Source organism: Clarias gariepinus, chromosome 4, assembly GCF_024256425.1.
Source record: "Clarias gariepinus isolate MV-2021 ecotype Netherlands chromosome 4, CGAR_prim_01v2, whole genome shotgun sequence".
Lineage (NCBI taxonomy): Eukaryota > Metazoa > Chordata > Actinopteri > Siluriformes > Clariidae > Clarias > Clarias gariepinus.
This window is the reverse complement of record NC_071103.1, coordinates 14,614,219-14,668,613: the sequence shown is the minus strand read 5'-3', so window position 1 is coordinate 14,668,613 and position 54,395 is coordinate 14,614,219. Positions and strand designations below refer to the sequence as shown.

Below are 54,395 nucleotides of genomic sequence, written 5' to 3'. Positions count from 1 at the left end.
ATATATATATATATTACAATTTTAAATATATATTGGGCTTATATTTTACTTCAAGGAATCACATGACCAATTCCATTTATAAATATGATAAATAAATATAAAAAAAACTTGAGTGGCAACATTTTTTTTATACTTAAAATACAATTCACACAGGACGGCAATTGCCGTCGAAAGATGCCGATCACGTGATTTTGACGCACTTCGCGCATGTTGCCATCAATGAATCCCCGGGACCACTTCCGGTTCTGTTTTTTCGCAAATGGTGAACTTTTACATGTCTGCAGTATGTTCGTTTGGTACCTTTATAGCCGCAAAAAGCTTTTTTTTTTTCAAGTGTTTAAATTGATAGCGTGAGTGCAGTACATCTTAAATTTATTTTGGTGTTGAATGATTTCATCAATGGTTGATGATCTGGCAACCCTGGAGAAACGTGTCTTCCGCCGTAATTTTGCGGGAAAATTGAGCTAAAGAAAGTTAGCGTTCACCGCGAATGTAATTGTAGTTCTCTGAGTGACCCAGTGAGTAATAAAGCGTTAGGAGAGGAGGAGACGCTATGCGGACATTAGAGGAGGTTCAGGCCACGATACAGATCGCGAAGCTGAAGGAAGAGGATCTGCTCCCTGTAACACACTGTCTGTCTTTCAGCGACAATGTGTCCTCCGGAGACTACTGCCTCATGGAGCTGGACGATACACTTTGTAAACACATTGAAGCAGGAAAAAGGTGAATACGGTTTTCTTGGTATAAAACTTTGTTCATTCCAACTTCGGATTTATCTAGCAACAGTTACTCCACTGTAGTTACACTTTACAAAGCTAGCAGGAGGAAGCATTGAAACACCATAGCATATTATTATGCCACACTATAGCATATTATGCGACGAAACATAACGCTACAAATATATTTAATACTATATTTCATGCATTGTTACTTTTATCCTGTCAAAAAGCTTAATTTGCTCGATTTAAGTCACAAATGCCAGCCAAAATGAGCATATCACGTGACCAAAACATCTCAGGTTTATGATGAAAACCTGACTTCGTTTATAAGAAAAAAAAAATATATATATATATGCGTATTTTAATATTATAGGGTCATAATATTTACATGTATGTCTATGTCGTAAAATTATTTGCACTTCGGTTATGTTAGACCTTCTGTTGGCCGCACTTGGCCGAATCCTCAGGACTGTACTGGAAGCAACTCACAGAAGAGCATAAACAGAAGCATTTGTATATCTGTGAACAAAATTTACACCGATACTCTAAGAGAATCGATACTGGTGATGAGACATGGATTCAGAACAGAAACTTTGACATCAATCGCTGACTAAGAAAAAAGTTTAAAAGTCAACCAACAGCTGGAAAATTGATGCTTACAGATTTCCGGATTCTCAAGGGCCAGTATTGTAACGTTATCAGGAAAAGATTCGACAACCAACAGTGCTCCCTGCATTAGACTTTTACCTGTTTGGTCCCATTAAAGCAGCCCTACGAGAATTAATATTTTTTGCCCATTGTTAATGGAAAAAGTGTATCAAAAAGCAAGGAGATTATTTCGGGGAAAAAAAGGAATTAAAAAAAATTGTTAAAATAAAATCCACAGCCAGCGTGCAGATAATTTGTCACTCACCCTCATAATATTCTGGCTATTTATTAGAGTCAGGAAACTTGTTCTTACATATGTACACAGTATATTGTATAATATGATTTATTAGGGTGGGAATAGAAGAATTTGTTTACAAAACTTTCACTTTTCATGCACAAAAGAGATGAGGGACACTTTGGGTTAAACTTGGTAAGTAGATGTTAATTATGGATGGGAATTACCAGGGATCACTCAATACAATATTCTCAAAAAAGCTGGTTGATGATTCTGTAAGTATCACATATATATTCCAATTTGATATTTATTCTAAACAAACTTGGCAAATAATTTGCTCATACCACACAGGATGCTGTCCCGCCTGCCAGGTTGTGAGTAGTTGAGAGTGCATCACCTGTAGGATTACAGAGGAACTGTAACATTTTATCATATATATATTTATTAATGCATGATTTAAAAAAACAATAATTTCAAAAAAATCATTTTAAAGTCAATGTGATGATACATGAAATGAGAAACAAAAGTAACTCAATACATAAATGAATTGGACCCCCCCCCCCCCCCATCTCTAATGTTAATAGACAGAAAATAAATTCGAGTCTGTATTTTGAAAAACACTGCAATACAGTAAGCAACAAGGTAATTATTCGATCATGTCATAACCATTTTGGGTTAAATGCATTCAGTTTAAGTGACTACTCTAAGAAAGAAAGAAAAAGTTCACCTACCCAACTTCACTGGTTAAAGTTGTGCTAAAGCCCATCTTCTGTTGCAAACCAATAATATATGGTACTGACTGCTGATTTGTTTTGCATTTTCATCATCAGTCTCACAATCAGAGGCGATAAAGATGAGCACGCAGTTCTGTGCAGTGAAGACAAGACCTATGACTTGAAAATGGCGGACACGTCCAATTTGCTGCTGTTTTTACCAGGATGTAGGACTCCGGAGCAGCTCTCTGACACCGCGTCAGAATCTAAACTAATCCATGCCCAGGTAAGCCCTTATAGCCCCGTCTCCACATACAGACAGTAAATTCAGTATAAAACCTGAAACCACTGAGCTGTGATGTGACACAGTGGCACTGGGTAGTGTTGCCATCCAAGACTCGTATTGTGCCTCAGAAGAAAAATGTTTAAGAAATGAGCATACATGCAAAATGTAATTTTTTCTTTCCTTCCATTGCCAGATCTGGGGTTATGCTAACAGTTACTGGGAGCTGAGACGCCAACGACCAAAGTTAAAGAAACTTAAGAAGCTGCTTATGGAGAACCCCTATGATGGCCCACCGATCGGTGCGCAGGAAGAGTCTCCAGGGCTCATCAAGGTACTGAACATAAGCCCATGACCGCTTCAGGCACAGATCTAAATATGTTAAATGTTTCCATTTAGATGTAGTAAAGTGTACACAGGCTTGAATGGTATATTTATTTTCTCCAGTACACTATGGAGGACCTTTTGGAGAGAATCCAAGGAAGCCAAGAGGAAATCGAGGATTACCTTCAAGAAATTCACGCTTGTAAAATAGAGGGTAAGTATTGCTTGATCAGTATGGCAGAGGATGCAGAAGCTACAAAGAGTGTTTAGGGAACCAATGTGTGTTATAGGCTAAAAAATTTTTTTCGAGTTTTTCCATTGGTTCCGTATTTCTTTTTATACGCAGCAAACTCAAACTTAAATCACCAGTTCTTAATTCAACAGTTTTACTGCAGCACATGGTTTGTCAGTTAATTCAAATATTATTAATCATTAAAACTCAAGATGCACAGATCTGTACCAGAAACACAGAATAAGTCAGTGACTGATTTAAAATAATAATAATAAAAATTGGGAAGGCTTCAGACATCAAGCTGTGCATTTATGTGTTTAGATACTGTATGACAAAAAGAGTTATTACTGTACTTTCAAAACATATACAGTGGCCAAAAGTTTTACCACTTCCAGAATATGGAAAAGATTTCAAGCATTTAGGCATTTGGCAGACGGCCCTGTCAAGGACGACTTATATTTTTATCTCATTAAACATCCGAGCAGTTGAGTGTTAAGGGCCTTGCTCAAGGGCCCAACAGGTGGTCATGGTGTTTGAACCTAGGACCTTCTGAACCGTAGTCCAATCACTTAACCACTGAGCTACATCTAATCAAATGTATTGTTATTATTTTTGGTCTTAGAAACAACCAGAAAAATGTCATCTGTATCTGTGCTTTTTATTTGCCTATATGACATATTACTTAATTTTTTGCTCAATCATGTTTGCATAGTTGGTTAAGATAAAATAAAATAAATTCAGTTCATCATATTGCCTGTGATGGAAAAAAAAAAGGATTTGTATATAAAATAATAATAGTGCGAAATATGGCTAAAAATGCTCTGGGTTTTAAGGGCTACACATATTGTGTATTATTTTCAGTATCGTGATTACAATATCACCCCGCCCTAAGCAAAGTGTTATAGAAACTTCACTTTGCTCTAGAGTTGCATGTTATAGATTTGTCCTCTGATCCAGTGCATTTACTTCTGCTTTTTTTTTCCCTAAGGATATTGGCGGATTTTGGATTTTGATTACGAGCTGAAGCTCCTGGGTCATGTGACTCAGCTGGTGGATTCAGAGTCCTGGTCTTTCAGTAAAGTGCCTCTCAGTGTTTGTCTGGAGGAGTTGGTGCCTTTAGAGCCTAAGTGAGTGCACGCGAGGTTCACCCGGAGGGTAATGTTTAATTAGACAGGTGTACAAATTACTCATTAATAATACGTAATTTAAAATTTATGTTTGCATTTAAAATAAGTTTAATTGTGACTGATAATTTCTTAGAAGTTTGCGGGTATGTTTAATGACTCTACTTCACTGTTTCCAGGGCAATGATCGAGCACTGTCTTAACTGTTACGGAAGACGGTATAACACGGAAGGTCAGTAAGTTTTCTCTATGGCTTACTGTATGAAAGTGAACCTAGGTTGTCCAAGATCATTTGATCTTGATATGCTCTGTTCTTTGCTCAGATGGAGAGGTGATGTATGCGCTGGATGAGGATAAAGTGTGCAGGGCTATGGCTCAAATGTTGCTGCAGAACGCTGTTAAGTTCAACCTGTCCGAGTTTCGGGAAGTGTGGCAGCAGAGCATCCCGGAGGGCATGAACACAAGACTGGACCAGCTCAGTGTAAGAGGATGCACATGCACACAACATACAGTGATTTGTGTAACATCCACTGTAAGAGTTCTCATTATAGTGTGGTTATTATTTATGTGTTGCACAGGGATTAGCTCTGGTGGACTCCAGCTCAAGGCCGGAAACTATCTCGCTGTTGCTAGTAGAGGACTTGCCTGAGGACACAATGGAACGCTTTAACGCTCTTTTTGCTATCAGGGAAAAGTGGACACAGCAGGACATAGAGCCCTACATACGGTGAATAGCCTTATATGTACACATCTGGTGCATAATAGGAATACTAACATTTTATACTTATACTGTAAGTATAGTATAATTCAAATAAAATATATTTCTAATAATACTAATACGCTTAGTTAATATTCAGTAATACAACCCTGTTGCTTTATAAAGTGCATCAGTAGTTTTGGGTAAATTTCATGCAGTTTTATAAGAAAATTGTCCACACAGTGTATAGTCGCGTACCATGACTACATGAGGAAGTTTGCAGAAAGAGGAACTAGGAACATACTGTATGTTATATATAAAGTACAAATAACATTATAGATCAGTAAAAGATTAGAAGTTGTATAAGGCGCATACAGTATGTTGCTCGTGGACCATTGTTTTTGGAGTACGCTAAGTGCTGTATTGCCACATGATATGATAATAAAATATCATAATCATGTTAAGTTATATTAAAATATACATTTCTCAAATATTACAAGTACTATTAAATAACATTTAAAAAATTTTATTAAAGTGTTTTCGACCCTTGATTCTGCTTTTACAGATGAAATGCAGCATGTTTTGCCGTCAATATTAAATGCAGTATTATAGGGTCATAAAAATCTCTTGACCCTATGCAGAGTGATGCATTGTGACCTCAGAGTGCGTGTTTTATAACAAAATCTAATGTCTTTGGATATACATGACGGACTCCTGATGGACCAGGGACACTTTGACAACAATGATACCAGAAATATTATCAGATACAAGTAATATTAAATATTAGGAATGTTATATGGGGAATGAGAGCTTTAAAATGTTCGTAGTTTTGAACTTAACACTGTATATTCAGCGTTTCTGGTGCAAATAACTAACAAATAACCCTTAAGATAAAATTGAATATGGTAGCTTTATGTGTTTGGTTTTGCTAACTGATATTTTTATCTTTATGATAATATTGCTTCTGTAGTTATGTCTGTATAATTACAGTAATTTCAATTAAAGTTCAGTGCAGTTACTTGAAGAAAAGAAGTTTTTGTTTAATTCTTGAATGTTTGCTCGAACAGGGATCTGTGTGGAGAGAAGCAAACAGCCGGAGCTCTTCTGACCAAACACGCCCGCTCCTCCATGCAGAACGGAGTAAAGGTCTATAACTCAAGAAGACCAGTTGCAACATAACATGTTATTTTTCCCTTTGTTGGTGTAAAACTCAAAGCACATTTTTGTTCCCTCTGTGTTTGTCTTTTTACATTTAATGTCTCACCAAAAGTTAATAAATATATATAATAAAACAGTATTAGTCATTTTCTTGTTATAATTGTTTAGAGTTGTATAGGCTTGTTTGCCCACACAAGATAATTGAATCATTAGACAAAAAAAAATCTTTTTTTTTTTTTTAAAGACACTAATTTACTGATGGCAAGAATACATTGCAAGAATTCCCCATGCATATAAATACCCTTAATGTACATTAGGCAACTTAATAAGAACAACTACATTATTCAGAGCAAACAAATAAATGTACAAATGAAAATATACTGTAGTAACCAATAGGGGGAGCACTTGTTTCTTTTTGTTTAGAAAATCTCAAACCACAATATCAATTGCCGGAGTTGGTTTTAAAAAATTACACGTTCGCAATTTAGACTATTAATAAACTCAAAAATAAACTCACGTGATGTAGAACTCTTGAAAGGAAGTGAGCCATGCTTATAGGCACTGAGATCCAGTGTGTCAACAGAATACCATTACCAATGGTATGATAAGGTGTGATTTTTGTTTTTTTACTTATTTATTTATTTATTTTTATTCTGTCATCAGTAGTTTAATTTAGTTGGTCAGCATAAACCCTTCAAAATAAAAATACAGTATATACCTTTGCCATATTTTTGTAGAGCCTGGGCCAAAATTGTACTAAAGCAATATGGAATTATTTATATGAAACAATAAGATGCCTGGGATGTTGTTCCAGAGCTCTACAGGCATTTTGGCAAGCTCTTGTGTTTTTTAGGCTTAGTACTGGTTTATGTCTTGCTTTCTGTACTTACTCTGATAAGGCCTTCCCTTGACTGTTGACATATTATTTTTGCTATCGCTATAATGGGTAGCCTAATGATGGGTTGCTGTATTGGAAATTAACATCAACAGATTACAAATTCAAATGGCACATTGGAGTGCTTTAATTTTCTTACTGCTATTTTAGACTAAACTGTCTTATAAAATATTTGTCTTATCTCTTTATAGGATTTTTTCTCCACAACTGTACAGGAAATTTGTGAAGTTTTTGGCAAACTCTAAACTGGTCTTTGTGTTTCTGGGACTAACTATCTCTTGTTATCTTGTATCTGATCTGTTCTTGATCTGGCCAACTGCTGCAATGACCAGATTTGTTTTCAGGTCTTCCTCGGCTTACCTTTTAAGATGCCAATTTGTTAATTATTTCATACCTAGCATGTCATTATGATGGGTTTAGTCAAAATTTTCAGCCTGATTTGGACTTCATATTTACCACTAAATGCAAATGGCACCCTTGAGAAAATCTCTTATTATAACAAGGGAATACAACTTGTTTTGAGCATCCAATACTTTACAGCACAGTGAAATTATCCCAATTAGGAAACTGGGGTCAGAGCACAGGGTCAGCCAACTTACAGCGCCCCTGGAGCAGATAGGGTTAAGGGCCTTGCTCAAGGGCTCAACAGTGGCAACTTGGCGATGCTGGAGCTCGAACCCCCGACCTTCCGATCAGTAACCCAGTAACCCACAGCCTTAACCGACTGAGCCACCACTGCCCCAGAAGTTATGCACAAAAATATTTAATTTAAAACATTTTGTCATTCCTACATTAAGAGCTGAAATGATTACCAGATACCAGTAATAAAAGATCAGACTGTTTGCTGTATACATTTTGGACTATTTTGTATACTGTACATATCACTGTATATTCAGCCTTTTGACTGCATACCTGAAACTGTGTTGGCTAACAAATAACCCACAGGAAGTTGCATATTGTAGTCTAATTAACTGTTTGATTTTGAAAAGGTTTTTTAAATATAATGTATTAATAAAGGGTAATACACTTCCTTGAAGAAAATTGCACGTTTAATTCTCAACTGTTGCCTGAAACTGTTCGCTGTTTGGAGAGCAGAGAGTTCTCCTGACTAATCACATCCACCCGTGCACAAGACCAACTACAACATGATGTTTATGACTGACAAGTTTATGAAGTACAAACATCTAAAAATTGGTTCCCTTAAAATTGTTTCTGCTTTCTGACACTGAACACTGTAATGCATTGTCAGCATTGTGTTAATAAAATGCATGAAATACAATAGTACAGTGTTTTGTAGTGTATTGTAAAGACTTGTTTTTTTCACGAATATTAATAAAACAGACATACCGTATCACAATTCTGAGATAAAGCATTTAATATTAAATTAACATTATAACACTGAGACTAATTTTACAATTCTGTCATGTGTAGTATGCAAAGATTGCATATAGTAATCTATTTATTATTATCCAGCTGTAAGTTTCAGTCAAGTGTTAATAAAGTAATATAGCAAATGTGTACTAATTGCATACACGATCTGATGATGATCATAATTATTCCTGAAGGTGAAGGTGACAAGTAATAATAAACAGCAGCAGTACTAGGCTGTCTCTGGTTGTATGCAGCACATATGTAGCAAGGCAAGGCTCATTAAAGAAAGGAGTTAAGGTGTTGGACTATTGATCGTAAGGTCACTGCACCACACTGCATCCCAGCACCACTGAGCAAGGCCCTTAACCCTCAACTGCTTAGATGTATTATAAGATAAATTATGGAAACCCCAAACTTCCCTTTTCCCAGCCGACTCAGCTAACTCTGACTGGGGAATCCCGAGGAGTTCCCAGGCCAGTGTGGAGATATAATCTGTCCATCTAGTCCTTGGTCTGCCCCATGGTCTCCTTCCAGGTGGACGTGCCAAGAACACCTCCCTAGGGAGGCGTCCTGGTGACATCCTTACTATGCCCGAACCACCTTAACTGACTCCTTTCAATTAACCGTATTAGTGCAAAACAAGTGTTTTAGTAAAATGTGAAGTATAGATTTGTTACAGAAACCACTGAACAGAACAATATTAACAACTGTGCAGCCAATTGTAAAATTGCTTTTTTGGGAAAAACATAAAACCTACTGTCATTGCTACATCTGAAAGAAATATTAATTATAAAATACCAGTAGACAATAACAATTTATGGTACTTGGATATTTGAAATAGGATACACATATTTTTGCACATTTTGGTATACATATCACTATATAGTCGGCATTCTGTCTGCATACATAAGTGTGTGTTGGCTAACAAATAACTCACAGAATGAAGTTGAATCATGTTGTCTGACTCACTATGTGTTGTCTGACTCACTATGAACATTGGTGTTTTTAATAATTGAATAACGTAATGTGTCCTGATAAATGTAATTGCATTTGCTTGAAAAAAAAAAAACACCCTTGTTTAATTCTTGATTGTTTGCTCAAACTGGGATGTGTGTGATGAGAAGCAAACGCCCATGCAGAATAAACTGAAGATCTACAACAACACTAATTGTAACTTGACTTGCAATTTCACTTTTCTTTCTTTTAGGCTGAAAATACATACAACTTGAAACCGATTCCTTCTGTGTTGCTTTTATATACAGAACAATGACAATGATTTTTTCAACGATAAAATGTATTACAAAACAGCGTTAAAACAATATATACGTGAGATATTGTACATGCTTGTTTGATTACACTAGCATTAGTAAAAAAAACAAATACTAATTTAATAGTATATTATGTTCATTTTATACAAATAACATGATAAATAAAATATTTTGCAACAATTCAGACATGTCTCGGCCACATAAGCATAAAAAGTTCACTGCATATAGTATAGCCTAGACATTACTACACAGCTGTGATTATTATTGCTGTTGGTACCAGTACATTAATTACATTACACACACTGATGATTATACTGAAGGGTTTCACACCTTCTGAATACTACTATTTCATTAGCATGAAGCTCATTATAAACTGTTTATATATTTAAAACTGACTATGTCACCTTAATAATCCTGATGATCACATGAAGTTGACTAAGGCCGTTGACAGCAATGTGAATATTAGAAGTACAAGATTAAGATGTACAAATTGTGCCTGGTTCTGTATATTTGGATTTTTGCAGGCTGGTTTGTTGTCTGGTCCACTATTGTCTCGATTGGGTTGAAAATGCACGGGGAGGCAGGAATCCCCAAGCTGATCACAAGCCAATAGAAGATATTTAGTATATTGGGTGACTTTGTGTACATTACAGTTGTTGTCCACTTGTACAGTAATGAAGGTGAATTGCTGTCTGCTGACACACAAGTTATCTCTGTATATTGCACCTCCAGAAGGAGAGCAGACCTTATCCACTTGTTGCTTCTGTGCAAACGGAATAAAAGACTGAATTGTCCGATTACATGTTCTTATTTGTTTAATGAAAGCTTGCCACTGGTTTCGGTTAAGGTTATCTGGGGCGCCTGAACGTACATGCTGCGCCAAAAATGTATTGTAAGCTTTCTGATTGGGCAAAGACGTGCAGGGGTAGGGGTTGTCCTCTAAGGTTTCAGGAGCAAGAAGTGTCCAGAAGAATAGGACAGATACAATGTAGGAGGACATACTGTAATGTGTCTTGTCTCTGAAAAAGAAACAAATAAATTAGCTAAATATTGATTTTTATGTATTATGCACTTTAATCAATATATTACCACAGTGTTCTCAACTGTTAAACTGTTAAATGTTTATTTAAAAATGAGCATTTTTACAAATTTCATCACTGTCTGTTTTTTTTTTCTTTTTTTTTTTTTTACAGAGAGGTACATTACCAGTGTAAAGTGTCATGCACCTGTGATAAATACCCCCCCCCCCCCCCCCTCCCAGCACCACCAAAAAGTAATAATAAAACAACAAGGAATACATACTGGCTTAAGGTGAACGTCAAATTTTGTTAATTCAGCACTCACCTAAATCCTTGAGAATTTTTCAACCAGTGTCGTCCCAATCTCCAAGAAAACACTACTGGAATACAGCACTTGGGGCACTAACCTTGCAATGGGATGTAGTCCTTTTATTGATTTAACATGCAAGCAGTTACAACTTTAGCAAAATAAAGAAATGTAAGATAGTCATGGATAACTAATCACATCAGTACTCCTTATATACTCTGGTTCTGTGATTCATATTCTTATCATTACTTCCCTTCCAGCATTACCTTTTAAGGCCATAAATGATTTGCAGAGATATGCTTTCTACTACAGAAAAATAATCACTATGTGATAGTGTTTTCTGTGATTGTATAATATAATGTGTCCTGATAAATGTAATTGCATTTGATTAAAGAAAAACACCCTTGTTTATTTCTTGATTGTTTGCTCAAACAGGGATCTGTGTGGAGAGAAGCAAACGCCCATGCAGAACAAACTGAAGATCCACAAGAACACTAATTGTAACATGACTTGCAATTTCACTTTTCTTTCTTTTAGGCTGAAAGTACATACAAAACAGCGTTAAAGCATTTTGTAGTATATTGTACATGCTTGTACATGATCACACTAGGATTAGTAAGATAAACACATCACAGGTGTAAGACAAAAAAACTTGGTAAAAAATAAACATGATCTACTTTTACATTAAAATCATAAATGTAAAAAATGCCATGAAATCTGCTGAGCGGGAACTTTTCAAAGTGACTAAAAGACCAATACTGTGGTATTCCAAAAAAGGTAATTGAACGGCTATACAATACAGAAGGTGGGGAAACTGGATTTTTGTGGGATGCAGCTGAAGTTAACACTTCTCGTTCTACAAACTACTGCTTGCACATTCTCATATTTATACTTAGCATGGGAATAACTTAGTTCTGCTTTAAGTAGTTTTAAAGTTCTGTTTCTGTTGAGTTTTGCAACATGATTTTGAAATAACCTAAAATCTAGAATCGGAATTAAATTATTTGTTTATTGGATCGTTTTGATTGAAAAATAAGAAACAGAAGAAGCACAAACTTGCAACTCAGGCTCAGGTTGAGAATTTTTTTTTTTTTAATTCAACTAGTTTACCCCAAGATTGCAGAGTCCAGAAGAATCCTTAAGCAATGAAAATGCTGGCCAGATCAGAGACCTTCAGAAATCAGATTAGGGTTTTGCAGAAGGAAAATACTAGACTGTGGAACAAAAGATGCTAAAAAATATAATGTGTTTGCATTCTAAAATAAACAACCTGGGGTGATTCTTATTACTATTTTTTTTCACATTCTGCTGGCCACAGTGCACAATATAGCAGATGTATAAAATCATAGTAAAGTACTTTTTCCCCCCATTTTAATAGAATTATTATTATTTTTGTTTGGCCACTAATGTGTTGGCTGATAAGGCTGTACCACCAGTCAAAATCTCACCAAACTCTGCTAGTTTGGCAATTTGATATTTGTTAAGCTTACCTTTAAATGTTCTGAATAAGGCATGGTGAGACAGTATCTCATAATGTGAAAACTCGTGAGCCTAAGAGATATTACACATTGCTTTAATTACAACACATTATAACACAAAAGCATTAATTTTCTTACGGAATTTAAAACCCATTAATTTTTACATTAAAACTATTTCCCAGAAATTCCAGCAACATGAAAGGCCTCAACATTAAAAGTGAGGGTGAAAGTGTGACATCTTACAAACCCTCAGAAATAAATATTTGTTTAGTACTTTTAAGTAAAAATGACAAGAGAAACTACAGTGGGATTCTGTTGATTGTTGTTATTAGGGCTCAAGCACCATGATATCGGCCCTACTGTATGTCGTCATAGTGTGTGAAGGACCCTACTGTTTTCCTATAAGGGCCCAACCACTATGACATGAGCCCTATGTCATCATAGTGTGTGAAGGGCCCTATTGTTTTTGGGGTTTTTGCGGGGTCTTAACATGCTCAAAAACTCATGAAAATTGGCAGACAAGTTGGAATCTGCTGAAGAACTAAAATAACTGACTTCTAGTTGAGTTGAGCCAGTGACATGCGAAAGTTGTTTGGCTCAATGAGCTCTAAATGTGAAAAAAAAAAATGGTGAAAAAATTATAATCCTTAGGAAAACAAGAGGGTTAGTGCTTGGGCACCAAAAATTAAATTTGAGTAAAACCACAGGTTTCATAGGAATTTTCCTCCAAACCAGCTCGGTGATGTATAATAGGCCATACCAATGAATCTGACACTGATTCCTTTTCTTAAAATTGGTCCAATAATAACTAAAATTCAACACTGCAGTTCACAAGACTATCCAATCTCTATGTCAGCTCTTTATATTGTCTAGCCCCAAGCAGCATGTACAGTAGCAGATCTACATTAATATAGCATACAAAACATTAATAAATGCATTTTAATACATGCATCTGTGAAGTTCAAAAGGAGGCAGTGACTGTCTCCGTCATATCCAGGTATTGGAATTGTCCAAGAATGCAGGATCATCTGGATCCTGGACTATAAGTGCAAATATCAGTTTACTGTTTAGTTTTTATTTATCAGGGTTTTTGGTGGTGCCACTCAGAAGCCATAATGTCTAATTCTATATCTTATCACTGCTAACGCAGTGTATACAGTGTATGCACATAGATGAACTTGCATATACTGTGTCTATTTATACTGTATATGGTGATGTATATAAAAGTCACCATACATGACCAATATATAATCATAATATATGTCCATATATAATTATGCATGTATGGTAATTTGCTTAAAATTTCACATGTTCTCATATAAATGTGGATATCTTTTTGTCACATAAGCATTTCAATATATTAGGTATGTTGTTGAACATAAAATTATATATATAATTATATATAAATATATGCTACACAATCGTTGTTGTAACAATTACGATTAAAACTCATAATTCACAAAGCAGACAGAAAACTATTTAAACTAAGAAAAAAACATTAAATACAGTAGGTAAATGCTGTTGCAATATTTCTTTTTATGAATAACCACAGTGAATTAATTTAGTAATTCTGTGAAAGCATAATTTTATCACACTAGCTGGGAGCAAGAAGAAATAAAAGTTACATTGTGATTTTACTGTTGAGAAATTATTAAGAGTACTTTTATACTAATTGATAAATACAAATCTAAATCAAATCATTAAAATCTATTCTTAGACTTGGACATTAGCATGGTCCCATGTATTTTAAAATAAAGACAGCAAAACAATATTTAAATTCTCAAAATCAAATATACAAATGTCAGGGTGGACATTTTGAAGCGCAGATATCTTAGGCAGATAATCTAAGTGTGTGTTTGTGAATGAGGGATTCACACACACACACACAGCCGGCACAGTGTCTAATTACGCTCGCGCGTGCGCGCGCGCACACACACACACACCGCGATGAGGAAGAAAATAGATTTTTTAACCTCTGTATTGAGAATTTCTTTTGCCTTACTCGCGCGCTGTACACACGCGCTTCCGAACACATAATAAAATATGTTTTACACACAAGTAGTCACAGTGTTATAGTAAACAGTACACGCGTGCACATATGTTGATTATACCAGTAAGAGACGAGCACTATGTCCCAGTAGGGGAGATGAATACCCGCAGCGCAAGAGAGAGAAAAACCGTTGGCTCAGTTGTGATGACGTGACGCTCAGTGTCAAAACAAGAAGCGCATGCATTATACATGATACTCGGAGCTCGTAAACCACGACAATGCTCGTTTATTAAGTCAAAATTTATTAAAAATCTTTGCTCGTCTTCCGGAACACTCGTAAACCGCATTACTCGTAATCCAAGGTTCCACTGTAAATAAATAGGACATGATAAAATAAATAACTCTAAGACACAAATATGTAATTTGAGAATGATATTGGGAAATAATGAAACACATTTTGAAAAAAGCTTATTATTGTAAAATATATTGCTCTCTGCTATATAAATTTACTTATTATTATATAATAATATTTCATGGTGATTATTTTTCCCAATAACAAAGATTATTGCAGAGGCATTTTATTAAAATCCAGCTGTTTTATTCCAGAATGTCATTTTTTCAAAGTCAATCTTTATTTTAAAATCCAGTTTTTATAATTATATATTTACTTTTATAATACGGGGTCTTATGGAAAAAGGGGTAATTTTATTCAGGGAAGGAAACGGTTAAATTAGAGAGGGAGAAAAAAAGGAAAGGAGAGGTGTGCACATGCGGATCTGGTGGGCAGTGCCCCGCTGGCATGTGGACACAGACTGGTGAGCGGTGGCGGCGGGCAGAGTGGCGCATGGTTGTTGCTGTCCTTGCCACGGTGATCAAAGGGCAGAATACCATTCACGACTTTGAAGTCCCTGTGGCGTGTTCCATTGCCCCGCTCGCGTGCCACTCTTTCTCGGTTTCCCCGCATCCGCTGCATGACTCTGCTCAGTGACTTCTTTTAGTTTCACACCAATAACCCAAGAGACCCAGAGCTACAAGCCACGCTGTGTTTTATAGCACAGGGAGTGTAGTGTAGTAGTGCATATGCTATTTTAAAAAAGATATTATTTTAATTTTTAAACTCTGTCAACAAGGGTTTAGTAAAATATAACTGATGGTTCAGTATATTAGTAACAAATGCCTTCTCTGGGAGTTTATATGTTACATCCATAACACATAATGTCATATCCATGACGCTTGAATTGACAAAAACAAACTTTTTATCGTATATCGTAAATTTTACTGCAATAAACCATATTTCATATGTTTTTACCTGTTAAATCTGTAAAACTAATTATTAGTTTTTCACTGTAAATTCGCAAGTTTTGTGAAATACAGTTTTATCCTGAAGTATTTATACGGTATTTTACTGTTAAATTTACAGACTTTTTTACAGTATGCATTCTATCTGCATTCATGTGTGTGTTGGCTAACAAATAATAAAGCTGCATCATGTTGTCTGTCTCACTATATGATGTACATACCTAGTGTTTTTTATGATTATATAACGTAATGTGTCCTGATAAAGGCATTAACTTGACGAAAAACACCCTTGTTTAATTCTTGACTGCTCAAACAGTAGAAAGAAGGCAACACCCATGCAGAACAAACTAAAGATATACAAGAACACTAATTGCAACATGACTTGCAATTTCCCTTTTTTTATTTTAGGTTAAAACAATTACAATTACAAAACAGCAATTACAAAACAGCAATTACAATTACAAAAAAAATTGTAGTAAATTGTACATGCTTATTTGATCACAGTAGCATTAGTAAGATAAACAAATCACAACTTATAAAAAGCCTATAAACTGAACATAATCTACTACTACATTAAAATCATGATAAATAAAATATCTTGCAACAATTCAGTCATGTCTCGGCAACATTAGCATATGAAGTTCACTGCATATAGTAACCTGGACATTACTACACAGCTGTGATTATTAGACCAAAGTTAATACAGTGATATTGCTAAGGTCAGTAAATGCACGCTACTTACATTACATAACATTACCCACACTAATGTGATTATACAGAAGGGTTTCACACCTACTGAAGTTCTACTATTTTATTAGCATGAAGCTCATTATAAACTAATTATACATATATTTTTCATGAAAATCACCTTAATGTCACCTTAATAATCCTGATGATCACATGAAGTTGACTAAGGCCGTTGACAGCAATGTGAATATTAAAAGGACAAGATTAAGATGTACAAATTGTGCCTGGTTCTGTTTATTTGGATTTTTGCAGGCTGGTTTGTTGTCTGGTCCACTATTGTTTAGATTGGGTTGAAAATGCACGGGGAGGCAGGAATCCCCGAACTGATCACAAGCCAATAAAAGATATTTAGTCTCTTGGATGACATTGTGTACATTACAGTTGTTGTCCACTTGTACAGTAGTGAAGGTGAATTGCTGTCTGCTGACACACAAGTTATCTCTGTATATTGCACCTCCAGAAGGAGTGCAGACGTTATCCACTTGTTGCTTCTGGTCAAACGGAATAAAAGACTGAACTGGTCGATTGCATGTTTTTATATCTTTAATGAAAGCTTGCCACTGGTTTCGGTTAAGGTTATCTGGTGAATTTGAACATACATGCTTCTCCAAAAACATATTGGAGGCGTTCTGATTGGATGAATCCATACAGGGGTATGGTTTAAACTCTAAAGATTCAGAAGCCAGTTTTTGAGCAAGAAGTGTCCAGAAGAATAGCACAGACACAATGTAGGAGGACATTATCTCTGAAAAAGGAAATAAATGAATGAGCTGAATATCCATTATTTTCTTTCTGATGATATGTTAAGGACTTTTATTAATATTTTACCACAGTATACTTACCTGTTAAATTATTTCTATTCAAAAGTGAGCATTTTACAAATAGCAGCGTTAGGTTTTGTTTAAGAAAAGGAGACATACATTACCAGTGTAGAGTGATATGTTGACAAAGCAGCTCCGTCTTGCTGTGCTGACTGACCACTAATGTCTTCTGAGTTCTCTTGAACACCTGGCCCCCTTTACTTTCAATTCCAGTATGCTTTGCAATACTTCTGATGTTATCAAGAGAACTATTTCCTCTTATCAGAGTGCAATATTTTCCAGTAGGCGTTTATCCAATAGCTTTCTAAAAAGCCTGTGTCAGATCTTACTTTACTTACGATTTAGAGCCATAATGTAATACAAAATTTTGATGACTTCTAAAAAAGTGTAGTATTAAACTTTATTGAAATCAGAGTGTATTAGTTAGACTTTGGGTTTTAAAGGGCTAGTTGGCTCTTATTATCCACTTTACACAAATACCTGTATCTAATCTTTCTACAAAAATTTGCAGACATGCATGTTTATACTGTAAATTTATGCTGCCACTTAACTAACCTAAAGCTTTCCATGTGCTGTAAGACAGAAGCTATGAAGGATAGGTTTATTTGATACAATGAAATAAATTCACTTTTTATTTTACAAATACATTTTATAGAATGCAAAGTAACTAATGTTTTGTGTGGAAACAGACTTTTCAGGCTAATGAAGCAGCATCTCTGGTCATAGTTATTACAGAAACATTGAAATACATACAGTACTGTACATTAGTAAGACACAACCCTTTAAGTTTCACATCCCTTTTTGAAACTAAAGAATAACAGACTTCCTCAAACAGAGTTTCAGCTTCTGTTTCCACCATCTTGAATAGACAGTGACCAGGTATGTAAAATATCAAAAGTTTTTTTGTTTGTTTGTTTGTTTTTTAACAGTATAAACTGATCAGTCATAGTAAAGTTAGTCAAGTTACAAATCATTAGAGCCATCAAGGAGAAGTAGTGGTTGGCATTTAAAACAATAAATAAAAAAAATAAATGAATAAAAAAGTAAAAAAAAAAAACAAAAAACAAGGTATAATATATACTGTCATTGCTAATAAATGTTATTGTTAATGTTATGTGGTGTTAATATTATGGCTGATCAGTGATTTATGTGTCTATAACCTTTAGGTTATAAGGTTTACCAGACGGCCAAGTAAAAAAAAAAACATTTTGACATTAAAGAGAACATTATAACAAAACAATCCACTTTTCTATCAATTTTGCAAAAAAGATTATAAAATGCATAGTAAATTATGTTTTGCATAGAAACACTTTACTTTTAATGCTAATGAAACAGCAGTTAGTCATAATTATAACCAAAACAATGAAATACATACATTAGTAGGACACAACCCAATGAGTTTCACTTTTGAAATGAACAGAAATCCTTTCTGAAAGTGTAACTGACTTCTTCAGAGTTCCCAGCTTATGTTTCCACCATGCTAAAGAAACAATGACCATGTATGTAAATTATCAAAATGTATTTATTTATTTTTAACAATACGAGTCATAATGTTATAAATATTATCATTAGGACCATTTAGGCGGCACAGTGGCATAGTCATTAGCACTGTGGCCTCACAACCCCAGGGTCAAGAGTTCAAATTGCACCTTGGGTCTGTGTGCTTGGAGTTTGCATGCCCTCCCTGTGCTAGGTGGGTTTCCACCAGGTACTCCAGTTTTCTCCTCAGTCCAAAAATAAATCAATTTAAATAAATAGTATACACAGATTAGTCATAAAATAAAAAATATTAACAGGAAGGGCAAAACCCTCCTCACGGGCTCTCGCCAGATCGGGAGACTCTTGCATCCGCTTCTTAAGCGCGCTTGCCGCTTTTTCTAATGGGGGAGAAAAGAGACCACTTCTCTTGCTTTTGCTGAGATGGAAATTGCCACCTCAGAACGCTCCTCTCATGACGAACAAGCATACAAGGAGTTATTTGCGGTGATAACTTATAGGAGCAAGAGACAACCAAACGCTCAAAGCCTAAAAAAAAAAAAAAAAGGCCACTCTCCCCAACAAGCCGTGTAGACTAACATCTTCACTGGTGGGAAAGGCACATCGTTCTCCGCTTTTTCAACAGCCTGGTCTCCACTGCCGTGAAACTGGAACAAGCACATTTGTTGACACAAGAATTGCACGTTGTTGTACATGTTCCCCTGCCAGACAGACAATCAGGCTACTACAGCTGGTATTTCTTGGTTTCTAAGAAAAACTGGGGAGTTGCGTCCAATTCTAAATCCTCACGAGTGGAACCGTGTGGAATCTTAGAACATACAAGTTAAAAATGTTGATGGTCAAGATAATTGTTTTTCAAATCCAATCGGAGAATTGGTTTGTGACAATCGACCTGAAGGACGCATATTACAGATAGAAATACCATGTCCTAGTGCGTGTGGACAATTCTACGGTAGTCTCCTACAAAAATCGCCAGGGCGGATTGCGTTTGCACTGCTTGAACAAGCTAACGCAGCAGATTCTGCTTTGGGCACAGGACAAGTTCTTGGCCCTAGGGGCGATTTACCTTCTGGGGTATATGAATATGGGAGCAGACTTGCTGTCCATACAGGCTGTGACAAATGGGGAATGAAAACCCCACCCCGAAGTGGTCATTAAAATCTGGGAGAGATTTTAGGTAGCATACTGTAGGTGGACCTCTTTGCTTTGCAGGTCACGACACAATGTCCCCTTTACTACTCACTGAATCCTCCGATAGCTCTGCTCCCCGGACTCCTAGTGAAGGTCCGTCAACAGGGACGTCGCCTCTTATTGATAGCGCCTCGTTGGCCGACCAGAATATAGTTCTCAGATCCAATATCCCTCTTCGATGGCTCATCATGAGCAATTTGAGGGTGCCCAATTAAGAGATGCTGGTCTTCCAGCCAATGTAATAAAAACTATTCTTTGTGCTAGGGTCCCTCTACTAGAAGAACTTATGCCCTCAGATGGAATGGTTTTGTAAATTTGTGTATGGCAAACCATGTAGAGCCAGTCCACTGCCAGATTGTTTCAGTGCTGGAGTTTCTGTAGAAGAAGCTGTCCTCAGGCATATGTCCTAGCACTCTCAGAACATATGTGGCCACCAGGTCGGCTTGCCATGTTCTGATTGATGGGATGCACTAGTCAGTGGCACAAATTGAAGCAGCTTCTTGTAGGTTATGGGGGGACCGCAACCAAGGGGTGGCTCCCGCTAGACAAACTATGTCACATTAAAAAGTTGAGGGATGCTATTGCCCTAGCCTATGAGGTGCGTGGTCACACTTTACCTCTAGGAATTAGGGCTCATTCAACTAAGGGGTTTGCAAAGTGTCCCCTTGCAGCAGGTGTGTGATGCGGTAGGTTGGTCTTCTCCGCACACATCTGTCAGATTTTATAGTTTGGATGATGTCCAAGCTACTCCAGGCTCACAAGTCCTAGAGTCAGCATCCCACAATCAGGTCTAGACCTCTTTGATGATTGTGCGCACACCCTACACAACATTGGGGTTTAGACACTTCAAGTGCGGCGGCATTGGTATTCTCGTTCCCATAGTGTTTTCACGCAGCATCGAGTGTAGCTTTTGAAAGGGAACATTTTCGGTTACTTTGCTGTAACTCTGTTCCCTGAAAAAGCGGGAATGAGATGCTGCGCTCCAATTTCGCACTGTACGCGTGACTGGACGTTCTTTCAGACAAAGTTGACCTAAGGATGTTTCTGATTCATGCCTATTTATAACCTCCAGGTGCACCTAATCAAAGCACGTCACCTGACCGAGGTTATATAAGCCAAAAATGTTGGCGTGTTTGACACACATGCTTCAACAACTGGTCGCGCAAAGAGCGTTCCCATAGCGTTTTCACGCAGCATCTCGTTCCCGCTTTTTTAGGGAACAGGGTTACAGCAAAGTAACCCGAAACGTTTCTTCTAACTGGAACAATCACCTTGTTCCAAGAATAAACATGTGTGCATACATATAAATCATACCACACCTTTGAGTAAACAAAAATGCTTTTTAATAATTCGCATCCATCCAAATAATGATGTTATCATGCCCTACCCTTAGAGCAGCACAGTGCCATGCCTAAAACTGTGCACCATTATGAAAGTTCATACAGTGAAATTGTTACAACAATGTCGAGCTCTCATTGGCGGCCTACAGAAGAGTAAAGATGACAGTGAAAAAAGCCAATCAGTGTTAAGGGGGTGTGAATGGAGATATGGAACGCTGAATGTATGGATACAGTTTCCCTTCTCTTCTGTAATGAATGAAAGGGGACATGGAACGTGTTAGAGCTTATACCAATACTTATTATTCTTTTAGTTCACTTTATGTTATATATACTGAATTGGTCAATTGGATGCCCTTATCTAAATAATAAACCTTGCCACTGGTTTCGGTCAAGGCAGGGGCGGACTGGGCCCAAAAAGTGGCTTTGGACTTTCTGGCCCACAGCAGCCCACATCATAATACATTGGCTCATTAATGTAGAGATAAATTTTTAACACCAGTTACAAGTATAAAAATATAACACAATACAGTACAGAAATCAATGCTTTTTAAACATTATTTAAAGTATCACTGAACATATATTGGGTCATATTAGTAAAGCAAAGAAACAAAGGAACCCGAAACATCAAGACAAACAACATATAAATCTATAAAGACAATATTTTAAAAATAATGGCAATAAAACTGAACAGGTAAGCTAAAATAAAATCAGTAGCAGCGTTAGCTTACGCTAGTAAACTAGTTACTTATTTCAATTATTATGGTAGTCAATATTAATTCGAAATCATGCTGAGAAACGTTATTTTGAATTAATATTGACTACCGTAATAGTTATTAGCACGAGTTAATGCTGCTACTAATTTTATTTCAGCTTACCTGTTCAGTTTGATTGCCATTTTTTTCACTCAGCTCTGGTAGATCAGGGGAAGGGTGTTGGTCATCATAAGCAGGCACTGGTTCATCATCACTGACCTGCTGCACTTGCAGCTTACACTGATGAGTGGTATATCTTACACTGCATCACGATGATACCCCCCTGCGAAATGTTGAAATGTTCATGATATCTCACAAACAAAAAGGCACATTTATCTTTTCCTCATAAAGTGAAATTCCACCCATACAAGTGTGACAAATATGCGAAGAATAAAAATCAGGAAGGGGCAAATACTTTTCCATGGCACTGCACATGTAGTCAGATTGTTCCATTTAGATGAAATTGTGCCAGGTGGAGTTATAGCACTTTTAAAATCATACTAACTTTACACTGGTCTGAATAACTTTAACTGATGAACTTATTGTTCTGTCCTATGTTTCTTTGTTTTACAAATATGACCCAATATACAGTATGTTCAGTGATGCTTTTTTATTTACGTTTTTGTATTATGATGTGGGATGTGGTGGGCTGCTGGATCCAGCCTCACTGTCCCTGACCAGTTATAGGCAGAATCTGTTCATTTGAAGCATTTTACAGCATCTACCTCTAAAGCTTTTTTATTATTATTTTCGTGTAACTTTCAGCTCCCCCTTTTCTTCTTCCTCCTTTTTTATTAATTGAAATTATTATTAATTTGCTCAAATAAATTCGCTGCATCGAGAAAGGATCAATATCTCTCCCTCCGTAAATTAAAAGTGAAGGTGTCTAATTAATATTGAGGGAGGACAATACATCCGCATGCGCGGTAACACAAACACACTGTTAGCTTCTCCGCTATATTTTATTGTTGCTCGCGGCAGCGTTACAGCCCGTTAATTCATGCTCGTGTTTGGATGAGAAGGACAAACTGGTCGATGCCCTTTCTTTTATTTGCTGCATTGTCGGGTTATAGTACAACCTTTCAGGTGGATCCTGCACTTAAATCCAACTAAAAACTACTGAAAAGAAAACAAAACTCAGGCTCTATATCCCAGCTTACATCTCGCAATCGCGTTCACACACACCGGACCTCATTACCCACAATGCATCTCCCGCACTGGACTACACTCCCGTAAACAGCTGTCGTAAATCAACCTCTCTCTCGCGCGCGCAAAAACACGCTCTTTGTCTGCGGCGCCCGTGCGATCAACGCACCTATCCATATGATTAGGAAAGAGATGCAATATTAGGGCTTCCTTTATTTTTTTTAATATATATATTTGCGTACTTACTGGGCCGGCCCACCGGGGAAACTCCCAGTACTCCAGATGGCCCGTCCGCCACTGGGTCAAGGGTTGCTGGGGCATTTGCACATGCCTCTTAAGCATACATCTTGTGAGAAATCATGCAGGGGTAAGGGTTGTTCTCTACAAGGTTAGCATTGCCCAGAATAAAAAAGGACAGACAAATTATTACTGTTGGATCCTCAATCTCTAGGAGTTATTTGGATACAATTTTTAGTTGTGTGCACAACATGTGTAGCAAAGAAAGGCTCAGTAAAGACCTGGTTGTTTAAACAAGTACAGCATTTTCTTTACTCAAAAGTCTATAAAGGATCATGTTTCAGGTGTATTATATTTTAGACCTGGGTGCAGAGAAAAGTATTACAGGGCAGTTTAGTCCAGTAGTTTAGTTCTTGATTTGTGGATATAATGTTAATAATAAAATGACAAATGTTAATATTTGATTTGTTGCAAGAACTTCAGTAAACTTTCATTTAAGTTCAACTGTTTTAACTGAATTAAACATTCAGTTGTTAAATTTAGATGCCCTGCTAATAATAATAAAAATAAAATTAAATAATAATAATGAGTTACTGTACGTTACCAGTGTAGAGTGTTATGTCTTGATCAATGTAAAGGCATTTGCTTGAAGAAAAACACCCTTGTTTAATTCTAGGCTGCTCAAACAGTGAAAAGAAGCCAACAATTTGTTTATAAAATGTACTACAAAACAGCGTTAATACCTTTTATAGTATATTGTACATGATTGTTTGATCACACTAGCATTAGTAAGATAAACGAATCACAACCTATAAAAAACTATAAAATGAAAATAACTACTACATTAAAATCATGATAAATAAAATATCTTGCTCCAATTCAGTCATGTGTTAGCCACATAAGCATAGAAAGTTCACTACATATAGTAACCTAGACATTACTACACAGCTGTGATTATTAGACCAGAGATATACAGTGATTTTGTCAGTATTGTGAAGTACCAGTGAAGGTCAGTATTGATGTTAGTACCAGTCAAATGCACACTATTTACATTAATTACATTACACACACTGATGTGATTATACTGAAGGGTTTTACACCTTCTGAAGTACAACTTTTTCATTAGCATAAAACTCATTATATACTGTGTTGTTTTTTTTATAGAAATCCTTCCAGACTATGTCACCTTAATAATCCTGATGATCACATGAAGTTGACTAAGGCCGTTGACAGCAATGTGAATATTAGAAGTACAAGATTAAGATGTACAAATTGTGCCTGGTTCTGTATATTTGGATTTTCGCAGGCTGGTTTGTTGTCTGGTCCAACATTGTCTCGATTGGGTTGAAAATGCACAGGGAGGCAGGAATCCCCCAGCTGATCACAAGCCAATAAAAGATATTTAGTCTCTTGGATGACATTGTATACAATACAGTTGTTGTCCACAAAAACGGTAGTGAAGGTGAATTGCTGTCTGCTGACACACATGTCACTACTGTATATTGCACCTCCAGAAGGAGAGCAAACATTATCCACTTGTTGCTTCTGTGCAAATGGAATAAAAGACTGAACTGGTCGATCGCATGTTCCTATTTGTTTAATAAAAGCTTGCCACCGGTTTTGGTCAAGGTTATCTGGGGCGTCTGAACGTACATGCTTTGCCAGAAACCTATTGTAAGCGTTCCAATCAAACGAAGCCATGCAAGGGTATGGGTTAAACTCTAAAAATTCAGGAGCCAGTCTCCAGAAGAAAAGGACAGACACAATGTAGGAGGTCATAATGCCTTGTCTCTGAAAAAGAAATAGATGAATGCATTAAATGATGAGCTTATTATGTGTTATGCAATTGTATTTATATTTAACCACAGTACACTCAACTGTTAAATGAATTAAAAATGAGCATTTTACAAATAGCAGCATTAGGTTTTTTAAATCAAAGGTAACATACATTACCAGTGTAGAGTAATATGTTGATAAAAGCAGCTCCGTCTTGCTGTGCTGACTGACCACTAATGTTCTCTGAGTTCTCTTGAACACTTGGCCCCCTTTACTTTCAATTCCAGTATGCTTTGCAATACTTCTGTTGGTCAGTAGAACTACTTCCTCTTATCAGAGTGCAATGTTTTCCAGTAGGCTTTTACACAATAGCTTTCTTAAAAACCTGTGGTTATAAAGTATAGGTTCATTAAATAAAAATAAAATAAATGAACTTGTACATAAATTTTACAAATACATGCAAAAAAAAGTAAACAAAAGTAACTAATGTTTTGTGTAGAAATTGATTTGAATGGTTTTCACTTTACTTTTTAGGCATCTTAAGTCATAATTATTACAAAAACATTGAAGTACATACATTAGTAAGACACAACCCTTTAAGTTTCACAACTGTTTTTGAAACTAAATAGTAACAGACTTCTTTAAACAGAGTTCCCAGCTTCTGTTTCCACCATGCTGACTAGACAATGACCATGTACAGTATGTTAAATATCAAAATGGTAAACATAAAATGTTAGCATTGTGGCCCCACACCTCCAGGGTCAAGGGTTCAACTTACTCCTATGGTCTAAGTGCATGGACAGTCCAAAGACATGACGATTGGGTTAACTGGTGCCAGGTTGCTAGCAGCACATCTTTTGGGTGCTGTGAGTTGCATCTCGGGATCTGACTTGTTTGTCCAGTGCATCCTACCGATTATTTATGGATTGGCTTTTGGAAAGTTTGGAAGCCGGATGATAGTCTTTAACTCATTGCATGCTGGGCCCTGTACGTGGCAGGCTGGGGTGTACTGGGTGTTCTGGTGCCATACAAATATCATGGCCTGCATTGGCATTTCTGTGAGATCAGACTAGACGGGCTGTCCTTTGGTTCCCATGGGCATGGGTGGGCTTTGAGTGCCCAGGATCCTTTAATAAGTTTACATTAGCACATTTAACACAACTTAGTTGACCAAAGTGCTGTAAATTCCTAAAATAGCTGCAGACATAGAAACAAACAATAAAAACAGACAATAATTAGAAAAAAATAATAACAAAATCTCAATAAAACAATATACAACAATAAAAAGTCCACCCTCAAGGTATAAAACAAGGAAATAAAACAGTAAAACAATAAATAAATAATAATTAGAATGAAAAAATAAAGAAACAAAAACAGTTTATAGTATATAATCGCTGATTAATGTTATTGTTAATGTTATATGGTGTTAATTCAAATTCCAATTCAAATTTTATTTGTCACATACACAGTCATTCACAGTACGAAATGCTAGTGACCTTAAAGGAAAAGAATAGTACAAGCTTATACATAAGAAATAATAGAAATGAAAGAAATACTTTAAAAAATAAAATTAAGTAGTAAAATATGCTGTACAAAGTAAAATAAGAAATGAAAGAAATATTTTAAAAATAAAATTAACTAGTGCAAATGTACTGTACAAAGTAATAGTAAAAATTTCCAGGTAAAAAAACAAACAAACAAAAAACATACAAATATATGTATATATACAAATATATTTCAGTTCTTTCTAGTATTTTGGACCTGCATTTAGTTTCTTCTAACAAACAATCACCTTGTTCCAAGAATAAACATAAGCAGATACATAGAAATCATACATTAATCGTGCCCTGACTTGTAGAGTAGCACCGAGCCACGCCTAAGACTTTGAACCATTATGAAAGTTCTTAGTAAAACGATACTACAATGTCGAGCCCTCATTGGCTGCCTACAGAAGAGTAAAGATGACAGACAGTGAAAAAGGCCAATCAGTGTGAAGGGGGCGTGAATGGAAAATGGACCGCTGACTGTATGGATACAGTTTGTCTTCTGTTGTGTACCGGATAAAAAAGGACATGGAATGTGTTTCACTTACTGCAGGGACTCGGGAAGTAGGTTGAGCTTATATAAATCATTTGTATACGTTCTTTCATTAACATGTTTGATAAAATCATGCAAGTTTTAGTGAAATGTTTTTCGTTTTCGGGGAGCAAGGATAAGCAGTGCCTAATAAATCCCAGGCTATATTTAGCTGCTCCTGGGCTGGGACCGTGCACTGGTATTCCAACGTTTTTATTATCACTTTATCATAATAAGTCTAAATAACTTTATCAAAATGCATAATGCTACAGGTTGATTTAGTTTTTTAAACAATAGATATTATAGGCAATTTAAAAAAAAAAACCTTTACAGGTTTGATTTGTGAAAATTATCCCAAGATAAACTTTTACTATTAAACTATTAATACTTATACATTTTACAATCTTTACAACCCAAACATCAATATATAAAAACTATATATATATATATATATATATATATATATATATATATATATAGCTCACGATGCTCATTATTTAATCAGTACACTGATATGCTTATTGTTAGCCAAGGTCTGCGTGTCTACAGTATACTGTATGTATACAGTATACATGCAGTATACTTGTACTGTATACATGTATGAGGCCTCGCACCACCCGTCCAGAATTAAGGGGTTCGATTCTCGCCTTGAATCTGTGTGTGTGGAGTTTGCATGTTTTTTCCGTGCTTAGTAGGATTCCTTCTGGTACTCTGGTTTCTTCCCACAGTCCAAAGACATGCAGATTAGGTTAAAGGATAATATATATATATATATATATATATATATATATATATATATAAAAAAATGTGTGTGTGTGTGTATATATATATATATATATATATATATATATATATATATATACCGTGCATGCATTTAAAACTCTTTTTTTTTACTGTATTGTAAGCATGTAAAATGGCAGAATAATACTAAAGTTAAACTTAGTATTTAGTTGCATCGCCTTTACAAGTATAATGTTTTGCATAACCTTCCACAAGCTTCTTTTTAGTCCTGCACTAGTATCAGTCACTAATTTTCTATCGGAATAAGGTCAGGACCACTCCAATACCTCGACTTCGTTTTCCTTAAGACATTTTTCCATAACTTGTGCTTGGGGTCAATATCCATTTGGAAGAAACCCCATTCGCGACCAAGCTCTAACTTCCTGCCTGATGTCTTAAGATGCTCCTTTAATATATCTATATAATATTTTTTCCTGATGATGTTACCTATTTCTTGAAAGTGATGTCGCCACCCCTGTGGTTGGGGTGGGAAGGTTTTTTTTTTTCTTACACTGTTCACCATGGACAAACAGTTACATTTTTGTTTCACTAGAAAGTAAGATATTTGTCCCCCAAACCATAGTCTGGGTTTTTCTAGCAATTTGGGAGCAGAGGCTTCTTCCTTCTTAAGAAGCCTTTCAGGGTATGCCGATATAGGACTCATTTTAGTGTAGATTTAGAGACTTGTTAAGACCAGTTTCCTCCAAGTTCCTTTGCTTTTGTTTTGGGTACTGTATGTTAGAGGTCTCTAGGAGACAGTACACATCTCCTTCCTGAGCAGAATGATGGCTGTTTGGTCCCATGGTGTTCACATGTGTGTAGTATTGTTTGTACAGATGAATGTGGTGCCTTCAAACATTTTAAAATTGCTCTCGGGGATGAATCAGACTAGAGGATGTGCTCAGTTTTTATTTTTATGGTCTTGGCTGATTTCTTTTTATTTTCACATTATGTCAAATGAAGGCACTAAGCTTTAAGGTAAAATACAGTAACTTAAAATATATGCACAGGTACTCCTAATAGGTAATCCTATGAAACACCCAATATAAAATATTATGTGTAATATTTGTGTCAATGTTTACTCTGTTTACTTTGTCAATGTTTATAATGTTACTGTTGTTTGTAATCCTTTTTACAAAAGTATGCTACATCCTGGGTACATATCATGTACTGTACATATCATAGATAGATAGATAGATAGATAGATAGATAGATAGATAGATAGATTTAGCATATTTTTATGTTCATACATGGCCACTCAAACATGCTATAGTCGAACTAGTTATAGAAACATGTAATGCTTAATGTCAGGTCACAGTAGAACACTTTACTAACGGCAACAGAATTCTATTGAGTCTGCATGATATCAAAATCCTTTATTTTGAATATAATCATATGTCTGATTATTATCACTCACCTGTAAATGGTCTTTCATTCTTTGCAGGTGTCCATTAGAATGACGCTTCTCACTCTGATCCTTTTGTCATCGGTTTTTTCTCTCTGCTCATGTTTGGATGCCAACCCAAAGCCATGCATGCGAGCAAAGTACAACAACGCTCACGCCACCTTTCTCAAGCGCCATCTACCTGATGGCGTGCCGAAAACTTGGGACCAGAACGTGTGGAACGGGCTTCTCAGGCAGATTAAGACGTGCGGCCGACCCACACAGTCATTTTTCTACGAGACTGACAGAGAGCGTGTGAATGCAGTGTGCACCAAGGCTGGTGGAAAACAGCACTCTGGCAACATGTGCATCAGCAAGGAGAAGTTCTCCTTTGTGACAGTGCGTGTAAATGTGGAAGAGGGATTGTGTGGCATTAAGAGTATTCGCAATGAGACCAAACACATCATCCTTGCGTGTGACGAGTTTGCCGACGCGTGTCGTCCTGTTCATTTTGAGGGGAACCCGGAAAGTCTGACGCCCAAAAATAACCAACCTAACTGCGGCGAACGCTCAGGGGCAAGCACAGTACTCAAAGCGACTATGTCCAAAAGCCTTCTAATCTTCATTTTTGTAGCTTTGTCTTATATTTTGTGATTTATGAAACATCATAATGAGACATGTAATAGTTATACACCAGTGTTAAGTTTGGTATTAAATTAAGTGTTGTGATGATGGATTATGAGACTTAGTCATTCATTAGTATTCACTGTGTTGAACTGTATCTTCTTTCAGTCAAGCAATGAGTGTGCAACAATGTAGGAACTGATTCCAGACTGGTCTCAGTTTATTTTTGAGGATTTGTCTGTGCAGCATTGTACAGTACTGTATATACTGTATGTGTATTGAGCTGTGTGATGAAATATAAATTGTAACATATTTTTTTCATTGTTCTACCAAAAAATGAACAAATAAAGGGAATGAAATTGAAAATATCTTTAAAAGTTATTGCCATATTAAGCACCAAGCAGCGTCAGTATTTAATGTCAGTGTAGTCTCAGAGAGGATCAAAACACGTATCAATTAACATTATTATCACGTCAAACTAGCTTTGCCTATTTCTTTAATTTGTCACTGGAGCCACTAAAGTTGCATACACGGAATGAAGTCTGACTAACTCATTTTTATATAATGAGTGGTTGGTTTTCATACAATGTTTCACAGAAATACAGACAAGCAAAAAGTAAGCAAAAAGTCTAGAAAGTAACTGACATACTGTAGGTCTTTCAAATTGCACACAGTGGTAAAGTAAACTCTTCCTCTATTTAAAGTTACTTCTCAATGTGGTCTCCATGACAAGGGATACATTTCCACCATAGTCAAATCCATCTCTCAAAAATTGCCTTTGTCACAGGTGGTTTCCCACTGTACTGCAAAATGTGTATGGCAATGACACCACTGATAAGAGCAATCTGCACATATGGATGTAGAAGTTCAAAGAAGGGGAAAACAGCATTGACGACAAATCCAATTCTTTTTTTTCTTTTTTTTTTGACTGGGCAGTGCATTTTATTATATATATGGTCTGTGCCAAAAATAATGCCAAAGTGTGGAAAACAAATTGCACAAGTTGATAGAGTAACTCTTCCTCTCTGTTGAACTTTTACATCTTCTTTGAAAATCTTGCCGCATTTAATGGTCTCCCACTATGTGGTTTGTCTTCAGCTTTAGAGTTACTTTACTACTTTCTGATTCTAATTCTAACTTTGACATTACGTTCGGTACAACCTTTGCAAGTTAAACATGAACAAGGGTGATAACGTCTTTAATAACTTCATTTTAGTTCACAGAATATTTAAATATTTACGGAATAATTGCTATTCAGCAGAATAGTTTATTTTAACTTATTATTTAAAGATTTGAGGCATTTTTTAATATAAAAAGCTTTTATGGTGATTAGAAACTTATTTATCTACATCAACTTTTAACTATTTAAAAAAAAGCTAAAACTTGGAAAAAATTACAGTAAGTGGAACAGTGACTAAATTGTGTAAGTGTGATTGTGTAAGTGAAAGTGTACATGTATGCTAGTAAACAACTGGCATCTTCCTGCTCTCACACCCAATGCTCCCTAAATAGACCTAACCAAGTCCAAGGAAAAGCTATTAAATCTGTTACATTGTAAAATACACAAATAATTAAACAGATGTTTCCTCGTCCACATTCTTTAATTTTTTAATGATTTATTAAAAACTGTAGGTTTGTCTATTGTGGAAATGGTTTCCTAGAAAGCAATCTTACAGGAGATAAACAAAACCTATACAGTGTGTTAAAATATTTAAACTTTAATGTAGCAACACTAGATGGCACCACTATCCAAATGATGTCAAGGCCCTCAGAGGCCATGCTTTAAGCCTACCAGACGGAATGGCTGCAGTAGTGGGACAGAGGATTTTAGGGAATTAACTTCATTCTCATTCACGTTTACTAAACTCCGGTTTTCTTTCCTTTTTTTTTCATGAAGCTCTTTTCATCTGTTCCGCATGTTTCACCCCTCATTCACCTTTAACTTGTCCAAATCCCTCCTTTTCTGCCACGCTATGTGCCTCTATTGTACTGTGGGGCACTGGAATGTGAGGCTTTTCTTAAAATGAATGTCTCAAATTTGGCCTCATTAACAGAAATCAGTTCCAACCTGTACTATACTTTAGCTTCTGGCCTTCCTTATATCATGATGAGTGCCCTTCAATGAGCAGACACATGTTAATGGATGTGTCTTTTGTGTGAAAAGGAGTTTGTATAAGGACAAAGATATTTCTTTAGTATTTTAAGGTCACAGCACATGCAGGCAAAGCGGACAGGCTGGTACAGCACAGTACCGGTCACAGTGGAAACATGACTTGAGAACCACACAGGCGACGAGGAGAGCCAGCGCACTGAACGACCCCCTCTCTGGGAAAAATGAGGAAAACAAAAGCAGAAGCTGAAAGAATGAGTGTGGAGTGAAAAGCTATGGATGGGTGGAGGAAAGCCACCAGACAGTCAGAGCAGGGTGGAGAGAACATGAGGAACTGCCCTGTAGTAGTAACAAAAAAATTCTGGCCAAAAAGTACAGTATAAAAAAAAAAAAGTTTGTATATAAAATAAGGTGTGAGCTTGGGAAAAACTGCCTGTTTTCATTCCCACATTTCTTTCTCTCTCTCACACTCACTTTGTCAATTCAATATAAATCCAAGTAAAAATAATAATAATAGAAATAATAATAATAACGTAAATAGTGTGCAAAATTTGACTTGGCAAACCATCTTAAGAAGCCACATGCATGCAACAACATTTAATATATGACCTCTAGGCTACACCTTTAACAAAACTTTATAACTTTTTTAATGGAATCTAACTAATCCTAGTAAATATATACCATCAAGTGACTAGTAGAGTAGTTTGGGCATAATGAATGTAATATTATAATATTATCCCATATACATGTGCCCATTAGTGCTCAGTGTACGCCTTAAGGGTATTTGGCACCAGATTTCTCTAAATAATAATTCCAAGTACATTACTCGATAGAAGGTTTGAGATTCATAAAGCCCTTTCTTTAGTCAACGTAGCTGGTAAAGATATTCCAGAGTAAACAGAGTTTACAGTTAATGACAAAATACAGGAATTACAATAAAACTAATTACTATAATTAAAAAGAAAAAAGAAAAAAAAACAGCCTAAAGGGTGATCACAAAATGGCAGAAAAGCTTAATTGCTCCTTGGCATTGATTCTACAAGCATTTGGAACCACACTCTAGAGCATTCTTACAAAATATATTCCAGCTGGTGGTTTGATGAAGTGCTGTGTAACTATCAGACCAAAAAAAAAAAGGTGTTCATTTGGTTTGGGATCTGGTAACTGTGAGGATAATTACATACGGTATGTTTTACATCATTTTCATACTCATCAAACCAGACAGTAAGCGTTCACGCCCAATGGACTCCCATCAGGATAGAAATGCTTCATCGTAGAAATTGAAATGAAGTCAAAAATAAGAGTCAAAATAACAAGTGGGGTGTGTCCTTTAATTTGTCACCCATCTGTGTTCTTTTTACATTTTTCTCTTTATATCAATTTTATGCACTCAGTTCCCTTTCTGCACCAGACTGCTCTCTTTGTTTCTTCCTTCCATAAAATTTATTTTGTCCTTTTTTTCATTAAGGTCGTTAAATACTGACCCATATACAGTAATCAGTAGCACAAGGGCTGCTCCAGCTTCCAGAATGCAGCTCACTGGCAGCTTTGCCGAGTCACATACAAAACCACAGACACACACACACACAAACATGCACCCTGGCTTGAAGTCTTACGGCTGTTCTGGATTAAAGACTTCATTATTGGAAACAACTGAACAAACAAAACATCAAATATGAGGCTTTAAGATTTTAAAATTCCCATCTGAGAGACAGAGAATGAAAGATAATCCAATTCTACCATCAGATCTTTCCTCTTTGTATACCTTTGTCTGTCTAATCTTTTTCCCTTTATCTCTTTGGTTACTCTTCCTCTTTTGTTCCTGTGTCTTTGCCACATGCCCCTTAGTTGCAGGTGTTTTGCATGTTTTATTGCTCTGGTAGATGTTTGATTAGAGTTGGTGGAGAACAGAAGGTTTATGATGCCTTTGTCATAGGGGCGCACACAAAAGCCTTCACTCCAATACAGGAAAGTGGCAGACATGACCATTTGCTCGGGTCAAGTGTGAAAATGGGCTTTGGGTATAAAGTTAAATGTCTATGGGTGTGCGTGTAGAGACATGTGTCCTATGCTGCACTTTTTCCCCCTCCCCCCTCTTGACCTACATGTCTCTCGCTGTCTGTCTGTCTGTCTATCTATCTATCTATCTGTCTGTCTCTCATTCTCTTGTAATAAATGAGCATGATAATTACAGCCGCTGAAGGCCAGAAAAAAAAAGCAGGAGATGAAGAGAAAAAAAATGAAGCACTGGGCACAGAACAGAGGCATCTGGAGAAAACTCACCCCACATGTTGAGTCATGTATGCACTCACACGTAGGTCTCAAATGACTGAGCCCTGGATGGATGGTGTCGGTAAAAGAGATCATTTAGAGAGACTGTGCTCTGAATCAAACTAAACAAAACATGGTGACTCATAATGACTCAGAAATCCCCTTTTAATAGAAAGAAAGGAAAAATGGAAGAAAGAGATGAAGTAAGAAAGAAATGGAAGTGGGTAGAAATTGGCATCAGATGGCAAAGGTGAGGGCTCAAGGTCAGGTTTAGTGCCTTGGCTGGCAGGAGTTTAATTCATCAAGCGACTTTAACAAGCGCCACAAATCACTGCTGGACCCTTTAACAAGCTCACATAAAGTTGTTGTTTGAATGAATTTGTGTGTGTGTGTGTGTGTGTGTGTGTGTGTGTGTGTGTGTGTGTGTGTGTTGTAGCCTGGACGGGTAGGTTTTTATATCTTAATGGGGACCAAATGTCCCTTCAAAGATACGCATCATCTTGTGTGAACATTTGGCCTATAGAAGAGGGGCGTTCAAGTCAAACCGGGACCTGTGATAGATTTTCTTACAAATGAAGGCATAGAACTTTTTGAATAATTCACACAATCACTCACAAACACTGTTTGCATGTTACAGGATTTATAGCCTCGTCCCTCGTACAGTCCTGACTTTACTCCAAGCTATTTCCACATGTTTAGGTCATTAAAAAAGTTCCTGGTAAGCCATCATTTCGGATGTGAAGTAGGCAGCCTGATCATGGCTGTGGCATGCTGAGAAAACTTTCTACCTTAATAGTAAAGCACTAGTGAAACACTGGGATAAGTGTGTAATTGTGTAGCAAAGGATTGTATAGAAAAATACATTTATAGTTTTACTCTTATAACTGTTTCTTTTATTCTGCACAATCAAAATAAATCCCGGTTTGACTTGAACGACCCAGTGTTTTACTGAAGTAAGGTTTACAGTATGTCAGGGTAGGGTCCTTAACTGGATAGTAAGACATGTGTGTGTGTGTGTGTGTGTGTGTGTGTGTGTGTGTGTGTGTGTGTGTGTGTGTGTGTGTGTGTGTTACCTTAGGGAAACAAAAAAGAGATTAGACCACAGAAGGAAGTGATTTGGGAGATAAATGGATAAGTGTTCGGGCAGCGAGGTTGTGCCTGAACTTCCTCAGCTTCAGCCTGATTTGACTGAGTGAGGGTTAGAGGGAGGAATGGGGTGAGTGGTGCTATGGGAGGAAAGGAGGAAAGAATTCATGATAAAAGGAAAAGACAACAATATTGTCTGTAGGTGGATGTAACTGAACAAAATAGAGAAAAAGAGGCATCTGTGGTGTGTTCTAAGCTTTAAAAAAAAGTAAGAGATGAGCTGCAAAAGGCACTCAGACATTGGTTTAAAATAGCTCAGTATCAAATGTATTCATGTCTCTCTTAGGGTTTAATTTAGTTATGGAAAAAAAACGCAGCATAATATTTGTCCATTAGTACAGTAGAAACAGAACTGTGTGTGTGTGTGTGTGTGTGTGTGTGTGTGTGTGTGTGTGTGTGTGTGTGTGCGCGCCACTGTGTAAGTACCACTGTGTGTGTGAGGGAATGTTTGTTGATGTATCAGTGTTTATGTGAGTGTGGTTGCACATCTATTATTTGGTCAAATTGTTAAGTAGTTTGTGATTATTGGTGTTTGAGTACATGCAGGCGTATGCATGGTGCCGGCATGCTTACGTATATGTCTTTGGTATGTGTGTTTTCAGTTATGTGATTCCCCTGAGTGGAGTATCACTTACCATGCAGAGTTCTTGCCAAAGAAATGGAACTTAACGAAACCCAAATCCTTTTCTAAAAAGTGCACAGAAATATTTACTGTCTCTTTGCAAAGCACCTCTCTTCTTTCCTGATCTCTCTTTTTCTTTCTCTCTCTCTCTCTCTCTCTCTCTCTTTCTCTTCCTGCTCCATGCCATTCCTTTTCTGTCTTTGATCTCCTGGTCTGAATCATTCCTTTTTGCATTTTCTGAAACCCAGAACAATACAATAAAAAATGAGCTAAGCACCAGCACCCCCGCCTCTCCCTCTTCCTCCCCCAACTCTCTTTTTTTCCTGCAGTCCCAGCATCTCTGCAGTGTGCCTGTGGAATGCAGTCCCAGCATCACAAAAGAACCAAAGGGGTTCAAAGACAGTGGGTGGGAGGGAGGGAGTGATGGAGAGAAAGTGGGTGAGATGACCTGGAAACAAAGAAAGAAGGAATAAGAAGAGAGCAGAACAAGAAGATCGACGAGAAACACCATGCTGCTTATCAAACCCACAGGGCAGATCATAACTGTCTGACAACACTCCCCATTCTTCTCCCTCTTTCCTTCAGGTATTTATGAATAATACACCTCAGGGAAACATCTGCTATTGTTCAGAGATCATTGCTACAAAGGGACAGCTAGGAGAGATGTTGGCAAACTGGCCCTCATAAATTTCTCACTTTAGAGATGGAAATTTATGACACACCCTTGAAAACTTGAAATTAGCAATAAACTACACATGGGCCTGGATAGGAATGTTGACTACCTGTTGCAGCAACATTACATGCTTTAAAAGGGTTCATCATGAATTCGATGGATAATTTAAGGTTATTAGGCTTCTAAAGTGGTCTAACTTGCCTCTGGTAAGGAAATGCAGTTTCCTTTAAAAAGGAAACCCTGAGCAATGCACTTGATGCCATGTAAAGTGCAAGATTCACACTTATATCACTGAATCAGATTAAAGATTTTTTGAATATTTTGATATAATCCACCATTCTTAGCAGTTCGAACTACGTCTATGTCCTGTCTGTGTATTTACTTTGCTCCATGAAACACAACTATTTTAATCACAAGCCTATAGCTCTGGTGTCTTCTAAAATATTAAGGTTTCAAATGGTACTCCTACTTGTTGCTGAAATGGTACTATCATTAGTAGGTAAGTATGTACAGTAGGTGGGTACAACTTTATTGTCAATGCATAGTACAGGTATTTAGCAACGAAATGCAGCTTAACAGCAACTATTTTATATATGCAGTAAATAGTATATGCAGTAGTGGTATGAAGTGGAAAATGGACTATTAGCAGAAAACATTGTTCAACTATTGTACTACTAGTGCTGGAGAAGGTGTATGTATTTAATTAGCTTTTAACGCTTTAACTGTATCTACATTCCATCCCCAGGCGAAAGAAACACAATATATATAAAGTATGTAGACCCCTGACCCTTTAACTTATGTTGTGCCTATTAATCATCTCATTCCAGATTTAGTAACTCTTTGCTGTTATAATAACCTCCACTCTAGTCTGGATTTTGAAGCTGTGAGGACATGTGTTCATTTAGTCACAAGGCCATTAATGAGATCAGGCAGTGATATAAGCTAAGAGGAGGGCTGGTGCACATCCAAAAGGTGTTCAGCGTTCTGTCCAAAATAGACAAACCATGTCTTCATGGACCTCACTTCATGCACAGGCGCATTGTCATGCTGGAACATGTATGGACTTGCCCCTAGTTATAATGTCCCATCCTATACAATCATGTACTTCCAACTTTGCACTGAAAGTCTTTGGAAGACCAGCGTATGGTTTTGATATACCCATATAGTGTACATATGCTATTAATTGTGTTTGGTTGATACCTTGAGTGTGTGGACTTTGTATTGTGTATGTGATTGAAAAAAACCTATGATAGACGGAAATAAATAATGTTTAAGTGGAGATTAAAGTCATTTTTTCATACTTAAGAGAAAGAGGGATGAAAGCAGGTATTTACGACTTAGAAGGGCTGCTGACTTGAAGTTGTAATTCATCCTTACTGCAGTATATGACATGAAATAAGCCTGCAGCCAAGAAGTTAACTTCTAAACACAGTGTGTATGACAGAAGGGGGGGGGGGGGCTGGGTTAGTGGGGAGATGAAGACAAGATGGAAAGACTGATAGTCCCACTGATATTTGAGAGCAATGACTCGTTGTGTGTTGTTGGACAAGGAGGAACTAGAGTGAACATGAAGCCATTGTTTGTGTAAACGTGTGCGGGTTATGGCGTGTAGATCACTGCTGTGAAGCCCAGGCCAGCAGTAATGCGAGCAGTGTCGTTTGTCATTTTTAAAAATGATGAATATCTCTATTCACATGGTAGAAACAGAGTTAATAACTGTAAAATGAGGATATAGTCAGTCTCTCGCTGCCTCTCTGTGTGTGTGGGCCAATTCATCAGAAAGTGTCCAATGTTTGAGCGCGCAGTCACCGGGAGCCTCGGGTGCTGCTGTCACCCCGGTAACGCGCGCGCTAATGCAACATTCAATATGGTGCGCGAGACTATCCATCAAAAGTCAATGTTTAACGACCCCATCATCTATCATCTAATTTTCCCCGACCCTGTGTCTTCATTAAGTTAGAGACCCTCACCAGGGGGAAAAAGGGGGGAAACAAACTTCTCTTGCCCCCGTGGCCCCCTCGCCTTTCTTCCGTCAGAGCAGCATGAGGGCCAACCCTCTGTGCCTTCTGGGTGAATCATACCCCCTTAAATCTTCTAGGATCCCCAGTGTTCAATTAGAGCTCGCATATCTATTCGCTGCAGAAGTTAGTTCTGCACCGTTAGTTATTGCACTGAACCCGTGCAAGCAATTGTGAATTGAACATGCGTGTCGTTTAACAGAAAGCGTTTTGTGCGCGCAATGCATGCACAGAATTTTAAAGTTGCACAAAGCTGCATACTCTCTCCAAGCTTTTTGAGACATCCCAAAACTCATCAAGCAGTGCGCACATACAGGAGCATGACTAGTCATTATATCAAATCTAATTCAGATCAAATAAAAAATGTATTTGTCACATACAGTACACGACCATACATACAGTATAAAGTGAAATGCTTTCGTTCATGTACAGTATATATGTATATATGTTCATGACCTTTAAAGTTAGTTTACTGCATGGAAAAATTGCACAAAGAGAAGTGTAAATTTAAAAATGTAAAATAGCCTATGTAATTTACAAAAATGTAATAGAAAAAACAATAAAAATAGAAAAATATAAGATGTACAAAATAAACGTATAAGTTAAACAGGATGCAAAATGTGTAATATAGGTGAAATATTTATAATATATATATATGAGCATATTTGACAATTAATTTAATATGTTGTGTTTTATTCTATACAGTAATTACCTTTCTTATATTTCTGTATATAAAAGCGCTCGTGCGCCTTCAGAAGAGAGCGCGTGTTCTCGGTAAGGCGGGGCTGGAACGAGTAAGCGTCCTCATCCGTAGTTCTGATTGGTTATTTGATTTGCCGGGCGTGGTTTGGGGCGGGGTTTCGGCTGAAAGGTGTGTGTCCTTGCGGTTAAAGTGGAGGATAAGAGGGTTCGGAGCTCGTGCGGTCCACTTTAAACTTTTTACCTTTTGTCCTGAGACGCTGATACACCGAGAGATTAAAAGGAAAGAAGAAACAGAAGGATTTGTAAATCTTATTGTAAAAATAACAGGAAAAAACTTGGAGCAAAATACTAGGGCTGAAAAATCCTATTAATACAAGCCGAGTCCAGGTTTAGAAATTAAAGGAGGGAATTAGGGAAAGACAATCAGAGAGCATCATGGACCGCAAATTCCCTAACTTCTCCGGTACTTGGAAAATGAAGTGTTCAGAAAACTTCGAGGAGCTTCTGAAAGCACTGGGTAAGCCGATACGGCACTAATTATACATTAAAACATAGAACAATTAGAAAATAAGACCATGGCTATACAGCTCTCATTTACATTTACTTCTCTCTCTCTCTCTCTCTCTTCCCCCACTTAGAGGGTAGGGGGTCTTTATCATACATGCACTTCCATTAAAACATGATAAAAGAGCCTAACCCTAAACTTTCTCACCTCTTTTTTTTTTTATAAACAATAGAGTCAAGACACTGATTGTACTTTATGCATTATTTGTGTGTGTGTGTGTGTGTGTGTGTGTGTATGTGTGCTCAAAGCTGTACATGTAGCTATGCATGATTTCTTGCCTGATATGAACACCAAAGAAATCCTTTGTGGTGTGTGTGAATGAGAGGGCATCAGAACAGACTAGTCACGTGTTCTTTAACCCTACTTCATTAAAATGCTGTTAAATGGCACCATTGTTCTCACTAAAATAACCGGAGTCATTTTATGTGTGTGTGTAAGTATAGCAACAGCATATCCTGCTTTGATTGGCATCCCAATTGCACAAGGGCACAAGGCTGGTGCCCGCAAGCACCACTTGATACTCGAGACCAAGTAGGGCTGGCAGCAGCGGGTTGATGGCTTGGGAGAGAGTAGAAGCCATGCATTGCTGCACAATAGAAAGAAGATGAGACAGAGGGAGGGGTAGTGAATACTGTGGTGTCAGTAATATCTGCATAAGTGGGGTGTGTCAGACACAGCACATAGAGCAGGACTAGACAAACAGACAGTTACATACTGCAAACTAAGTGTGACGAATGTCCTCGTGAAAATAAGGGCCAAGGAATCTGTGTGAAGAATGTAAATGATTGACATGCAGACCGACAGACTGATTGGCAGATACCCTTTTGGGAGTGCAGTAAGTGCCTCTCTCATGTTCTCTCTCTAAAGTCTGGAAGTGAGACAAGCCAAGCTCCCTCAGTTTCATGTAAAAGCTCAGTGGATAGATGGAGCCAAGCTGTCACCACGCTTTCTCAAGCTTCTTGTCCTTCCCATTTGCTTTATTCTCAAACACTTCCTTTGACCTCTGAACTATGACACTGACACTAACCCTGACTGCCTCCCTGTGTGGTCAGTCTTCGCCAGTTCCCCCATTCCTGGGGGCCTGCGGAGGGCGTCATTGTGTCAGCAGTTGATAAGTGAAGGACGTAAAAGGAAATGAAATGAAAGACATGATGGAGCTGACTTCATTAGCTATGCTTGCGACAGAGACACACCATGCAGTAAATAGACACCAGTGTGTGTGGTACAGGAAAATGCTCGAGGGACAAATGTTAATACATTATCAGACACTTGTTACAAATGAGGTACAGGTGGTTTTGGATGGCTCTGTGTTTTTCTGTGTGTGTGTATGTATAAAGGATGCATAGGCTTATTAGGAATACCTCTTAAGTCAAAGGCAGCCATCAATGATTGGTTTATTTGTATATCCCCATTGGTGTGTGTATGTGTGTTTAAATGTGTGTGTGTGTGTGTGTGTGTGTGTGTGTGTGTGTGTGTGTGTGTGTGTGTGTGTGTGTGTGTGCATGCATGTGTGTGTGTGTGTGTGTGTGTGTGTTTGCTTGGTGGTGGGGGTGAAGGGGTTCAAGTTTTGGTTTCCCCTGCGTGGGTGTCTGTCTTGGTGTGTATATATACCCTTGGTGACAGGTGGGAATGTGTGTTTGGGGAAGAGTGTGAAATTCAACTCGACACAAATTCAGAAATTGTACTCACACACACACACATATACGTGCCACACACACACATATGTGCCACACACACACTGGGCTCTCATTGCAACTAGCAGTATTTTCCATGCTGTCTGCTCCTTTCCTGTTCATTTTTTCTTTCTTTTACTTTCTAGTTTCCCTTCTCATCTTTATCCACTTTTTTCTTCTCTTCTTTTTATCCTTCACCCAGCTTCTTTCAGATCTCTGACTTTCCCTTTGCTCTGTTCACTGAAAGGTGTAACAGATTACTGCATGCTCTGGGATCATTAAGCTCTCTTTACATTTGTGTGTGTGTGTGTGTGTGTGTGTGTGTGTGTGGTGTGAAGGGAGAGGGAGAGGTTCTTGTATGGGTCAGTTTAATCTTTTGATTATGTCATCAAATGCTGCCCATGGGAAGGACACGTATGCAAGTCTACTTGTCAAGTCTAATGATCTCTCTATTCCCCCTACCTTTTTTCTCTCTCTCTCTCCTAATAGTTTCTTATTCTTTCCTCGTTTTTTTCATCCAGCCTGTCTAGAGACGAAGACACATTTGTCAGGAATACTTAGTGAAAGCAGACTGACCTCTAAAGTCCACAGAGCTTCGCAGGACTGTGTTTACACAATGCTCACACTTTCACTGTGAGAATGCCTCAGGTGTATGAGACTGAGAGCACCGTTCTGTTTGAATTCTGTGTTGACAAGTCTGTCTCTCTCTCTCTCTCTCTCTCCACCCCCCCCCCCTTTTCTTTCCCTCTTTCCATCTCCCTCTGTCTGTCACTCACTCAGGTGTGAACGTGATGCTTCGGAAGATTGCCGTAGCAGCTGCGTCAAAACCATCAGTGGAGATCACACAGGATGGTGAGACACTGTCAATCAAGACCTCCACCTCAGTTAGGACCACCCATGTGACGTTCACTGTTGGACAGGAGTTTAATGAGACCACAGTGGATGGAAGGCCTTGCACGGTACACACACATTAATGAGAACTTTCTCCTGTTGTAATGAATTAGTATAGTATTTCATGCTATAAGACACCAAAATCTAACCCTAACCTCACCCACAGTAACCCAAAAGGAAACCATTTATGCATTAAAACATCACAAGGAAGTTGTAACCATAAAACAGACCTTTATTCTGAATGGCAATCTTGTACTATAGAAATTTAATTCTCACTTCATATGTACCTTTTCTCTAAACACTTTAGAGACGTGAGGGCGAAATAATGAAATGATTTTCAAACAAGACCATTGTTGATTTTGATGATTTTGTGGTTGACTCATACACTGATACACCTAACCCCTCTCTCAAACCAAAATTTTGCCTCTGTGCCTTATTTTCCCTTAATCCGAACCCAAATATTTCATATTTCCAGGCACTTCTGAGAATCATCATATATTCAAAGTCATTCAAACACGGCTGCTTGCCCACACACACACACACACACACATTGAACAGATGTGCTCCTTTCGCCGTGTCCAAATCAAACACATCAAAAATGCTCACGATAACCACATTACTCACTAAATCCTCTTTCCCCACCTCATCTACTTTTCACTGTGGGAGTTCACCGAGTTTCTCTGAGTTGTTTGATTTGCTCAGGATCCTCCACCCTTCATTATAACAACGATCCTGTTACACCACTGTCCCTTAGAGCTTTCCTCGGTGGGAGACAGACAGTAAGATCAGCTGTGAGCAAACCCTGCAGAAAGGAGACGGCCCTAAGACTTCCTGGACCAGGGAAATGACCAACGATGGAGAACTGATCCTGGTAAAGTTTAAACTTCCCACCATGATCTATGATTGCCGAATTTGTTTTTGAAGAATTGTATCTTCATTTTTCCTCTATATTTCTTTTCCACAGACAATGACTGCAGATGACGTCGTCTGCACGAGAGTTTACATCAGAGAGTGAAAGCAAACAGAACAGAAAGGTCATCTTTTGTGTTCCCCTACTTCCCTGACTAGCCCTGTTAAGGCTGACAAAAAACAGCATGTGCCATATTTATCATCCATGTTACCTTTAGACTTCACAATTATTCATTTACACATTAACGTTGAACGAATGCATGTGGATTTCAGCAATATTAGAAACACATTCCACTTAAGTCGGTTTACAGTATGTAGTTATCTTATCAGTCTGTTCCATGTTTGAATGCAAGTTGAGAAGAGGAAGTTTAGTCCTTGTTTAGGTTTGTATTTCCATTAGACCATTAGATCAGCTTTAAGCCGGTCTAGGTTGAAGATCAAATGTGTTTTTAACAAAAGGGGAAAAAAAAGGAAGATTCTGAGAGTTTACATGTTACATTAAGATGGATTCTATTGTTTATGTGCTAATATAAATCTCATGTTACGTTACTTTCCCTACTCTGAGGCACACCTTAAACAAGAGCCCTGGATCCAGAGCACTTTTAACAAGCGGTGTAACTTCGCTTCATTTTTAATCCAATCTTTAATCCAATAAATTTAAATTGGCATAGGTTCAGCTGACTTTGAAGTAGTGAACCAGCGAGTTTGTCGGGTTGTCACACTGAGGTTAAAATAATAAAATCAGCTTGCATCAATAGCAAAATTTGGTCCCATGTTATGTAGTCAATTGATTCTGTAAAGCCCTGACAGGAATAAGCGTGTTAAGTGATGAGCATGAGAGATTAATGGGAAGGGTTGGTCTAGGAACTGTCCTGCATGCCATCAGTAGGTTTTTTTTTAGTATTTGCATATTGTTCTCATTTCCTCAGCATCTCTTCTTTTTGTTCGTTAAAGTTTTGTATATACTTCAGTAAAATATTATTCTGTTATAATTTTTTAAGCGTCTTTTATATAAATTTGGGCAATAGTAATAAAGCCTGTATAAACCTGGACAATAAAATGTAAATAAAAGTTTTTGTTGTGTTTTCTTTCAATTATAGAAATCCCCAGGACATGTTTGCAGCTTCAGGCATGTTCTATTTTCAACATACCTTACTTTATAGTTTCACTTTGGAAATAATTTATAGTAGCTGCTAAATTATGTACTGCAAGATGAATAAGCAAGCTTTCATGCATGATTTATGACACTCTGACTTGGGATTTCTTTTTCCTTTGTTTTTATTCGCTCAATGCATGCAAAAAATAGAAATTGTGAACTTTTTAAAACAAGCATTTTTCAGGAAAACATTCACATGTCCACTCTGGTGCACTGCATGCACTTGAGAATTCAACTTAATATTAGTAATATGTATTAGTAGACTTATCAATATAACTGTGTACTATGTGAAAGGTAGTGGAATATATTTGGTTTTAATAATGTTTAACAAATATTTTTGTACTTTTATGGTTTATTAAATAACCAACAATGTAAAAATGTGTGGCCTGCACTGTTGCAAAAGAGCTTAAATGACTCTAAACCGTCCCTTTCAAATAAAACCTAGCAATTTAGTATCTTCAGTGAAAGTGGTCCTTATATCGGTTTGTCACAGTGGGCTGCACCCAAGGTACACCGCCACAAGACACTGTACACAGATTTATTTGGTCTTTCATGTACATGCAGCATCAATTGATTTAAATTCTTTAAGGTCTACTGCTGAATGGAAGATTTTCTCAAGTATATTTAACACCTTCATCTGATTTTGGAGCCAGATTTATGGCTCTTGACTGGCATGGTAAGACCTTCCTCATAGGACCAGTACATTTTTTATCTATAAGGAATAACGTCCATACTTCTTCCTAGTAAGATTATCTCTGATGTCCTGGCCACATTTTTTTGGCACGCAGACAAGGTTGTGTTGTGCACTACTGCATCTTCTATCAGATCTGCATGCAATAGATAAATGCACCTTTGGCTACGCTGTCACCCAGAAATATGTATCTGCACAAAATGTGCCCTGCAATGCACATAATGGCAACAGAAATAAACTAAATCCCACCAAAAATGTCTGGGAACAAAGCATTTTTAAAAACACATAAGCTGAGATGTAACTGTGATCGATGATGTTCAGTTCAGTGTATACATGGTTAACTGAAATTTGCTTCTTGAAATCTTGAAATTAAACACAGTAATATTATTCTTGAGAAGTTGTTGTATGTCATAATATTTTTTAACTTCCAAGTGTATTTTAGAATAGAATTAATGGCTAGAAATTACTGCCATTATAAACTTTTCCGTCTGTCTGTTGTCCATCTTTGGCTAAAATGAATCTAGGTTGCAATTACAACTGCTGGCCACTAGGCATAAACCAGTGGAGTGTTTATGTCCAGATTTTAACTGTAGGGCCTGATATGCAGTTAGAGCATTGCAACCTGTGCTTTTGCAAGAACAATTGCTTTTGAATAGCTGTTACCTATAGGGACCACCATGTAGGAAAGGGTTAAATATAAGCTTAACATGCACAAGTTAATTTGCACAAATTGTTTTCAAGATGCTCAAACGGATTGTAATTGTGTGAATCTGTATATCAGTTATCACAGCGAATTAAGGATTGTGTAATCATAATGTTCCTGGTATGTTATCTTGTAATTTTTGACTTGACTAAAAAAGCAAAAAAAAAAAAAAAAGGCTACAGACTTATTATTTTAATATTCATGTCAACACTTCTTTCTTGTCTGTCTCCCAGTTAGGCGTTACACTAACATGCAATACCTCTCTCTGCTCTCTCTTTCTGTCTTTCATTTTATTTTCATTTCATCTGCAAGGCTTTTGGAATTGATACATCCCATTTAAAAGCGTTCGCTTCGGTGTTGTTCCAGTCTCTCAGCAGTTCCATATGGACAACATGTTCTTGGAATGCACCGAGGAAAAAAATGTCTCCCAGTCAAGTTCTTCGTTCATCTTCAAATATAAAATGAACCCTGTCGAAGGTCAGCTTCCCTGGAGACTAAGCTGATTGGTTTTCCATGCCTCATAAAAGACTTAGACATGGCTGTAGAACAGGCATGATGCAGAATGTGGAAAAAGGTGTGGCTGATGATCCAGTTGACCCGCGCAGAGGCAGTTATAATGGTGCAGCTTCTTCAGCTTATCAAAAACATTGACATGTTAGGAGTTGAGAAAATAATGATTAAGGAAGTTATTATATTTTTGCTGCTGTTATGTAGATTTACAATGAGCGTAAGGTCAGGACTCTAGGGTGGCCAATTCATTCTTTCTTACCCCGATGAACCCATTACTCTGGAATATGCTGAATCTGAACTTATCAGACCACACTGATCACACTGACTGAAAAATAGAAGACTTTTTAGGGTGGTAGGGTTGCTCTTTGTTCATGCGTTCACAGACATTTATTGTAAAATGCAACAGTGAGGCAACCGAGAGAGAGCAAGAGATTGTGTCACCTTCCCTCCAATATACAGGAAAAGTCAGAATTACCACAGAACAAGGTTATACATGCAGAACCTGGGGATTGAGAAGGAATGTGAAAGGGTTTGAAGCTGATGCCTGCAGCTGTACTTGGTTACAGTGTGACCCTCATAAAAAAGACCCTCTCTCTGCCCCCTGCCCCTATTAAAGGACCAAATGAGAGCCCCTCCTTTTTCCTTTATTACCCCCTGGGGCAGTAAAAGGCAGCTGTCTCCTAACCCCCCCAAAAACACACACACATACTCAAACTCATACCAAATGCAAACACACTAATTCATCACAGCCTTCACACATACCATCAAACAGGCACATTGCATGCTCAGACCATAAAGACATTACACACTGACACACACACACACATTTTAATCTATGTACTTACATAAAAGAAAGGTGAGCAACAGAGTGCGTATGTTAACATTACTCATGCAGACGCCTACAAAACCACACAGGTGCCCCCAAAACATGTTGAGCACCAATAAGAGCCGTAACCTCATGCAGTCCTCAAGACATGTCCAGGCTGTGATCTTAAATCTTACCTACCAGGCCCTAGTGACAAAAACTGTTTCTGTTTTGGTTATTGCAAGCCTCAGGCGTGTTGCCTTCTGGGCGGTTAACACACATGCACAAACAAATATTTTTTTGGGGGGATGGGGGGGTGGGGGGAGGAGGTGTAAGTATAAAGGTAGGCAGTTGGATATGACTCATTACAGGAAAAGGACAGAACTGAGAGCTGAGAGACAGTCTGACAGCTGAGTGTGAGAAACAGATGTCAATCTACAAGTCCTTGTGGGTTAGGAGAACAGGATTGTGGGTCAGAGTGTCTATTTGGCTCATTGGAGGATCCCACGCTGACCCCACCCATGAGCCTCGAGCCAGTCACACCACACACACACAAACACAAGACTGGCAAAAATTGGCATGCATTGCTATTTGGCATTCACACCCACACATCACATGCTAAGACACAGAACATGACACACACTTCAGTGTTCGATTAGAGCAGGAAAAAAAGAATAATAAATTTCTCACGTTACTGCCAGTTCAGGCAATGGGAGCAGAGCTTCGCAGGTTAAAGAAAGGTCTAGAGCATGTCTGTCTCACACAGAGGCGGAGGATGGAGTCATACGGAAGCTGTGGATGAAACCTTCACTCTTAGCCAAGTTTCTGCTCAGTTGATATCTTTCATATTTAGAGACAGACATCACATTTTCAATATAAAAAAAACAACATAATGTAAGAGAATATCCATTTCAGAGTCAAAGGATGATCTCAGCAGACATTTATACAAGATCTTAGAGTTCATCTCAGCGATTCAGACTGACATTAAGATCAGATATCACAGTAATCCCAGCACACCAAGCAGAGAAAAGCGGCAAACATGATCTGTGTGGCCTTTTGCTTTTAAGGAATTACAAAGATGTTTAAACGTATACCATCACTCAACAAATCCATACATCTATATATACACACACACACACTTGTTGAGTGATATGTCTACAAGCATAAGTCTTAGGAAATTTTACACAGTAGATTACAGTGTGAACAGGACTGGAACAATACTCAGCTCAAGGTGTAAATATACCTATTATGTGGAAATAAAGGCCAGACTGAGGAGTATCAGATTATTTCACCAAGCGGTGAAACTAAAAACCTTGGTCCTAACTGTTGTGAACATATAGGGTAAAGCGAAATAGGTCAGATATGGGTGATGTCAGTCTCAAAGCAAAAACTACACCTTTAGTCCCGTTTCTTTAGTAGTTTATTCAAAAGCATTATTTAAATTTTTTTTTATTTAACACAACATTATTCCCCAAGTATCCAGAGATCTGCTAGTATTAGATGCATTATATCTTTGGCAGATTTCCTAGATGCTTTTAACACCTCTCCAGTTCTCGCAGTGAAAAAGTCACATAACCAGTTATAAGTACCCATTGTGTAAGTAAACATAAGACTTTTTGTTATAGCAGTTATTAATCCATTGATCAAACGCCTTCCATTAACCTGATAAATTAGCACCACAAAGCTAACTATAGCCACGGATATATTATTTCCAGACACAATGGCATCCCAAATATTGACTGAAATTCACACAATTATTAAATGTATAAACTTTTAGCATGGCGCTAAGTTAAGTCTCATCACTGTGTCTGTAAAGACGCTTGGACAAATAAATTATGATCTCATAAAAAAGTATAGTCACAGAGGAAAGGTGTTCAAGGCAGTGGTGAGACCAGCAATGCTCTATGGCTTAGAGACAGTGGCACTGAAGAAAAGACAGGAGGCAGAGTTGGAGGTAGCAGAGAGGAAGATGTTGAGGTTCTCTTTGGGAGTGACAAGGATGATAGGATCAAGAATGAGTTCATCAGAGGGACAACCCATGTAAGATGTTTTGGAGATAGTTTAGATAGTTTAGATAGATTGAGGTGGTTTGGACATGTTCGGAGGAGAGATTGTGAGCATATTGGTAGAAGGATGCTGATAGGGTTAGGTGGAGGCAGATGATTCGCTGTGGTGACCCCTGAAAAGGGAACAGCCGAAAGACAAAAAAGAAGAAGAAGTCACAAGGAAATTACAGAAATAGAAAACTTGACTCACTCAATTTTTTTACTAGATGTAATACGTAATGATGATAAAACATGTAGCTGACCAAGAAACAACCAAACACCTTATTGTGCAATTGGTCAGAAATGGAGAAACTATGTATAAAGAGGCTTTACTTAATGGTTTGAATCCAGATTGTTTAATTCCAGTTAAAGTCACATTCAGTACTGTGCAAATGTTTCGCACTTGCAAATAACTGCTGTGTGTTTTATACACAGTTTTATAAGGAAATGAGATCCTTAGTTTTACTGAACATCCTGCAGTACCAGCTACAGTCCCTCTGAGGAATTTGTCGCACCTACTTCTTTTTTTATGCATGCAAAACCCAGAAGCTTTCTTTCTTTCTTGTCTGAAAAGTGATCTTTTACATAGATGGGTTATAAATATTTTCCTGCAAGTTTTCTTTTTTCCCCATGGAATACTATTGTTCAGTGGAATACTATTGTTTAGTAATCAGCAATGTTTTTTGTGCTGACTTAATAAAAGAGTCATAAAATAAATATAACAATAAGTATAACAATTTTTTAAAATTAAATAAATAAATAAAAACATGGGAAATATTCAACAGCTTAAAACTTACAGTACATGATTGCCAACAAACTACATGGCATTGTGATGTGTGGGTGCCAATGTGCATTTATGGAAAGTGCCCTCTGGTGGTGCTCCATTTTGTCAACAAGGCATGTCCACCTGAATACCTGTACTGAATTTTCTTTTTTTATTATCTTTTCTTGTTTTGTTTCTCACACCATTCTGTGTAAACTCAATTTGTGTGTAAAAATCCCAGGAGAACAGTTTTTTTTTTTTTTAAATATATGTTAACACCCGCCCACCTAGCACCATTTTTCCCTTTCCAAGTTTCCTTTTGATTTTAACATTTTAATAGGTTTCTGTATGTTTTATGCATTGTGCTGCCACCACAAAATTGGCTGATTGGATAATTGCATCAATCAGCAAAGGGTATTTCTAGGGATTTCTATTAAAGTGCATACCTAAATACATACATACATACATACATACATACATACATACATACATACATACATACATATAAAACATACTGTACATACATACATACATAAATACATACATACATACATACATACATACATATATACATACATACATACATACAAATTTTCTGCCACTGCAATGCAAACACAGTAAACGTAATTCAAATTAAGTGATAATGTTAACTGGATGGGCAAGATTTTACCTCTGACTCACATGCTTGCATAATAAAATACCAACAACATGGCTGTTCACACGCAATTCCCAACACCCACACACAAATGCACACTCTAACAGGTGGTCTGCATATTCTATTATTTTTCTGTTCCTGCTCTCAGAACCAATCAGCATGCTCTACCTCCATCAGGGAATAAGGGTTCCCATGATCCTACAATACAAGAAGTAACAACACATCCCAGTGTGCGTCCTGCAGTCAGGGTCTCCATTCATTATCAGTCAAATAAGTTTCAACCAGAGACTGAGAGTGTAATGGGACAATCATAAGAAGACCCTCTATCACATAGCAATTGACCAGAAAAGAGTAAGAGTGTTGGTGGAGGTAATGGAAACAAGACTTTACAGGGCTAACATACAGTAGGAACCTCTAATTTGACTGTTCATTTTCTCACACCCCAAACTTGTTGCCTACGTGACATGCCCTCTAAAACAAAACAACAGAAAACATGACTGAACAGTCCTGCAGGTAATTTGTACAGTTCACAGAGGTCACAAATATGAAGGATTGTTTGCATGAGTTAACAATTTGAAAGCTAGCTACTTTGGCAGAATGCCTCAGAAACAGGCAATATACTGCACACTCACTTTCCAAAGAAATGGTTTTTTTTTTTTTGTTTTTTTTCAAATGGGTAATTTCACAGTTTGAGTGCCATTAAGCTATTTTTCCCAACAATGATTCTAAGAAAACATTCCAAACTGTGTCAACAAATCACAACTTCAGGGTACAGAAGCAATTAAATAAAAGCTAGTGAAATAGAATTAGTAAACTATGGTAATAATTATAATTAGCAGATTATTATTGTTATTATTATTATAAATCCAGACGGCAATGTAGCTTAGTGGTTAGCACTGCTGCTTCGCACCTCAAGGGTCCGGGTTTGATTCCCGCCTAGCGGTCTGTGTGCATGGACTTTGCATCTTCTGCCCGTGCTTGGTGGGTACTTCAGTTTTTTCTCACAGTCCAAAGACATGCAGATTAGGCTAATCGGCGTTCCCACATTGCCCGTAGTGTGTGAATGAATGTATGAATGAGTGTATGTGTGTTCCCTGTGATAGATTAGCAACCCGTCTATGGTGTACCCCGCCTTGTGCCCTAAGTCTCCTGGGATAGGCTCCAGACCCCCCATGACCCTGTGGACCTCATGACAAAGCGGTACAGACAATGAGTGAGTGATTGAGTGAGTGATTAAATAAAACTCCAACCAGGATTTACTCCACTTTGTTCGCTGGGATATACAGTTGATGAGTTAATTTAGGTATAATAACACTAACTAACTATTTTTACAACTTGTGCACCTGTTAATTTATGCAGTTATGCAATCAGCCAATGATGTGGCAGCAGCAAAGTGCATAACATCATGCAGATATGGGTCAAGGACTTCAGTTTATGTTCACAATAAACATCTTAATGAACAAAAAGTGTGATCTCTGTGACTTGGATTAACCAGAACATGGATTATTGGTTCCAGATGGGTTAGTCATTCAGAAATGGTTGATCTCTTGGCCAACTGAAAGAAACTTTACACAAAATGGTGAAAACAAATAATAAAAATAAAAATCAGTGACAAGCTTGTTGAAAAGCGAGGTCAAAGGGAAATGGCCAAATTGAGTAGTTAATTAACAGGAGACCAAATCAGGTTCCACTCCTTCCAGAATAAAAGGCTAGAAGACTGGGGGCTTCAAATGTCCCGCTTAGTCTGTGTCCATTATACACTTTAGAATTTTCCCATAGTGCTGTTTTTTCAACAAAAACAATTCCAACAATTCTAATTTTATATGGTTTTTACATTTAACACACACACACACACATCCCATCCACATACCATCGACTTTATTACCAACATCTGTACGCCTTATAAAATTAAAAGATAAGTGAATTTAAAAGATTTCTTCCATGGCTGACCCCTACCTCGGGCTCTCTCTGCGTCATAGAGAAGTGAAACTCTGCAGCCATCTAGTGACAAAAACAAAACCCACACTACTTTTTTCAAATCCTCACCTGTTCCCATGAGCCTGAATTGGACTTAACGGTATAACGAATATATTGATTGATTCCACTGAAACATATTTAAGTGTGCTGTGGCACATCTAGTCACGTGTGTTGAGAGCAAATTAAATGTAATAATAGTAAGAGATGTTAGTGATGGGCGAAAGCTTTTACAAAGAGAATGCTCTTTTACCCTGTTGATATGAGAAGCAAATGAAGCTGAGTGCCTGTATCATATAACTTTATGTAACTTTAAATCATACACAGAACAAAGGGTTCTTTTAATGTTCTTCTTTGTATAAATAATAGGTCTAAGCTTCATAAAAAGGCTTTAATTTGAAACCCTTTTTGATAGTAAAACATTTATACATTAAGAGTTTCAAAAAGAGTCAACCAAAAACTCTTATCAAGAATTCTTTTACCTTTGTTAGTGTAGCCTGGAATAATGGTAATGATACTACTTGATATAATTTTACACTCCTTTAGGAGGAAAGGGCTTTTATTTGTAAAATAATAATGTTCTTTCAATCACTTACGTGTGGGCTTTTTCCTAAACTGTTGCCACAAAGTTGAAACAACGGTATTGGCTAAAAGATCTTTGTATATTTATCATTAGGCTTTCTATTCATTGGAACTAAAGCCCAAACCTGTTTCACTATGACAATGTGCCTATGCACAAAGCAAGATAAATAAAGACAGAGTTTGGCAAGGTTGGCTTTGAAGAAATCAAATGCCCTACACAGAGTGCAACTTTAATCCCATTAACCCACTTGGAGATATGAGTGCACTTCCAAGCACGTAATCTATTGTAAAGCCTTTCCAGAATAGTGATGATTAGTATAACAACAATGACATACTAATGTGGATGAATTCTCTTTATTAATTGTTCACTGAAGCAGTTCACTGTACAATGTATCTTTATCATAATTTGATGACAAAACTGACAAGCAATGCAAAAAAACAAGTTTTGACCACCTAATATAGCCAATATTGTCTTGTTTCAATCGTTTGCTGTAATCGTTTGCGTTTATAGATTTCCTCTTTTAAATTGCATGGACTCCTAGACCTAGTGCTTATTATGATAAGGTTTGTCTAAAACAGCCCCATACAATAACTCTGTAAAGTCTAATACAGAGTTGATGTATACTGGCTGCCCTGATTTAAATGATGCAAATACAGTATGTGAAGAACCTTTACATTTTTAGATATCTTTATACGCCTTCCCTTTATTTATTAGTTTATTGATTTATTGTAGATATTTGCCCTACACCTCATTTTCCAGAATGCCCTGCACCTAGCTGTCACATGTTATTTTATTACCG

The 54,395-nt window shown here is 37.3% G+C and overlaps 3 protein-coding genes and 1 long non-coding RNA gene across 4 annotated transcripts; 3 read left to right on the top strand and 1 right to left on the bottom strand.

Annotated features, from left to right (window-relative positions):
* The first annotated feature begins 337 nt into the window (after positions 1-337).
* Positions 338-6,259, top strand: dscc1 (DNA replication and sister chromatid cohesion 1). Its single transcript, XM_053494969.1, has 9 exons — positions 338-723; positions 2,433-2,601; positions 2,795-2,932; positions 3,046-3,136; positions 4,143-4,281; positions 4,458-4,510; positions 4,602-4,759; positions 4,857-5,005; positions 6,043-6,259. Exons 1-9 carry the CDS (start codon positions 554-556, stop codon positions 6,152-6,154), a joined length of 1,179 nt encoding a protein of 392 aa, XP_053350944.1. The 5' UTR covers positions 338-553; the 3' UTR covers positions 6,155-6,259.
* An 18,381-nt stretch (positions 6,260-24,640) lies between these two features.
* Positions 24,641-25,702, bottom strand: LOC128520633 (uncharacterized). Its single transcript, XR_008357947.1, has 2 exons — positions 25,440-25,702; positions 24,641-25,282 (listed from the first exon to the last, which is right to left on the bottom strand). It is a non-coding gene; the product is annotated as an uncharacterized LOC128520633 (long non-coding RNA).
* A 1,539-nt stretch (positions 25,703-27,241) lies between these two features.
* LOC128520562 (uncharacterized) lies at positions 27,242-30,497 on the top strand. Its single transcript, XM_053494851.1, has 2 exons — positions 27,242-27,375; positions 29,568-30,497. Exons 1-2 carry the CDS (start codon positions 27,340-27,342, stop codon positions 30,159-30,161), a joined length of 630 nt encoding a protein of 209 aa, XP_053350826.1. The 5' UTR covers positions 27,242-27,339; the 3' UTR covers positions 30,162-30,497.
* Positions 30,498-39,890: 9,393 nt separating this feature from the next.
* On the top strand, positions 39,891-44,782 carry crabp2a (cellular retinoic acid binding protein 2, a). The gene is made up of 4 exons (XM_053495289.1): positions 39,891-40,190; positions 42,692-42,870; positions 43,557-43,673; positions 43,767-44,782. The coding sequence occupies exons 1-4, from the start codon at positions 40,109-40,111 to the stop codon at positions 43,815-43,817; spliced, it is 429 nt and encodes a 142-aa protein (XP_053351264.1). The 5' UTR covers positions 39,891-40,108; the 3' UTR covers positions 43,818-44,782.
* Positions 44,783-54,395: the final 9,613 nt, after the last annotated feature.

Excerpts from the sequence above, each read along its gene's own strand:
- dscc1 (XM_053494969.1), top strand. The coding sequence starts at position 554 with ATGCGGACATTAGAGGAGGTTCAGGCCACGATACAGATCGCGAAGCTG. Across the intron at positions 4,282-4,457 it reads TTGGTGCCTTTAGAGCCTAA|GGCAATGATCGAGCACTGTC; the intron begins GTGAGTGCACGC and ends CACTGTTTCCAG. Across the intron at positions 4,760-4,856 it reads CAAGACTGGACCAGCTCAGT|GGATTAGCTCTGGTGGACTC; the intron begins GTAAGAGGATGC and ends TGTGTTGCACAG.
- crabp2a (XM_053495289.1), top strand. The coding sequence starts at position 40,109 with ATGGACCGCAAATTCCCTAACTTCTCCGGTACTTGGAAAATGAAGTGT. Across the intron at positions 40,191-42,691 it reads GGAGCTTCTGAAAGCACTGG|GTGTGAACGTGATGCTTCGG; the intron begins GTAAGCCGATAC and ends TCACTCACTCAG. Across the intron at positions 43,674-43,766 it reads ACGATGGAGAACTGATCCTG|ACAATGACTGCAGATGACGT; the intron begins GTAAAGTTTAAA and ends TCTTTTCCACAG.
- LOC128520562 (XM_053494851.1), top strand. The coding sequence starts at position 27,340 with ATGGAATGTGTTTCACTTACTGCAGGGACTCGGGAA. Across the intron at positions 27,376-29,567 it reads TTACTGCAGGGACTCGGGAA|GTGTCCATTAGAATGACGCT; the intron begins GTAGGTTGAGCT and ends CATTCTTTGCAG.